The sequence below is a fragment of the Sebastes umbrosus genome, chromosome 17, assembly GCF_015220745.1.
Source record: "Sebastes umbrosus isolate fSebUmb1 chromosome 17, fSebUmb1.pri, whole genome shotgun sequence".
NCBI lineage: Eukaryota > Metazoa > Chordata > Actinopteri > Perciformes > Sebastidae > Sebastes > Sebastes umbrosus.
The window spans coordinates 18,607,167-18,677,826 of NC_051285.1; the positions used below are offsets into that span (position 1 = coordinate 18,607,167).

Genomic DNA, 70,660 nt, shown 5'->3' on the forward strand with positions numbered 1-70,660 from the left:
CTGCTGCACTCTGACTCTAGAGTACATTAGCTTAGCATTTAATTGGATGTGTACAAGTTGAATGCTCCCTGTATTTATGTATAATTAGTGCCAAATGACGATACAGCACTTTCTGGAAAATGACATAAGAAATTATTAGGACATTAGAGATTTACGGACCCGTAAAATAAAGCATTACCACGTATTACGTTATGTATTGCAAGAGGATGTATCAATATATATTGCCAGTTATTTCTTTGTCCCACCCTCAGATATTAAGAAAGCCATTCAGAGTTTAACTGGTGTATGACATCAGGTTTGAGAAGATAAATAACGTGTGTGTATTAGCTTATTTCTGTTTTGTTTTTTTCTCAGGAGTGACATTCTTGTCAGGTGGCCAGTCCGAAGAAGAGGCCAGCGTGAACCTTAACGCCATTAACAACTGTCCGCTCGCCAAGCCCTGGGCCCTGACTTTCTCCTACGGCCGCGCCCTGCAGGCCTCTGCCCTGAACGCATGGAGAGGAGAGCTGACCAACGAGAAGGCCGCCACCGAGGAGTTCATCAAACGTGCTGAGGTCAGACAAAACCATGAACCGTAAAATGAAACTGAAACTTCCTTTGTGCAATATCGTTAATCAATTTCTTTTTTGTCTGTTCTTCAGGCAAACAGTCTGGCTGCACTCGGCAAGTATGAGTCTTCTGGAACTTGTGCTGCCGCAGGAAAATCCCTCTACGTGGCTAATCACGCCTACTAAACATCTACCACATTCAACTGTGGCCTAGTTATAGTCTTATATCTGCTCTGCCATTCCCCCTCACTCCTCTATCAATCACAGGCCTGCGCTGTCTACTGTACTTTAGAGTTGTCAGAGTTATTGAAATTACATGATTAGATATGTGTATTTAAAAACATAATGTGAAACTACCATACTAAAGGGAACAGGCTTGTTTTTTTCTCTATTTAACCAAACAAATCAAAACAGCTTTGAGACAATTTATGACTGAAAACAATTTTGTGTCATGTCAGAGATAGGTAGTCAGAGGCTGCAAAGTATTAACAATAGATCAATATAATCAGTCAATTCAAGCCTCTTCGTAACTGCTCCTGTCTCAACACCCAGTGCTGTGTCCGTTTCTCCCCCACATGATGAATCTTGAGCCACTCCCAAGCAGGGAGGTGTGTGTGTTGGTGTTTCGGCTCATCTTTAAAACGCTTTACTAGCATCCTCCCCGACAGTGGGACCAGCCGATTATTAGTGGCATCCGTTAGGGGACAAGAGGACAAGACAAACAGTGTGAAGACTTTTCAGATTGAGTTGATCTTTTGAGCGACTGTCCAAAAGTGTGGTGTGCTTATTGTGCTTTCAGAAAGCCGTAGCTCCAGCAGAGGTCAGTAGACCCTTACCAGGATTCATCCTAATGATTCATCCTAACCTTTCTGTTCACACGCTTCTAATCACCACTAATCACAGAAACATCTTGTGTGTCTAATCTCAGTATAACATTATCTTTAAATTACACACAGTAATTAATGTATTCAGTTGTGTGAAGGTGTCGATATTATGTGATGCTTGTGTGTCATTCCCCTCCCTCCCCCCAAGCCCGCCCCACAGGAAGAGAAGATGGTTTCTATTGACATAATGTGGACCAATATGTGGGGTTAGCAGCGGGGGAAACAGTCACTGCTGTGTTTGAATACTGTGATGTTTGTGATGTTAATATTGTTCTTGAAGCACTTGGTGTGTCAAATAGTGGAGAAAAATAAACTAAAACATTAAAAACTAGCAGAGGTCTCTTTGTGTGACATTATTGCTGAGGATAAAATTAAAAGGAATACCAAAGGCAAGTCTGTGTATGGGCAAGACTACATTTATTTAGCTCCAGTGACGCAGTCACATAAAATGTCACCTTGAAGTAGGCTACGGTGTAAATCAACATAAATTGGCTTTGTCCGAAATCGCATAGGCTACGCACTACATACTCGATATGCGTACAATCGTTCAACATACTTTTGTGTGAATAAACAGTAGTATGTATCTTTTCAGACGCACTGAGCAGTAATTTGTGTCGTCACTTCCTGAGGGCCTCCTTGCCGGTCGGAGACGTGTAACCATGGGCCCTGACTTTCTCCTACGGCCGCGCCCTGCAGGCCTCTGCCCTGAACGCAGGGAGAGGAGAGCATTATGGATATCAATCAAACACACTGAATGACAATTAACTTGAAATGCTAGAAAATCGCATTCAACATTGGCTGAATAAATTCCCAAATTCCTTTATAGTAATAGGGGGGGATTTTAATATGATTTAGACAACTCTATTGACTGTTGGCCACCACCTGATATTAGTGCTGTAGTTGAGAATCTAAAAATGTTTATTGAAAAGTTAAATCTGATTGATATTTGGAGGAAAACATTTCCTGGACTAAATGCTTACACTTGGAGCAATAGAACATCTAGTAGGCAGTCCCGCCTCGCGATTACTGGCTAGTATCCAAAAATATGAATATTGATAATGTTTCGGTTGATATTGTTACTACACCTTTAACAGACCATAGTGCAGTTTCTATTCATATTTCTTTACATTTCACCAATATAATAACCTTTATAGGCTCATACTGGAAGTTTAACAGTTCCCTATTTAAACATGAAGCAGTGAAAACAGAAATTCAGAAAACGATTTTTCACTTTTGGTCCAATCTTTAGGCCCAATCTGAGAAATTATATTGTAGTAATTGGGAATTATTAAAGTTTGAAGTAGCACAATGCATAAGAGGATATGGAACTCGTATAGCAAAAGCCCGAAGACTAGAGGAAGAGACTGTGGTCTCAAAAATACTCTCTCTTTATCAGCGACCCCCTGTGAGTTTGAACTAATAGAACTTCAAAATAACTTAGATGAAATTTATAAAATGAAAGCATAAGGCGCATTTGTAAAGTCCAGGAAAAAATGTCTTGAGGAACTTGAGAACAGAACTCTCCCCATTTCTTTAATTTGGAAAAATCTCATGGAATGACTAATACAATAAAGCACTTAAATATCAGCGGAGTAGTAACTGATGATCCTGGTTTGATATCTTAACATTGCACAAATTTTTATAGCAACTTGAATAAGTCCAAATATTGTGAAGAGTCGACCTCCAGCTTCCTGAATACAATTAATATCACCCAAATAGAACCAAGTCATAAACAATTAGGTGATGATTCTATATCTATAGAGGAAATCATAAATGCAATTAAAGGGCTAAAGAATAACAGATCTCCTGGAGTGGATGGTCTTACGGCAGAATTCTTTAAAGAATTTGATGAACAACTGGCCCCATTTCTTTTAGAAGTTTTTGTTGAAAGTATTGAAAAAGGGACTCTTCCTCCCACCTTGACACAAGGACTTATTATCTAATTCCCAAACCTCAAAAAGATCATTTATTAATTGACAACTGGAGGCCAATATGGACTTGCATTTATATAGCGCTTTATTCTTCCGACCACTCAAAACTCTTTACACTACATGTCAGCATTCACCCATTCATACACTGATGTCAGAGGCTAGTAAGGTTCCAACTTTGCCCATCAGGATCTAATCTAAATACTCATTCACACACCGATGGCTATGCCTTCGGGGGCAATTTGGGGTTAAATGTCTTGCTCAAGGACACATCGACATGTGACCGGGATCGAACCCTCGACCATGCTTGGTGGACGACCTGCCCTACCCTCTGAGCCACAGCCGCCCCAATATGTCTTCTCAATAATGATTACAAATTTTGAGCTAGTATTTGCAAAATGAATTATGGAATAATAATAGATGAGGTTCAATCGGGTTTTATGAAAATCAGGCACATATCAAACAACATAAGGTTGGTTTTAGACTTGATAGACTACTCATATCTTTGATGAAAGTTTCATTAATTTTCTGGACTTTTACAAAGCTTTCGATACAGTAGAACACAGCTTTATTTTCCGCTCTCCCGAAAAATTCGGATTCCGGGATTTTTTCTGCAAGGCAATTAGAACCATGTATACAAATGGTAACAGTTCAATTAAGCTCCATTCTGGCACATCCTCTAGATTTCAAATAAAGCGTGGCATTAGGCAGGGATGCCCAATATCCCCATATATTTTCCTTCTTTGTACACAGCTTCTCAACACTTATAGAAAATGGGATCATAAAACGGATATAAATTGTTGACAGGGAAATTATTATTAGTCAGCTAGCTGACTGTTGCAAGGTGAGGTGCAGGAGAGCAAGGTGAAAAGTCATGAAGATAAATCATCACGCTGGCCGGTAAGTATGCTTGAAAAATAAGTCAGACTTTTATTTTCAGTCTGAAAAAATCCATCAAACAAAGGAAGTGGAGGGGAAAATCCTCTGCATTCACTCACATTGCACTGGTGCTGCTCTTTTAACCACTCTCAAAACTCTGCTTTCACACATCCTAATATAACCCAACAGCCCGCCCTTCCAGTTCAAACTGGCCTATCAGGCGAATACTGCTATCAGCTCAGACTGGAGACACCTGCAGTGAGAACCTGGGCAATCATAGCATACCTGATTACACTTGGAGCCACTCAGTCCCTGTCAGTCAATTAACCTCTTAACTACACACATAAGAAAACAAAGAAAACTGTGATCAACCCCACTTGGTTTAACCAAACAGTTAGTGAGGGAGTTGGTGCTTCCTCATATTTCACACCTCCTCCCCCTCTGGCTTACACAAGTCAGGCAAACGAGACAGATAGTCAGCAATAAGGTTTTTCTTACCGGGACAGTGCTGTATGGTGCTGGAGGGCTAGGCACCAACGCAGAATCTTTGCGTTCTTATGCTGCTTGGAGTGCATACACTTCAAAGGTCTGTGGTCCGTCTGCAACACAAACTCTCTTCCCAAAAGGTAATACTTCAATGAATCAATAGCCCATTTTGTAGCCAGTCCCTCCTTTTCCATAGTAGTACTAGAGTAGTAGAGTACTTTTTCTCCCGGTCAAACAATTTCTTATTTAAAAACAGGAGTTGGATTTCCCCAGTCTCTCTAGCATTTCATCGATCCGGGGCATGGGATATAAATCAAAACAGGAAATACTGTTCAGTTTCCTCATGTCTGAACAGAACTGAGGTTGAGTACAGTTTTTCTTGGGAACAAGCACTATGGGGTTTGACCACTCACTTCTGGATGGTTCAATGACGCCCATGTCCAACACCATCTGCACCTCCTTCTTCAGTGGTTCCATCATTCGTTCTGGAGTTCTCGGAAGGCTTCAGGCGAACAGGTTTAGTGTCTTGTGAAATGTAATTATTCATTAATATGTAATTTAGCTTTGGAAATAATGTAACCTGAACATTCATGCCAATAAAGCTTATTTGAATTTGAATTTGAATTAGTGTCCTTCAGAACAATTTTGTGTTTTATCACATCAGTTCGGCCAGGTGTTTCTAAGAACAATGAAGGGAAAGATTGTTTAAGCTCACCCAGTTGATGGCACTGATCCACACTCAGGTGCTCTGGAGGGGTCCGGGGTTTACACTTCTCTCTGAAGGGCATCATGTCAGCTCCCTCAGCCTCCACCACATCATCTTCGGACTGGACATCCCACTTCGGACTGGACATCCCACTTCTGTCCGCGCGGACAACAGAGAAACCCCCAGGCTCGATCAGAGAGTTTGGAATATCCGTATGGAGCCAGGTCTCTGTGAAACACCATCATGCTCGACTCCTGGTATTCAAAGCATACCTTGACGTTGGTGCGGAGCTCCTCCATTTTGCTCCTCAGCGACCGTGCTTTGCAAAGTATCATGCCGGGCAGCGGTGGTCTGCAACCATTTCTCATAGCATAATGATTTATTCTTATATAATATATTTCTATTGCTCCAAAAAAAGTATTTGTAAAGTGACAAGTTGTGCTTATAAATGAGGGAAGCAAGTAACATTTGTTGATGAAAATTTTACAATTTTATTGGGATCTTTTCAATCTTAGACTAAAATAAATTTGAGGCCACCTAATTTGGAGAATATGTAATAGGGTATAAAGTTCCAAATTGATGTGGGGTTATTTAGAAATTGTTTAATCCAATTGACTTTGAATGTATTGTTAAGGGTGGTGAAGTCAAGGAAGTTAAGTCCTCCTGATTCATATGTATTCATAAGAACAGATTTCTTGACATGGTGAGTTCTATTTTTCCAGAAAAAGTTGTAGAGCATGCTATCGATTGTCTTAGAGGTCTTATTATTGACATAAAGTGAAATAGCTGCATAAGTGAGACTTCTTTTATGGGTATATTACAGATATTGGATATTTCACACGTCTCTAAGGGCGAGCAATTCACATTTAGCGAGGTTCAACCAGAGCCCAGAGGCATTAGAAAATTTCTGTATGGCATTCACTGCAATAGAAAACGGAGAGGCGTCCCTTAAAAAAAGGGTTGTGTCGTCAGTGTGAGGCAGCACCAACTCCCTCACTAACTGTTGGTTAAGCCAAGTGGGGTTGATCACAGTTTTCTTTGTTTTCTTATGTGTGTAGATAAGAAGTTAATTGACTGATGGGGAGTGAGTAGCTCCAAGTGTAATCAGGTATGCTATGATTGCACAGGTTCTCACTGTAGGTGTCTCCAGTCTGAGCTAATAGCAGTACTCACTTAGGCCAGTTTGAACTGGAAGGGCGGGCTGTTGGGTTATATTAGGATGTGTGAAAGCAGAGTTTTGAGAGTGATTAAAAGAGCAGCACCAGGCAATGTAAGGTGTAAGGTGAGCAATGTAAGTGAATGCAGAGGATTTTTCCCCTCCATGTTTTTTTTCTTTGTTTGATGGATTTTTACAGACTGAAAATAAAAGTTTGCCTTATTTTTCAAGCATACTTACCGGCCAGCTTCTCCGGGAACCATCACCTTAACGTGGTGGACAGGTTTGTGTGTCCCTATGACCCTGAGGGCTGTGTTGTCTGGAGCCTCGTGCTCCTGGTAGGGTCTCCCATGGCAAATTGGTCTCAGGTGAGGGGCCGGACTAAGAATGGTTCACAAAACCCCAATGACGACACGAGGCAGAGGAGGAGTTACCCGGCCCGGAGGAAGCCCGGGGCCCATGTCTGGAGCCAGGCCCAGACGGAGGGCCCGTCAGCGAGCGTCTGGTGGCCGGGCTTGCCACGGTGGCACCCCACTCCTCTCCATCCTGTGGGCTCACCACCTGCGGGAAGAACCGCTGGGGTCGGGTGCGCTGTCACACGGGTGGCAGTGAAGGCCAGGGACCTCGACGGACTGGACCCGGGCGGCAGAGGCTGGCTCTGGGGACGTGGAACTTCTCCTCTCTGTGGGGGAAGGAGCCGGAGCTTGTGCGGGAGGTGGAGCGCTATCAGTTGGATCTGGTAGGGCTTACCTCTACGCACAGCCTCGGTTCTGGAACCGTACTCCTGGATAGGGGTTGGACTCTATTCTTCTCTGAAGTTGCCCATGGTGTGAGGCGCCGGGCGGGTGTGGGGATACTCACAAATCCCCGGCTGAGTGCCGCTATGTTTGAGTTTACCCCAGTGGACGAGAGGGTCGCCTCCCTACGCCTTCGGGTTGTGGGGGGGAAAACTCTGACTGTTGTTTGTGCGTATGCACCAAACAGCAGTTCGGAGTATTCGGCCTTCTTGGAGACCCTGAATGGAGTCCTGTATGGGGCTCCAGTAGGGGACTCCATAGTTCTGCTGGGAGACTTCAACGCGCACGTGGGCAACGATGGAGACACCTGGAGTGGCGTGATTGGGAGGAACGGCCTCCCTGATCTAAACCCGAGTGGTCGTTTGTTGTTGGACTTCTGTGCTAGTCATGGACTGTCCATAACGAACAATGACTAAGAGTATGACTTAGAAATAATATTACATGTCCTTTCTCCTTTCAGGTGACTTCTTGATGACCGGGTCTAGCTGAATGTAAAACTTAATTGGACACATCCAGAGAGGCTGGTGGAGCAGTGAGCAGTTTCAAGGTGTCCGCGTGCTGTTGTCGTTCCACCAGGTCCTCCAGCCTCATCCTGTCTCGTCCTCTACTGCAGTAGAGTCTCTCAGTGGACCCTCAACAGCATTATTTTTTTTAAATTTTTTAACTACCCCAATAAAACCCACCCACTCAATAAAACACAAAGTCTCTCATCTTAGAGAAACTACATATGCCGACCCTATCCCGTAACCTTTTAAAACAAATCAATAAACATAAGGATGCTCATAAGTGTACGTGGTACCAGAGCACCCTAGGCCGAAGGTCGATGATCGATTTTGTAATCGTATCGTCTGATCTGAGGCCGCATGTTTTGGACACTCGGGTCAAGAGAGGGGCGGAGCTGTCAACTGATCCCCATCTGGTGGTGAGTTGGGTCAGAGGGTGGGGGAAGACTCTGGACAGACCTGGTAAGCCCAAACGGGTAGTGCGGGTGAACTGGGAACGTCTGGAGGAGGCCCCTGTCCGAGAGATCTTCAACTCACACCTCCGGCAGAGCTTTTCTGGCATCCCTGTGGAGTTTGGGGGCATTGAACCCGAGTGGGCGATGTTCAAAGCTTCCAATGCTGAAGCTGCGGCGGTGAGCTGTGGTTTTAAGGTCTTAGGTGCCTCAAGGGGCGGCAACCCTCGAACACCGTGTTGGACACCGGTGGTCAGGGAAGCCGTCCGACTGAAGAAGGAGGCCTTTCGGGATATGTTATCTCGGAGGACTCCGGAGGCAGTTGCAAGGTACCGACAGGCCCGAAGAGCAGCAGCCACTGCCGTGACGGAGACAAAGCAGCGGGTGTGGGAGGAGTTCGGAGCAACCATGGAGAAGGACTTTCGGTCGGCACCAAAGTGCTTCTGGAAAACCATCCGGCACCTCAGGAGGGGGAAACGGGGAACCATCCAAGCTGTGTACAGTAAGGATGGGACACTGTTGACCTCAACTGAGGAGGTACTCGGGCGGTGGAAGGAGCACTTTGAGGAACTTCTGAATCTGACCAATACGTCCTCTATTGTAGAGGCAGAGCTGGAAGCTGATGGGGGACCATCATCAATTACCCTGGTGGAAGTCACTGAGGTAGTCAAACAACTCCACAGTGGCAAAGCCCCGGGGATTGATGAGATCCGTCCAGAAATGCTGAATGCTCTGGGTGTGGAGGGGCTGTCTTGGATGACACGTCTCTTCAACACTGTGTGGAAGTCGGTGACAGTGCCTAAGGAGTGGCAGACCGGGGTGGTGGTTCCCCTTTTCAAAAAGGGGGACCAGAGAGTGTGTGTCAATTACAGGGGTATCACACTACTCAGCCTCCCTGGTACAGTCTACTCCAAGGTGCTGGAAAGGAGGGTTTGGCCGATAGTCGAACCTCAGATCGAAGAGGAACAATGCGGAGTCCTGGCCATGGAACAACGGACCAGCTCTTCACTCTCGCAAGGATCCTGGAGGGGGTCTGGGAGTATGCCCATCCAGTCTACATGTGCTTTGTGGACTTGGAGAAGGCGTATGACCGGGTCCCCCGGATACTGTGGGGGGTGCTGCGGGAGTATGGGGTGAGGGGGGCCCTGAGAAGTGTCTCAGGGCCATCCAATCCCTGTACGCCCAAAGCGAGAGCTGTGTTCAGATCCTCGGCAATAAGTCGGACTTGTTTCCGGTGGGGCTGGCCTCTGCCAGGGCTGCGCTTTGTCACCAATCCTGTTCGTGATATTCATGGAGAGGATATCGAGGCGTAGTCGGGGGGAGGAGGGTTTGCAGTTCGGTGTGCTGAGGATCTCATCGCTGCTTTTTGCAGATGATGTGGTCCTGTTGGCATCATCGGTCTGCGACCTCCAGCACTCACTGGATTGGTTCGCAGCCGAGTGTGACGCGGTCGGGATGAGGATCAGCACCTCTAAATCTGAGGCCATGGTTCTCAGCAGGAAACCGATGGATTGCCTACTCCGGGTAGGGAATGAGTCCTTACCCCAAGTGAAGGAGTTCAAGTACCTCGGGGTCTTGTTCGCGAGTGAGGGGACGATGGAACGTGAGATTGGTTGGAGAATCGGAGCAGCAGGGGCGGTATTGCATTCGCTTTACCGCACCGTTGTGACGAAAAGAGAGCTGAGCCGGAAGGCAAAGCTCTCGATCTACCGGTCAATCTTTGTTCCTACTCTCACCTATGGTCATGAGGGTTGGGTCATGACCGAAAGAACGAGGTCGCGGGTGCAAGCGTCCGAAATGGGTTTCCTCAGGAGGGTGGCTGGCGTCTCCCTTAGAGATTTCATGAAAAAAATTCATAGTATGTTATGTCGAAAAATGTCATGAAAAAAAGTCATATTATGGTATGTCGAAAGAATCATAAAAAAGTCATAGTATAGCATGTCGAAAAATGTCATGAAAAAAATTAATACGAAAAATGTAATCAAAAATATATATATATATGTATAGTATTTCTAAAAGAATTCATGAAAAAAGTCATAGTATTGCATGTCTAAAAAATTCTGAGAAAAAGTTATAGTAAAGTGTATCGAAAACATTTCATGAAAAAAGTCATTTTATAGCATATCAAAAAATGTCAGAAAAAAAAGTCATTTTATAGCATATCAAAAAATGTCAGAAAAAAAAGTCATTTTATAGCATATCAAAAAATGTCATGAAAAAAAGTCATAGTATTGTATGTTGAAAAATATCATGAAAAAAAGACGTAGTATAGCATGTCAAAACATTTCATGACAAAAAGTCATACGAAAAATGTAATCAAAAATAGTCATTGTGTAGTATGTCGAAAGAATATCATAAAACAAAGTCATAGTATTGCATGTCGAAAAATTTCATGAAAAAAAGTCATAGTATAGTATATAAAAAAATGTAATGAAAAAAAGTAATATTATAGTATGTCAAAAAGAACAATGAAGACAGTCATTGTATAGCATGTCGAAAAATTTCATGAAAAAAAGTCATATTATAGTATGTCAAAAAGAATCATGAAGAAAGTCATATTATAGTATGTCGAAAGAATCATAAAAGAAGTCATAGTATAGCATGTCGAAAAATGGCATAAAAAAAATTCATATGAAAAATGTAATCAAAAATAATAATTTTTATAGGATTTCGAAAAAGAAATCATGAAAAAAAGTCATATTATATTATGTCGAAAATGTCGAAAAATATCATGAAAAAAGGCATAGTATAGTATGTCGAAAAATATCATGAAAAAAAGTCATACGAAAAATTTAATAAAAAATAGTCATTGTATAGAATGACGAAAGAATTTCATGAAAAAAAGTCATAGTATAGCATGTCAAAACATTTCATGACAAAAAGTCATACGAAAAATGTAATCAAAAATAGTCATTGTGTAGTATGTCGAAAGAATATCATAAAACAAAGTCTACTAACATGTCTAATAATTTCCTGAAAAAAAGTCATATTGTATGTTAAAAAATTTCCTGAAAAATAGTCATATTATAGTATGTCGAAAAGAATCATGAAAAAAAGTCATAGTATAGCATGTCGAATGATATCATGAAAAAAGTCATATGTCATATGAAAAATTTTATAAAAAAAAGGCAATCTATAGTATGTCAAAAAAGTCATATTATAGTATGTCGAAAAGAATCATGAAAAAAAGTCATAGTTTAGCATGTCGAATAATATCATGAAAAAAGTCATATATCATATGAAAAATTTAATAAAAAAAAGGCAATCTATAGTATGTCAAAAAAATTCTTGAAAAAAGTCATAGTATTGAATGTCGAAAGATTTCATGAAAAAAAGTCATAGTATAGTATATCAAAAAATTTCATGAAAAAAAGTCATATTATAGTATGTCAAAAAGAATCATGAAGAAAGTCATAGTATAGCATGTCGAAAAATGTCATGAAAAAAAGTCATAGTATGTTATGTCGAAAAATGTCATGAAAAAAATTCATACGAAAAATTTCATCAAAAATAATCATTTTTATAGTATTTCGAAAAAAAATCATGAAAAAAGTCATAGTATTGCATGTCTAATAATTTCCTGAGAAAAAGTCATATTCTAGTCATATAAAAAAAGGTTTAGAGAACACTTGTCATTGTCAGAAAGAAACAAAACGCGAGGCAATCTTTGTAGCTTCATATCATTATATAGATGCAACTGGATGTGCTAGCACTGCCCACTGCTGGTCAAAACTGTCATGTTCCTCAGTGTGAACGCACATGGTAGAATTCAACATAACAGGTGTATCGAAAAATTTCATGAAAAAAGTCATTTTATAGCATATCAAAAAATGTCATGAAAAAAAGTCATAGTATTGTATGTCAAAACTGTCATGTTCCTCAGTGTGAACGCACATGGTAGAATTCAACATATGGTCTAACAGATGTATCGAAAAATTTCATGAAAAAAGTAATTTTATAGCATATCAAAAAATATCATGAAAAAAAGTCATAGTATTGTATGTCGAAAAATTTCATGAAAAAAAGTCCTACGAAAAATGTAATCAAAAATAGGCATTTTATGGTATGTCGAAAGAAATTCATGAAAAAAGTCATAGTATTGCATGTCGAAAAATTTCTGAGAAAAGTCATAGTAAAGTGTATCGAAAATATTTCATGAAAAAAGTCATTTTATAGCATATCAAAAAATTTCATGAAAAAAAGTCATAGTATGTTATGTCGCAAAAAAATCATGAAAAAAAATCATATAGTACGTCGAAAAGAATCATGAAAAAAAGTCATAGTATGGCATGTCGAAAAATTTCCTGAAAAAAAGTCCTACGAAAAATGTAATAAAAAATAAGCACAGTATGTCGAAAGAAATTCATGAAAAAAGTCATAGTATTGCATGTCGAAAAATTTCCTGAAAAAAAGTCATAGTATGTTATGTCGAAATAATTCATGAAAAAAAATCATATTATAGTACGTCGAAAAGAATCATGAAAAAAAAGTCCTACGAAAAATTTAATAAAAAATAGTCATTGCATAGTATGTTTTTTGAGGTCTCAAGATTGGCAAGTATGCAAAACAATTACATTTGTATTTCGTCGAACAGAGCCTTCAACAAAACGTGGTACACACAGCACAAATGGCCGGTGATGGGGCCGGTCTGGGCCAAAATGCCATGGCCGATTTTTTGTCTCAGTACAGCCCTGCATGTGATTATCATAAAGTGGGCATGTCTGTACAGGGGAGACTCGTGGGTATCCATAGAACCCATTTTCATTCACATATCTTGAGGTCAGAGGTCAAGGGACCCCTTTGAAAATAGCCATGCCAGTTTTTCCTTGCCAAAATTTTGCCTAAGTTTGGAGCATTATTCAGCCTCCTTCACAACAAGCTAGTATGACATGGTTGTACCTGATTCCTTAAGTTTTTCTAGTTTTATATGATGCCAGTATCTTCAATCTAGCTTTAAAACAGAGCCCACTATGACCTCCAAAAGATTGATAAAGAAATTAGTGGCATTAAAACAAATTTGCGTTAACGCATTATCGCGTTAACTTTGACAGCTCTAAAAAAAAATATTTCAATTACATCTACCAGTCTTCCTGAAAAAAGTCAGAATATATGAACATGCTAATATTTTTCATTTCATAAATTTAACTAAAAAGACGTCTCCTACTTCACTTCTCAGTGTCATGTGCACTGGAGGTTTCAAACTTCCACATCACACTTGCATAAATTGCATATTGAATCATGATTGGCCTCCAAACTTGTGACGTCACAAAATCCTGCTCATACATACACGTTAAACTTGGATTTAAGGTGAGCACAGGAACGTTTCCCTCTTCAGCAGATGAATGTGAAAACAGCCTTTATATGTACCTAACCAAAAAGCAAAACACATTTTCATTGGAGGGGACTTAAAAAACAAACAAACAAATTAATAAATACCTTTGGTGATGGTCTTTATATGGACTATAAACTCATATGTTAAAAATATTAACTTCCATCTTTTAATAAGCTTTCATCTCTACTGTAGTTATTGAAGCCATTGGTTTTCTGTTATGAGTGACACATTAATTCATTGCCGGTTTGATATAATGTAAATTTAGACACCTTAGTCAGACATCTTGGTAATACAGTATTAGGGATCATTTATATACATATGTATATAAATATATATACTTAAAAATATACAGTACAAAGGTCTTTTTTTATAGAACAGTGAAATAGATTTGCCAAAGACTGTAGGTTTTACAACATTTCCATGTTTTCATGAGCTTTTATCCCTACTTTGCCAATTGTGAAGACAACTTGAATAAAAAGTTATAAAGTTATTGAAGTTCTTAATTAGAGATGTGTTAAAATATACATTTAGACACCTGTCTAGAGTAAAATGAGGTATACAGTATTGATTTTTCCCCCCTGCTCAATTAAGAGTATGGTGGATTAAAATGACTCCAACAACCACAATTTACACACACAAAAAAGAAATACTTAAGTACATGTTACAAAGCTACTGTACATGTAAGACCAGTTCAGCGTCATTAGTGGGACTTCTCTTCTCTGAAAACAGGAAGGATTTGATCAAAAAAGTAATGAACAAGAGGTTGTACAGCAGTTAGTTAGATTTCATTCTGACAACATGTGTACTGGAAAATGTTCCCGTTGCATCGCCATTAGTCTGTACCCCTTAGTGCTCAGTGATTCTCTTAATCTAACACTTCAAATCAATTGCATTATTCATTGGTGTCATCATGTACCACATATTTTAATGTATGATACTCTCATGAGGCACCTTTCACTCCGACTGAAGCAAAATCTTGAATTTTTAATGACAAGTTTAAAAAGGAATTCCTCAAAACCTGACTGACTGCAGACTGTGACAAAGTTTCCCAAGTGCTGAATTGTTTCAACTAAACCCATTAGCAATTTTTTGAACATGTTTTACGATGACGCTGCATCTAATTCCCTGTCAACTAATGTGCACCACCACAGGTGTTGGTCCCAGCGATTTACATCCAACTGACTGGAGAACAGGGGTGCTGTGGAAATCGCTGTGGGGTGAGTCAGTAAAGCTAAAGTAAAAATTAAGCAAGCTAGTCAGAGCACCTCAAGTTAAGATTATTTTGTCAAACTATTATTTCTAAGGTCAAGAAGAACTGTCACACTCAACTAGATTCAAGTGTTTAATGGAGGCCAATAAGTTGAGAGCAACTCAGTAATAAGAAAAAAAAAGAAGAAAAAAAGAAATATGCTGCATAATGCTGCATCACCGTTGCACAATATTTGCTCTTGAGATGGATATGATAATGCACAACTGCACAACCACAGCACAGCCCATTTCTCCTTTTCTTAATGTAAAAAAAAACATGTATTTGTAAGTTCATGTTCTGTGAAAAAGTCTTATTGGAATGGGTTTAGGCAGATGAAACACCACTGATATAAATTACACCTGAACATATTAAACCATTAAAGTCTCTGACCTTTGAATTCTGCAGATGTTCTTTTCAATTGCATTCGCTGCAGAGGGGGTGGTCGGTGCGCTGTACAGTTTCATTGTGGCAGTGCTCGGTTTGGATAATGGGCCCCTCTGCTATGCTGGTGGGAGTTGGACGACACCTTTCAAAAACAGGTGACAAACAGAAGTAACTTTCTGAAGCCATTTGTAACAACTATGAAGTTGTGGTTATTTATAAGCCTCTTCTTTTAGTAATCCCCCCTACCTGACCGACTATAAATTGTGGGGAGAGTGCAGCGAGCCGAAGAACGTGGTGCAGTTCAACACTGGATTGTTCATCACCCTGGTGGTGACCAGCTGTCTGCAGGTGTTGCTCTGTGCCATCCAGATGATCAACGGCCTCATTGGCTGCCTGTGTGGAGGCTGCAACAAGAAAGAGGTAAAGGAGTCACACTTCAGTGCTAGGATATCTAATAGATCAGATATTTTTCACAGTAATTATAACTTCAGTTCCCCTTCATTTCATTTATTTATTTATTTATTTAGTTCTTTGTTCTTAACTTACAGCAAGCATGAGCTCCTGATCAGGAGGAGGCACTCATACCACATCTGAAGAGGTGCCTGGCGCTCCCTGCTGGAAGACTGGGAGTAGTGTTCTTGGCTGCATCTGCAAAAAACATTCACTTTGAAATTGTTGTTGTCTCTAATAACAGATTTCCATTTTTTTATGTGCATTTAATAATACTTCACACTGTTGCAATGTATTAAGGTGTGTTGTGAAAAGTGCACAGAGATTAGAAATAATTCATGCTATAATACATAAGACATGTTCAAGTTTAAATAAATTGGCTTAAAAAATAAACTGCTGATACACTGCTAGTTTTGTGTCATGTTTCATCATCTTCGATGCTGATTGTATAACTATAAATGTCACTCTATACTGTACCAGCATTTGTATCTATACAAATGTTTCAGTGTTATCTCAAATTGTTAGACATATAAACTGAACTGAATAGCTGGCTGTTAGTCCCCTGGTAGGAAGGCCAACATGTTAGAGGTCACAGTTTTACATATTCAGATAATATAGATCCTATAGGCCAGTGGTTCCCAAAATGGGGTCCAAAGATTACAGGGGGTGTGCCAGGATTTATCTGCTCTGAGGTTGTCAAAATTAGATTTGCACATGTATAACTAAAAACATAATAATACACTTGCTGGATAATTTATACAAAAGTCTGTATATAAAACAGTTTAATTTTTTTTTTGCTACTTAGTGGGCCACATTCTGCGTATCTGCATATTGTTTCCGACTTGTGTGGTCCAAACATTTCCAATAACTCTAGAGCATTGTAATATACAAATTTGTTGAAAGAAGATGTAATCATTTCCAAAATTCACAACATGTCTTTATCTAACGAAATATTCTGCTTCAGTCCATATTTGTTGGCGTCAAAAACCTACTTGCTCTCCCACAAAGGGAGGTCTGCACCTGTATTAACAGCACCAAAAATAACATTTATTTAACAAAAAATCTATTTTGGCTCCAACACTAACGAAAGAAATTACAAAAGAAGATCACATTATGTATATGCATAGGCTTTGTGAATCTGTCAGGACGGCGTCATTTTTTGATGTTGATGAAACAAGTTATACTCATTAAAGAAAATCTTTTTTCTAGATTTAATAAAAAAAAGAATGAATCACCTTATTCAAATTGAAGATTTTGTTCGGGAATTTGTGATTATTCTTAAGGGTGATGACGTCAGAAAATAGGGGGGTGGGGGAACTTCAAGGAAAATAGGTGCTTTTGTGTTTCCTCTTCTAAATATCCTGTATAATCCTTATCAAAGCACGTTTTAAATCAGAGGTTCTCAATCTTTTTTCCGCCAAGGACCCCTTTCATGGTAGAGAATATACCGGGGACCCATATGTCCCTGGAATAACTAAGGGATAATGTACAGCGAGCCGGTCATTGTTGTGAAATATGAACCCGCTTGGTGTACATTATCCCACTTATTGCACAGCCACTTAAATCAATAATTTTACGCAAAATGGTCCTCTAGACTCCAAGATCAGAAATGCGTCCAGAGCAACAGTAGAATGCCATAATTGACCAATCAGAATCGAGTATTCAACAAGGCCGTGTGTTGCATTAAATAACGGATGAAAACAATAAGATACTCTTCATTTGAGGAGAGAAACTCAATATTTATAACCATTACCACTGATGAGGAACACTGCCTCGCCTGACGGTTGCTAGGAGACAACATTTGTTTTGGGAAGCGTGGCCGCCTCTTCTCTTTTTTTCCAACTTTCACATTTTCTTTCATTAACTGATACAATGTAGACAACTGCAGTCAATAGCTAGAGGAACTGGAAAATGTAGCCCGTCAAGTCTGTGTTTAACTATCCACAATGTGGTCATTTATCAACGTTTTGCAGTCGATGTCAATGACACATTGTTATTGCTCTGCCAAGCGTGCTGCCACAGGTCTAAAGTCCAACCGTGATCCTGGAGTCACAATGTCAATACATCACCAGAATACTGTACACAAAAGGCGGAACAGGTCTCTCACAGCAAATCTCTGCTTTCTCACAATCCTCACCAAGCAGTATTTAATATTAATATATTAAAGCAACATACAAGAAATTGAGATTTGACTACAATAAGTTATGTAAAAGAGATGTGACTATCAATAATTTGTCTGACTCAGATGACCTAAATGCATTCACATCTCAACAAAGCAAGCGTTGTCTCTCAAAGATACCAAGGAATGAGTCACATATATTCTGTGGCCTATCCCAGGTTCTGTTTGTCCACGTTATCGGCTTGTCATAACGCCTCCCACACCCTAATATCACTCTCTGTTCCCAGTGCAAACACATTTCCTCTTTGGGTTAGTTTCAGGTGGAACTCCCTGAAAACAGGAAGCAAGTGGCTGTACAGCAGTTAGTTTGTCTTCACTCTGCCAACATGTGCACTGGAAAATGTTCCCGCTGCATCGCCGTTACTCTGTACCCGTTAGCGATCATATCCATCATCTGTAACATAGTGTTGTTCTTTCCTGGCGGTGATATCAAGTATGCCAAAGATGGACACATTACCGAGGAGGTGAAATACATGGGAGGACTCGTCGGAGGAGGTTTAATGGTGAGTTGTCTGTTACTGAAGGGTGTGCCTCTGGACTACACGCTGCTGGAAATTCCTTTCTGAAATGTGTGCCTCCTCAGAAAAATGTTAGTTAGATATGTAAAGCTAAAACTAAACTAATACTGGATGTGCAGAGGTCATCTAATGCGTTTAATGCCATTTGAGGAGATATTCTGCAATGTTTTAACATATTCTACAAGTTTTGAGTTATCAAGATGAAGTAAAAATGCTGAATTGTTTTGACTAAATATAATTGAATATAAACTCATGTGTCCTGCCACAGGTGTTGCTCCCAGCACTTTACATCCACTTGACTGGAAAAAAGGGGTGCTGTGGGAATCGCTGTGGGGTGAGTCAGTCACAACTACAAATTAGATGTTTCAGGTGCTCAGAGAAAGATGAAGGCTGGCTTCAATGACTCACAATACTTACTAAATTATCAATGCAGACATACACTTCTCCAGTTAAAGTGAATTTGAACTTTGTGTATGGTCAGGAAACCGTTAAATATGTTATAAATCAGTGGAAATAGAAAGACTTGTTTGTAGACATTTGCCAAAATGTTTCTAATGTCTTTTGTAGTAGTTCAACCTTTTACTGCAAAGTTACATTTAAGCTAAATGCAAGTGTTTAATAGAGGCCAGATACACATAAGTTTATATAAGTTGAATGAATGATGAATGGTGATGAATTACTAAATGAGAAAAAGTAGGGATGCACCGATATGGATACTGGATCGGCTATCGGGCCGATACTGACTCAAATAGCTGGATCGGATATCGGTGACAATTGTGCCGATCTATCATATTCAATTTTATGTTTATATACTGAAATTTGAATTCCTATTTAAGTTTTGACCAATTTGTTGCTGCATTAAAAAGGTAACATCGACACTGAAAAATTCAGATTGGTGCATCCCTAATGAAAAAGCTTAATATACATCATGGTGCTGCACCTAGCTCCTCTTTAGATAGATACGATAACATGCACTGTAATAAATTACAAAACCATTAGAACAACAGTACATCTTTGTTTTGCTTTTTTATCTAAAAAGAATATTTAAAAGTTCAAGACGTGTGCAAAGGGCTTATTGAAACGTGTTTTAAGCTCTCAATGCTGCTGCTTCAAATCACTACATGACTTTTTTTGAATAACATCAAGATTAGAAATGTATTCCTGTTAATAGGTTTTACTTCAGCTTGTTAACATGTTCTGATAACATTATCTGATGAAGAACATGTCTCAGCTGGTTTTGTTTAGCCTGTAGCTTATCTTGTTAGTGTTGGGAAAAACAGATGGACAGATAAAATGTGAGGAATGTGAGGTCAAACAAATCTTGAGCCTGTTCCTCCCTCAACTCAAAAAAATGTCTCATTTACCAATAGCAGAAGAAAAATGTGAGGAGGAGGGTAAACAGGTTGAGGATTTCAGTATGAATGAATTCAAGTGCAACAGAAATGTGTCTGACCTTGGCTTATCAATTCACTCCTGCAGATGTTCTTATCCATTGTATTTGCTGCGGTGGGCGTGGCTGGCGCACTGTACAGTTTCATTGTAGCAGTGCTCGGTTTGCAGAATGGGCCCCTCTGCAAAGTTCTTCTGATTTGGATGACACCTTTCAAAGACAGGTGACACACTGGAGTAACTGTGTGATGACATTTGTTAAAGTGGCAGTAGGCAGAAAATTCCATAATAACATTTCAGCAAATGGTAATTCAAATGTTCATGGCTCTGTTTTAAGGCTTTAAAAAATCTAGGGAGACTTTGGCCAATCACAGCTCATTTCAGAGAGAGCGTTTCTATTGGCTGTTCATTTAACGGAGGCAGCTGTCAGTCACTCGCTAACTCCAATCAAACTGTCAAACTAGGCAGCGCTGATCAAATATGAACCAATATTCTGTTATTGTAATGCCTATTTCACACATCAAATGTTTTCAGAAACATCTTGTAGTGTACTGTTTAGCTGTAAAATGAGAAAGACTGTGAACCGGCAGCCATGTTGAGATCAGTTGAGGAAATACCAAGCACCGCCCACCAGCCGGGTCATAAAACTTTCTCATTTACAGAATATTGACTCATATTTGATCAGCGCTGCCTAGTTTGACCGCGAGTGATTGACAGCTGCTCAGAGACGTTAAGGCTCGGATTGGTTGTTTTCTTCCGGTCTGTGAAATCTTGCAGATGCAATTAGGAGCACTAGAGGACACAGACACATGATTTTTTTCAGATTACCTTTCTCATGCACTACTGTTAGGATATAGTGATCGTTTTATGAAAATAACTTTTTTCAATCGTGTTTGCCCCATTTCTACCCACTGCTGCTTTAAGTTTCTAGAGTCCTGATCACTCACAAAGCTCCTCTTTTGCACAGCGACCCAAGTTACCTGACTGCTGACTCGTCGTGGGTGAGATGCACAGAGCCTAAAAACATTGTGCAGTTCAACACTGGGTTGTTTGCAACTCTGCTGGCCACAAGCTGTCTGCAGCTGGTTCTCTGTACCATTCAGATGATCAACGGGCTCTTTGGCTGCCTGTGTGGAACTTGCAACAACAAAGGGGTAAGAGGAGGGTTGGAAAGAAATGGCAGAAGTGAAAACAGCAAGTTTTCCATGTTAGGATATCTTAATTCTCAGATAAATTGTGTAATTTCAGAGAATATTAACTTCATCTTTCCTTCCCTGGTTTTGGCTGTTTTTTCTTTATTTGCAGCCGCTGTGAGTTCCTGAAAGTTGACTAACTCCCCTGATGGAAGACAGAGTAGTGTTCCTGATGTATCTGCATATATTCACTTTGAAATTGTAGATTTTTATACTTTGTGTATTTCATGATGCTTAATACTGCATTATAATAAAACACAGAAATCTGAAAATGTGTAATGTATTAGAAAATGGCACAGTATTAGAAATAATCCATGCTAATTATATGGTTAATTTGAAATAAATTAGTTTTAAATATAAGATGCTCATCCAGTTCTGTCGTGTTACATTAAATTTGGCTTTACACAATAATATTAACCTTTTGCTTTATTGTACTTTTCACTTTTAAATAACTGTCTCCAAGAGCTGGTTAGTAAAATAAAACACAGGACAAAGTTATTCTTCAATGACACCTTTAATGTAGGTAGTATTACTGCGATGAATATCATGATAGATATCTATACAAACATTCAGTGTCATCTCAGATTGCTAGCATTTTAAAATACATTAATTTCTAAATTAACATTAAAGGAATATGACTGAGATTTCTGCCAACAACTAAGCACTGGAAAAACCCTGCACATGGAACGCAGTGTGCATATGGCACATTTGACGAGGCAGTTGATATCATAGATAATGTTTTATATCTATGGTTGATGTCTTCTCATTGACTTGTACAGAACAATAAAGGATACACAACAAAAAAGGCAAAGTGTAATGATTTTAAAGGCTGGGTCCCAAAAGAGTGGACACTTCACAACAGAAGTGGAATAAAAAAGTATGATGACACACTTGCTGGCTGTGTTTGTTTCTATTGAGGCTGATGAAACATGTCAGTCAAGTTTGAAAAGTTAAAGCTGTTCAATGTGAAAAGTAAGAAAATGTTTCAACATCTTGCATTTTCTGTCACTTTACTGAGACAAACTGAGATGTGATCCAGCATACTTAGCTGTGAATGATTCAATGATTGAAAACAAGTCATCACAACACATTCTAGGCAACTTAAATGAATTAGTACAAGCCACTTCACATTTCTAAATAAAATCTTAAAGTAAGGTTTTAAGATTGTGTGCATTAACCTCACAACCTAATGGAGTGTTTTTCTTACCCATGTGCCTGCATCCAGAACCAGTAAAGAAGGATTTGAAATGACTGGCTGAAAAAGATGTTTCTGTGCGCATAGGACTTTGTTGAGGTAGACATAAAATAATAAACTGGAGTGTTAATGATTCCTCATAAAAGAGGCTGATGAAGGTTGCTCAATACTGTGCTGCACATATATTTTTCTCATGTATGTTATGCAATAGCATTTTTTAGAGAGTTAACTATATCTAAATCTAAAAAATAAATTAATATAAGGATTTAAATTATGTTAACACTCAACATCAGACAATATCAGAGGAGTAGGTTAAAAAGATATGGAGTGTGGCAGTTTTTAGGTAACAAAAGCAGGAAATGGCAAAAACCATGTCCCACACATAATAACCTTCAACTGGAGTTTTGATGAGGTTTTATGGCTATAATACTTCACTTCCAGTGCACCTTCATTTATTTTAGCTGTCAAAATGCTTCATCATGAGCTTTCGGCTGGCTTCGTAACCCAGGAACAACGCTCCGTTAGCAGGGAAGGTGCGGATCATGGTGGGGGTCAGACCAGAGTAGAGTGCCCTCACGCCTAAACAAAAGAAATGGCAAAGATTCCATTCTGATTGATGAACGACAACAATACAAGTCTGGATTCTTTTTCACCCAAAAAGCTGAACACCAAATATCTCTGCTAAAATGATAAAATAAAGCTAACATCAAACTCCACTTTTACCTACCCTCGGTACGAGCGATGTTCATGAATGTTTGGAAAAACCCCGCCTGTTTGCCCGTCATAGACATGACCTGGATCCGAGACTTGACGCAGTCCATGGGATAGACCACCAGCCACAGGCACGCCCCCCCGAAACCACCGCTGAAGACGATTGGAGCCATACCTTCAACATACATAGTAACACAATGACACTGTACATTAGATGTGTGGAAGGTGAAAGCAAATATGTGATTAAAGAGGATTTTTTTTTTTATATGGGTAATAACTCTTCATTCATAACCGCTAAGCCATATTTTACTTATCCTTTCTTTAACCAAAGAAGTCCCATTGAGATCGCTTGCTTTTCCTCAGACAACCTCATTTAGTTCTATTGGTGAATAACTTTTCCCAGAATGCCTATCAACAACAACTAGAGAATATGAAGGGTTTCTCCTTGTATGAATGTCAAATATTGATGAAATTTTCTGTTTTCAACAGGGGAAGAATTATGTTGTGCTTCATGGTGGTGCAGGCAGAACGTTGTTCCAGTACCTATGTCATCTTTGTCACATTTCATATGTTCTGCGAAGGTGGTGCGGCAGAGCTCGTAAGCACCGAAGAAGCAGAAGTAACCAGGGACTTCTCTGGCTATGGTGGTGGTCAGGCCATGGAAGAAGCCCTGCGGTCCCTCATTCCTCATGATGGATTTCACCACCGACCACACTGTACTTCACAGAGAGCAGAGGGACGAATCGCTCGGTCAATGCACACACACACACACACACACACACACACACACTTCAAAAGTATAAGTATTTTTTACTTTTGTAAAGTATTAATATGTCCCGATTCTTTTTTCATGCGTGACTACACTAATGAAAAACTAACTCCGAAAGATATTAACCATATAACTACTGCATCTTTACCTACTAAAAAATGAGCAGGCATTTTAACTGATCACTTTGGTTCTGCTGCATGGGAATACAAATCAACCTTAAAAAGGTGCTAAATTCGATACCCAGAGCTAGCCAGTGGGGCACGCTCACATGCACTAAAAGGCACATGTAGCCAGTCCGGCTATGTCAACAAAGCAAGGAGAAGGTTGGATTACAACACACAGAGAGGGAGAATGACTTCTTTCTCTGCTAAGGTCAACATCACTCCTCTATATCTTTACATAGCAAATAGTTGTTTGATGCTATATTCATACTCTGGAAATCATATAGAGAACCCTTAAGTTCAACATCTCGGAATCTGTTACCAATTCTCTCATTTTTTATAAACAAAGTGAAAGAGCAATGTAAAAAAAAAAAAAAGATTAATAGCAACTAAGTTTTCTACAGTATGTGACAAAACACACAACCTTTAGTAATGTAATTTAAGAGTAAATTACCCATACATTATTATCCAAAAATGTGTGACTAATTAAATACCACTTACTTCTGACTCTTAGCAATCTTGCCTAATGCCTCCATTTCGTACATGGCTTGCAGCCGACACTTGACAAGCTCAGTGGGGCAAAGTACCAGTGAGGAGAAGATGGATGCTACTGAGCCAGCACAGGCTTTCTGCACGTCACTAACACAGAAGGAAAGGATCAACGGAACTCAGTTAGAGATCTTACATGTATTTTCAGGGTAAAGTTGGCTTAATGTTAACAAGAACGACAGCCTGGTTAATTTCCCCCTACCTCAGCACAGCATCACTTTGCAGTCCAGCTGTGAAGCGGATGACCTGCTGGCAGAAGCCGTAGCTCATGAAGAGCACAGAGTTCTCTGCAATGTTGGCCATCAGCGCCGGCGTAGTGCCCTGATAGAGGCCACGCAGACCCACTTGTTTGTAGGTGGAGGACACGCAGTGGATGAAACCGCGGTACATCGTAGGAAAGGTCTGCATCTTGACCTTTGCTGTGTCTAGAGGCTGTCCACTAAAGACACATGCAGCTCCCCCTTGGAGGAAGACAGTGATGAAACTTTCAACAACAGAAGTGATCCAACAAAAACAGAGAATGGCTGTTAGACAAACTACAGGAAAATCAAAGTTTGCACACAACATATGTGCGGTGAAGAGAGATGGGGCTTAACAGGCTGTTGCACTCCACTGAGCAGTGTAAAGAGTCAATGGAAACACAGAGAGAAACGAGCCGGAAAAACTCAGGAGTCATCAAAATCCCCTGCTACATCAGACATGGCTAGTGAGTGGTTTGGTAAAGCAGCGGAAAAGCAGTGTGGTTGTTCAATAGAGATTAAATATTGTTTGTTTGCACTGCAGTTACCTATGGCTCCTGATGCGAGGTCAATGACGGCCTGGACCACTGGGTGTGGGGCCATGGTGTCCAAATTGTTGTCAGAAGAGGTTTCTCTTTCTTTCTTTTACCTGGTAAAAAAAAACAAATGAATGACACTCGACCTCCTAACTCCTCAAACATACACAGAACATGACCAGTCATTTGTTTCTTTAAACCCTCCCCTGACACTGAATATGTGTGTGTTTCCACACAGGGATCGGGGCCACAACAGGCAGCAACAGTGATTATTTACAGTAAGTAGAAATGGGTTTGTATAGAAACAGAATAACTGTCGTGATCATATATATATATATATATATATATATAGAGTGATAGTGATAATTGTTTGTCATCACTATTATGTAGTCATAATATTTCTGTATATTAATCTTGTGTCAAGGTGGAGGTTACAGATAATTTCTATAGATTTTTCTTCTATTAAACTAAAATACCAGTAGCAGTATTACTACTTCTTAGGGATACTGTAGTGCTCCTTCCACTGCTGATGTAACAGAATGTAGCTACTCTTTTAATATCGGATCATTTGTACCACAAGGTTGCCACCAGTGGGTGACAGAATGCTGTTATAGTTTGTACAGAAAAATGAAACATATATTTGAGCTAAATACTAAAAAGGCAGAAGGACATTTAAGCTTTTACCGTCGCTTAGAGAGAAAACAACGTTTCTTTCTGAGAGGTAACATACGTTGCCAACATGCAACAGCATCAATTAACAGTGCTCGTAAGTAAGTTAGCGTTAGCCGAAAACCCGGTGAAAGTTACTGCTTTTTTATGGCAAATGTTTCGTCACGTTAAGTGTAAGAGCTAAAGACATAAATGTTGGAAATACAAACCTTACAGGAGAGCAACGAGTTCACCTTCGGCCATCAAAGTGTCGCTGCTGGTGAGGTTAACAAACAGTAACGTTAACCGAGTAGGCTGCTGACCGAAGCTAACATCGTCCACTGGTGACCGCATGCTAACATACGCCACCAAATCAAACATACAGCTTTTATCTTGGTGTTATCTCAATTGCAACATCTAGCTCCACCACTGTCTAGTCACCGGGGTCACTCACCGGGGTCACTCAGTGTAGATAATAGATGGATCCATCAGTGATAATGGTGTTCAAGAGGTGACGCTAGAGGTGCTTTCATGGTAGACGTAGAGCTCCCACTCCTCTCAAAATTCCAGGTATCAAAACCGCCTTTGCGTTACTAATACTGTTAGTGAACGCAATGAAGCATCTTGAATTGATAAATATTGGATCTATGATTTGAAACGTGAACGTTAAAGCTTCCGGTTCACATTCTCTTTTTTCAAAATAAAACCTCCTCAGAAGGCGATACAGCGCCCCCTGCTGGTTGTTTGTGTTCACTCCAGAGATCTTTTTTTTTTTTTACCTCCCAACCCAGGTCATTATGTTATTAAGTCATGTATTGAATTTAACACTTACTAAATGACACTGACAGTCGTTGATGTAATTTGTTAAAAAAAACATCTTAATGGGACCATCCTGGTTAAATAAAAGTGTAATAAAATAAAAATAAAAATATTTTTTTTTTTTTTTGCTAATGTTGCGACTTTTGCACGCTTTTCTACACGCCTGCTACAACAATAAAACATTGACTCCAGTCTTTGGTATATAATGTATTTGGATGAGCCTATAGTCAGCATGATTGTCTATCATTAGTGTGATGCAGTTGCACATGCAGGTTAAAAAGTTTAAAACATTTTCTCTCATTGAAATAACAAATTGATGAAAACAGATTGTATATATGTCTACATGTCAAGATGACTATTTTTTGTAAAATGAAAAAAATCAAAAGAAGTCTAAAAAAAATAAAAGCCAAAGCAGTGTCACAGTGAGCCAGCATGCACAATGCCAAGACCCTAAAACTGAAGCAGTTAAATGGAATACAGCCATCATTAATCTTATTAACGCCTGTGCTTTTCCTACAGTGTCTGTTAAATAATTTGATGTGTTGATCAACATGTTTGATAATGGAAGCACTTTTCATCACTCTGTATTTTTTTTTTTTTTTAAAGTTATTTTTTTTGGGGGCATTTTCCATTTCTTTTGACAGGACAGTGGATAGAGTCTTGAAAGGGGGGAGAGAGAGAGTGGATGCGGAAAGGGCCACAGGCCGGATTCGAACCCGTGCCGCCGCGGTCAGGACCAAGCCTTAATACATGGACGCCCGCTCTACCAACTGAGCTAACCCAGGTGCCCATCACTCTGTATTTTAACATGTCATCAGTTTAATAATGTTTTAAACTTCAGAGAGAACTGTTGGATGTAGAATTTCAAATACAGCTGCTTAACTTGTGCAATGTGAATGATGTGGCTGACAAAGGTCAAGACAGCCAATCAATTCAAGTCCTTTTCCTCATACTGTGGCTGTTTAACTCTCCCACATTATTGACATTAACAACTCATGGAGTCCTAAAGGAAATCTCAATTCAACCAACAAATATTTATATTGTTGACTATGGTATATGTACAGAGCCCCATAGATCTCCTAGGAGAACATTTTTTATTAACTCTTTCCTCAAGTTAGTAACTCGTTCCCTCGAGTTAGTAACGAGTTACTTCATAGAGCACTTCTTTCAATCATTCCTGACAGTCCACACATTGCTGATCTACCCTAGATCCCCCTAGATGATGTGCTTTGGTAAAGTTGGAAAGATATTGACAGATTCAAACTTTAGGTTAGAAAGAGCCGTCGTTTGTGTTTTAACAACATTTTGGTTATGAGTTATTGATCCAGGAAGTTTGAATCTGTCAATATCTTTACAACTTTACCGAAGTACATCATCTAGGGGGATCTAGGGTAGATCTGCAATGTGTGGACTGACAGGAATGATTGGAAGAAGTGCTCTATGAAGTAACTCGTTCCCTAGAGATACCTAACTTGAGGGAACCAGCTACTAACTTGAGGGCACGACTTAATAAAAAATTCTCCTTTGGGTCTAGGGGGGCTCCGTATATATGAGTCAGCATAGGAAGGTTTGTGGCCTTTTCACACTTTGTTTTGTTCGCTCAATTAATTCCCACAAGAGCGTTTGAATGTTACTCCCTTTATCTGACTAATTTTTAGCATTAAAAAGGACCTATTATGCTTTTCTGCATTTGTGCATATAAAAGGTCTGAAAAGTTACAAAGCCCAAAGTCCACGCCAAAGGGCTTTCCCTGAAATGCCTCGCTTGAAGTCCCACCTTTTCTTCCGTAACGTGGTGATGTCACCAAGTAAAACATTTGCATAATACCTGCCTAATGGCTGGGGGCAGGAGACAGACAGAGGGTGAAAGGAGGTGCTGCAGTACAGCCGGTATGAGAAAAATAATTTGTTTTTTGAACATTAAAGCATGTAAACATGTTCTAGTAGAAACCCAAAATACAAGTATGCACCTGAAAATAAGCATAACAGGTCCTCTTTAAATAGGTTGGAAAAAGTTAAGAGCTTTAGCTTTAGAGCTTTATTCATTCCCTTACATTTTGATGCATTATATATATTTAAATTCAACTTAATTGCAATGACTTGATGGACAACAGCAAGTTTACCTCCATGTATTATTCTCTTCAACTGTGGATTGGCAATTTTATGGAAAAATATGCTTGTCAAACAACAAAGATGTTACAAACCACATTGTTGTTATTCACCTCTGAATTTAAATGCTGCCAAAATACCATCTGTTTAAACTGAGTAGCCTGGGATTATATACATTTGCCCTCTGTCCACAGGCTTATCCAGCAATGGCTTACAACAGTCTAGACTCACTTGACTACATGTTGCGACACCTCATCAATGTGGACTTTTAAATTCAACAGACATACAGTCAATAACAGACTCACAGTTTTCCATTTTCATATCACTTTGCCTTTTATCAAAAAAAAACAAACATTGACGCTGTCTACATCACAGACAAGAATCATCAATATTCTGTTTTAAACAATTTTGCCATGAACAGAATGAACCCCATGCCCATCCCCTCCCCTGGAGCAAACTCCTCTATACACAGTATACTTTACATACCTATAGTTCCTGTTCAGTCTTTTTGCATTTTACATTATTATCAAAGTAGTATCAATAGCTTTAAAATACATACAATGCCCTTTCCATTGTAATTATAGTCGCTCTCCTGATTGTACGTACAGTATCATTTCCCACAGTTAGAGTCTGGTGAGCAATTTATGTGCCTCATTGTCACAAAATATTCTTAAGAGACAACACAAGTCTCTGCGTTTCATTAAACCAAAACACTTGGCAGAATTCTGATGAATTATAGGTGAGAAGCATTTCCATATGACCGCCGCATGTCATGAGAACGGAAACACTGCAGAGAGCCTCAGGCTGTTACACGATACATTAAATGATATTTACCCGAATCCACGCGTTCCTCCTATTTGACGTCAGTAATATCCTGAACCCTTCTCAGACTCTCCAAGGGGCTTTACTACCAACTGTTACGTCTGCCCAGAACTGAGATTATGAGGTACAGTCAGAGAATCTCAGTAATCCCCAATTAGAAGAGGAATAACAAAGAGATTAGAAAAGATCACTTAAACAAAAAGAGTAACACAAGTTATAAAGTGGAACTAGTCCGTGTGGTTGTATGGACTTGTTATACATGAGTTTGGCAATAAAGTTCTCAGTACTGAGCACAAACTGTTGGCAGTAGTGGGCTGTGCTCAATCAATGTACATTTGTTTTAATGTCATAGGATTAAAAACAGTGACTGATAGGTGCCGGACGAATTTGTAAAAAATTAAACTTTGTATTATTTTGTTGTCACAGGTCTCAAGTGTGAAGCTCAGAGATCACCATACACATAATACTTTGGCACCAGAAACGCGTCCTTTGCGAACATCTCAAATTAAATACTAAAGAAATGTATGGAAGACTTTCCAGGAGCTGGTTTGAATTTCTATCAATCCAAACATAACTGAATAATGAGCAGACACCAGTAATCAAAGCCAGGCACTTGAGTGTCCTCTCAGATGTGAGCAGAGAGCTGCTGGGTCAGAGTAAGTATCTATCACCTACAGGATTTAAACACTCAAATTAGTTTTTATGTGTATCAGCGTGCAAGTGCAGTTAAGCATTTAATATCTGCCAAAGGGTCAAAATTATTTGGTTAGTGAAATAAAAACTCAATCTAAATGTGGGAAAAGCTACCAGTATCAAAAATACATCAAGAAAGCCTTCTTCGTTTGTACCCTGTATACACACAGCCAGAGCCCTGGATTCAAAGAGTTTGGTCCCTGCAGCACCATATCCATTTTTTTGTTGGTATACCAACACATCCTGATTCAATGTACAGTATCACTAATAATGTCACAACATGGCCAAACTCTCCACCAAACGCATGACCAAATGCTCTGGATCCAGTACGCAACCAGTCATAAACTAGAATTCACACTACCTTAAGAAAAACACTTAACTTATTTTTTGGCCCAGTGGCTGCCCAAGAGAAAAAGTGTTTTTTTTTCTTTTTAAATCAGCTCGATGACTGATTTTGTGTGTTTACTCTTTGAAAATGATCTTTATATTAGACTTTTGAATTGTCAGACTTTTTTTGGCAATTGGTTCGAAAGCAGCAGCATGTTATCAATGGAATAAATGAGAAAGTAATGAGCAGGAATGGCACTGTCTCGTAGTTTCAACCGAGTCCTGTGTTTGAGTGTAAAGAGAAAAAGAGAGTAAAGTAGCACTATTCACACCTTCTGGGAACTGAATTAGACTGTTGTCAGGCTATTAAATAGGGGTTATCAGTCGCCATAAGCCACATAGATGTGGGTCAGTAGGGGCCTACTACAACCACTAGTAGGTTTTATCATCTATTCACATGGTAGATCACCAAAAAAAGGTATAAAAGAACGACAGCAACCTCTAGTGACCGTAGTAATTATGCCCGGAGCAGAACCGGCGTTCGTATCCCATGTGAAACCTGTTGTCTTTGTGTTCATAATTATTTTAACACAAAACACTGTGTTTTTCACTAAACTTAAAGGTACCGTTTGTAACTTCTTACACGTATAAATCACCCGGGTCGGTGTCCCATGCGCGCGCTCACTTATGCGTCCTGGCATATCGCATATGCGCGCTCACGTGTGGCTACGCTGTTCAGACAAGACTCCAACACAAACTATACGGAAGCAACAAAACTGCAAAGTTATATCTAGTGAAGACCGTCTTGCGAAACAGCGTCTAACCACCAGTTCTTTGAAATCTCTCACCCGAGTGCGAGATTTCATTTGAGGCCTAGGCCCCTAATGACCCACTTCTATGGTGCTTATTGCGACTCATAACGCCTATTTAATGGCCTGATAACAGTCGAATCAGGTTACTGAATCCACGTCAAGATAATAAGAGCAATACACAAGCGTGTTAATACTATTTTAGCCACTAGTAGTGGAGAGAATCACCTTTTTTCATGATTGTTTTGGGCTTCAAAATATACTGCAAGTAAATTAGAGCATTTCATTTTCTGTCTAATATTGAATAAGAACTTATTTTATATACAAGACAATGGCAACTGTATTCATTTCTTCTTAGTGTAAAAACAGGGAAAGTCATTAAAAATATGATTTGACATTAAAATCTATACAATGTAGAATCCTCACGTACAAGGTGTATTTGTTACATATTGTACAGTGTCCACTAATAATCACACTGAACAAGTGTCTGTTTGGTAGTGGACAGGAGTAAAAAAGAAGGTGGGCCTGAAGTGTGAAACTATAGACAGAGAGAGATAGTCTTTTTTTTTTTTGCCAAACAGAAGAGCAAGGGAGTGCTTACATTGTGGCTGAAGTGTTAGGCACTGCAAAAAAATAATAAAACAAGATTTTTTTTTCTTCATGTTTCTGATAAACACAGTAAGGCAATTTGATTATGGCTGACTGATAGTGATATTAAGTGTCCGGTCTGTCTTCTGTAAAGTTCAACGTATTCACAATTTAGACTCAGGAGAGAAACAACACTTTTTTTTTTATCCCTTTTCACAACCCATTTTAAGATTATCTGTGTAAAAACAGCTACAATCAAAAATGAGGCACTTTATAAAAGAGTATATAGATATCTAGGCTATATAGTATTAATCATATGTATACTGTATATTTTATATACCATTGTAATGTGTCACTTTATATTAGAATTGTGTTATGCAAATGAGGAAACAGACTACAGTATGTACTATAGTTTCTGTCATTCTACTTGTATACTGTAGTATATACTATAGTATAATATACAGTTATAATAAAGCTCAGTTGCCAAAAAAAGTATTTACACTTGGACTTTTTTTTTTTATTACTTTTTTTGTGCTACACAGTAGTTCCGAATCAACTTTATATCTCAATTTTATACTGTTATTTATAGAATCATGTGAAGCTTTAAAATTTAAATAGAGAAAAAATATAGTTTATCATTTGTATGCTATATTCTTGCTAACAAATATGTACGACTTCATATGTGGGCTGTCATTAGGAACCGTAAGAAAATTATTAGAGCCGTAGAAGGGTCATAGAAGGGGGAGGGCTATGTTTCTATTTATTTATTTATTTTGGGAGGGTAGGGGAGCGTCTTTTAACTTTCTCTCATCCCAGATAAATTTTTTCCCCCATGAGATTTATTGTATTTTAAAAAAAATACAACATCACAAAGAGGCTTTCATTACCATATATAACACTGCAGCAGCTCTGAAAAAATACTCAAAAATAAAGAATGGCTAAAAGATCAACCGTTTTGCTATGTTTGCCAAAAACACATACATTATTCTGAGATATGTGGGGAGTGGGATTTTGCTTCTTCATAAAACTAAAAATAAGATTCAGCCCCCGCCCCACCCAAATAATTTCCATACAGTCCCTAAGCTATTTAAAAATGTTTTCTTTTCAAAACTGTATAATTCAGCTTCCCTCGCTAACAAGTCTGTTATCAGATCCTGATGTCCAGATGTCTGTCCTCGGCACATCTCAATGAGGACATTTACATACATACAATCTAATTATTGTCCTTACTGCATTTTTTAATCCAATTTGATTAAGCTCTTTACATGCATAGCAGAAGAATATTATGTTAATTTGGCCATTTTTATTCAATGTTGCATACTGTGATTATTGAATAAATGCATTGTTGTTTATCTATGCATCTGCTTAGAGTTGTTTCTGTTAAATGCAGTTACTGAATGTTTGAAGTGTTTGCATGTAAATATGGTCACTTGTATTTAAGTTTAAAAATAACTACATTTTGTTTTATTTCATAATGTAACATGGTGGAGAAATTATTTTCAAAAAGACAGAATATCCACTGAAATCGGTTAGATGATCAGTTAACTTTGCATTCAAACTTTGAACACTACCGTTAGAATTAATCCACCAATTATTATTCATAAAATACCACTGAGATGCATTGACTACTGGCACCATTTGAGAATCAGCCACAGGACGTGACAGGACATGTTTAGTTTGTGCATAATCAAAGCTGTGGCTGTGTCAACATGCACATCTAAAGCTTTAGGGATAAAACTCAATTCTGTACAGGAAAACACAGAATTACATTATGAAAATTTTGAAAGGATAAAAAGAAAGCCATTGTTCTCATCCCTCAACTACAACCTAAAGATCAGCTTCGAGTAGAACAGTGTGATGTCGACTGCAGTGTGAAAAGAAAATTATAATCCTATGATATCCTATTTAATGCACTTTAACACTCTTGTGGATTTCATAAAGATTGCATAAGATGTGGGGGGTTTTCACACAACCTTTTTCTTCTTGTGTGAAAAACTGACAGAAAACATAAATATCATATCTAAATTTCATTTGTATACCATAATTTCATTGCCAATTCCATAAACTGTACTTATACCTCAGAAATTAAGCATATTTTGAAGTCTGACAGTAGCACAAGAAAAGTGGTCATGAAGTAAAAAAGCTTTTTTGGGCAACTGCGTATAATAAATCAAATATGTTTACAGTGACAGTGTGTATGAGTGTATGAAACCTCTGCCCAACTGCATTTCCTTCCATTTTGAGTCTAAATGACACCTGATGATCATTGAACTTATTACATATGGACAAAAGATGATATATAAAAGCATAAACCTTGAGGATTCAGTTTAGGACCCAATAAATAAATAAATAAATAAACACGCAGCTGAGATTGATTAACAAGAGTTCGATAGATCGGCTCATGCACTGGTCACAAATTCTGGTCTTAAATTAAGATGCACAGATGGACATTTTTATTGCCGTAATGGCCACCTGAGAAGTCACGTATCAAATTGTCATCCTTTATCTACAGTATATTAAGTTAAGTGATGATCAAATGTCATTTTTGTTCAAAACAAGGCAAAAACAAAACGTTTCCCTTACCCTGTGAGTGTGTGTGCATGTGTGTGTGCGTGTGTTTGGCACACATTTGGTTGAAATAAAACAGCCGACGGGATGGGGATGAGTTTTCCAGGGTTTTCAGTGTTCAGTTCTGTTGTGGCAACAGTTCAGTCCGCCGACCGTCCCCTCACAGACTAAGTGAGTGTTGGAGATCAACAATCTGGAAGAAAAGAATCAAAAGCAGTGACGAATTGAAATCACACATCTACGAAAACATTTTTTTGTACAGTAATTGGTGTTTTTAAACCATTATTATAATTAACATATTACTAAACAGTAAATCTAATTTAAGTGTGTGGGAGAGATTGCAACCTCTCAATCCTCCCTTCCCAAGACTGCAGTAACGTAAGCCGCCGAGTGCAAAATCGCGGTAACGCTGTGGTATCTTTCAGGTTCTTCGCCTCATCTACTTTAGGAGCAACAGTGGCTGGCAGTACCACGATTCTGCACTCTGCGGCTCACGTTGCCGCAGTTTCACAAGCGTGTCGGAAAGGTGGCCTTCAGCAAACGTCAAAAACGCGAAAGGCTCTCTCTAGTGCCAGTGTTTGGTTTGTCTGTTCTGTGCTACTGTAGAAGCTTCGGTGAGAAATATTCGAAGGTATTCGAAGATTTGCGGAGCACCACAGTGGCAGGCTGACATTTCATTCCGTCTGTCTCCATCTCCCCCATTTCAGTGAACGGGACAGCGCTGCTGCCGCACTACTGTACACACAAGCACCTCTACACACAACAAACCGCAATATCCGTCTGAGAATAACTTATAATAATTCATGTTAATTATGAATAATGAATAATGTTCTGAGATTATTCCTTATTTCATGGGCTATTCTTGGATTTATACATTATTATAACATACTTATATATAATTATTTTTAAAAAAGAAGCTTTCGAATAGTGATGGAGGTCGAACAACATGGCAACGGTCAAAGCTTCGAAGCATTCGGTTCAGCCCTAATAGTTATTAATATTATATTCAGCTTCTGCTAATAGATCCCCCTAAATCCTACACATTGGCCCTTTAAATCTCCTCACATAAAACTTTACACAAGGTAGAGAACCAGTTACATGATTAATCAGATAAATTTTCTATTCGACTAATTGATTAACAAACTAATAATTTCAGTTCTAATGACATTGCATTTTGAATAAAAAAAGCATCACTTTGAATGAAAATTTGCCCGTCATCGACTTATTTTCTAATGAATAATCGATGACAAAAATAATTAGTTGCAATCCAAATTTTCAGCATTTTTATTTAATCTGCAGATTATTTGATTAATTCAGTTATTTATTGTTTGATCTATAAAATGCCAGAAAATAGCGATATCCGTGTGAGAATAACTAATAATAATTAATGCCAAATATGAATAATGAATAATGTTGTGGGATTATTTCTTATTTTATGGGCTATCCTGGGATTTATACATTAATATTACATACTTATATATATATTAAAAAAAGGTCGGAGCTTTGAAGCATTCGGGTTATTAATATTATATTCCACTTCTGCTAATAGATCCCCCTAAATCTTACACATTGGCCCTTTAAGTCTCCCCACACAAAACGTTACAGGAGGTAAGGCAGTTTAGACTAGATTATATATTCTTCAAAGCATATTGCTTTTGAGCTCCTGCTGACTGCTTGGGTAAATGGGTGATATCTTTCTAAAAAGGATTTTCTGATTGGCGTCTCCTGCACACTGTTGCAGATGTCAATGTTAAATTATGTGACTTGTGTCAGACTTATCAGTTCCAGGGATTCTGACCTGTTTCTTCTTTTTAAAGAGCCACCTAAACAAACAAACACTGCTCCGGCTCTGATCACGTCGGCAAAAAAAGTCAGTAGCAAGCAAATATTCTCTTGAGGTCTACAGAAGAGTAGAATTGCCTTATAAAATAACTTTAATAAAGAATAACCATAGTTTGTACATGAAGGGAAGTTCAGACACAAGTGTTAAATCAACCTGTTGTTTGAGTTTCTCTGACCACTTGCTCCATCCACTTTCACAGTCAAATGATTGTCTGCAACCTCAACACTATGTTTTAAATTGCTGCTGTGTAAAAAGGTAGACTGTAGAGTTTCACTGGATTGTAATGTGACGAAGCCAAACTGGATCCGCAGTGTTGTTCTCTAACAACTGCTCATATTGCTGTACGTGGATCAATTAAGGATAATTAACCATTTACTGTATAAATGTCAGACAACCTAGAGGATTTAAGACTTTGCAACTTGCCCAGACAATAAAGTGCATCAGTAGAGCTGAGAAGTCACATGAAAACTTACACTTTGCTCATAATGCAGAAAACAAGGTTCACAAATTAACATCTGAATCTAATTCTGGTGTTTTAATAAACATTTTATTTGAGCGTCTAATTAAAATAAAGTAATTAAAACAGGTGAAGTAATGTGTATTAGCTACATTATTTGAATATTAATTGGACATTTGTTTACTTGAGCTTTTATATGCTGCAGTACAGCCGCCGTCCTCCCAACATCCAGGCTTCATATATTGAGTTCCATAATTAGAATATGGCTGCAGTTAATGAAAGCACACTGTTTGTAGCTCATAAGAGGGGAGGCACATTCAATCATTAATTGCAGTGTGAAAAATGACATGAAAGAGTAATTTACAGAATATTCACAGAGCCGTCTGTGCATGTTAAATGCATAAATAAACTATCCCCAATTTAAATAATTAGGCAATTATTATGATTGCACATGTACACATAGAGATTGAACAGCATTGGATAAATCAATCATGCAAATGTTGTAGCTGCTTAGAATAAATAAGCTGCACAAGTTGTTTGTTCCATTTAGTACCCTCATTAATATTTATATTTACCTGTCTATTTACATTTTAAGCATACTGCCTCGTGCAGCTTTTATTTCTCGACAGATAAAAGCAATGGATCTCTCATAAACCTCAGCATTCATCCATCAAAAAGGCATTTTACATTAACCATTAAATAACTGTCATCGGTGCAATGTGAGGGAAACCTCCGAGCCGCCATGTGAGATCCTGCAGCCGATGGCACACCCACACATGAACATAAACACCTGGCCCGCGTTCTCGCCCCTCTACCTCCGTTTATGTGAAATGGCTCATTACCAGCAGACAAATCAATTGGCTTTGCGCTCTGAACACCCACTTGTGATAATAAGAGACTCTACAGACAACCCACAGCCTAGAAACACAGTGCTGCCCTCCAGCTCGAAGCAAAGGTACACATCAGGAAAAGCAGTGACTAAGAGCCAGACAGCAGTTTGTCTGTGAATTATGCACATCACATAAAAAGCTCACATCCAGCTGGACAACCAGGAATTATGTCATCTTCCCTTTCACCTGTTTTGAAATATTACTTTCACATTCACTTGTTTTAAAAAAAAAAATGACAATCTGAATTTTTTTGTCGATCGACTAATCAACTAATAATTTTAGGGCTAATGACATTGCTCTAATGACACAAGAAAAAAAGCATAATTTTGACACTTGATTTGCAATGATTAAATAAAAATGCTGAAAATTAGGGCTGCGACTAACAATTCAATCATTATTAATCTGCAGATTATTTTCTTGATTGATCGATTAACCGGTGTTGGGACCTCACCAGATCTTTTGGAACAAAGAGTGGCCTGCAAGGCCAGGAGCCTTAAAACAGGCCTACATGTAAAAAGAAAAGCATGAACAAAGGGACAAAGACTAACCACCAGTTCTTTGAAATCTCTCACCCGAGTGCGAGATTTCATTTGAATCCAAATCCTGATCTCCCATTGGATGAGGCTCACAGGAACTGTGGGGAAGTTTCCAATGACACGCCCACATTCTCACCGGAGATATAAGCAGAGCGCACGTACAAGGACGCACCTTTCCATTGCAACTTTGTTTGCTACAGGAGGCACAAACATTTCAACTTTCCCCTTTAAACCTAGGCACAGTTCCGGACCTCGCTGGACGAGTTAAGTTACTGTTCATGTTCAACGAACATTTGAATCCCAGATCTCTGCACAATCAGTGATCTTATCTACCTGCAGAAGGAAGAAATGGACCCCCGTTCTTCACAAAGGAGAAGATGACCGCCTTTTTCCTTCAACTGAGTCGACTCTGGCTGCTTTCCCTCCTCTGCCACACGGAGAATCAGCCCTGCCGTTCCCCCGCTGATGAGCGTGACAACAGCCCATTATTGCCCGAGCTTGTGGAACGCCGCCGGACCAATCAAAGGACGAAACACACCGTAATCGCTTAGAAGAAGCGTTCCAAGTTAAGAGGCTTCTGTCTGGGCAGAGACAAGCTTAATCGTGTGTCACAATAAGTTTATGTGCTGTTATTGTGTTGAATTTACAGACCGCAGGGCGACCTGGTAGCTCAGTTGGTAGAGCGGGCGCCCATTAGGCTGTGTCCTAACCGCGGCAGGCCTGGGTTCGAATCCAAACTGCAGCCCTTTCCGCATGTCACCTCCCTCTCTTTCCCCCTTCTAGACTATCCACTATCCTATAAATAAAGGCTTAAAAATGCCAAAAAAATAATTTAAGAACACGGACCGCAGAGTTCGCTTGCTTACTGCTTGCTTTGTTTACCGTTGTTAACCTGTTTTCTTTGTGTTAGTTTCTGCCACCATGGGTAAGATCGGTAGCTGTATTTTATCAGTTAAAAGACCAATGCACGGCCGAGTTCGCCTGCCGGGCTTCTGAGTGGTAATCATACAGTTACTACGTCTTTTCTGCAGCAGTTAGGATTTATTTTTGCTGCACTCTGAGCGCGCCTTTCTTTTCTCTCTCTTCCTCTAACCCACACACACACCCGCGCACACACATACCCATTTACTGACAACGTGGAGACCACGTTCTTCATTGTGCTTTGCCTTTAACTTTTGCGGTCTCGTCCGCCACTAAGAACAACCCCTCACGTAACGTAACCGCTTGCATGGTCACATCCACCTCGTGCTTCCTCTTGTTCCACACACACACACACACACACACACACACACACACTTTAAGATGAGATTTACTGTAGCACTTACCTTGACCATCCTTTCTACTGTTCTGGTGTGCTCTCAGTTCTTCTGATTTATAGAAATCAATACTGGCATAAGTGTTGAGGCTGGAGCTAGCACTGCTGCCCATGGTGCTTCCTCCAATGTTGTAGGCGGCAGAGGCATGCTCCGCTCCGGCTTGAGGGCTCTCCTTAATGGCCAGGTCAAGGTCAATATAGTTAAGGCCTTGTTCAGCAGATGAGGTGGAGGCTTGTGGCGGAGGTGTGGCAGATAAACTAGCCTGCCTGTTCTCCCACAGCGAGCAATCCAAACCATGCCGTTGGCTCACAGCCTGGCTGCCCTCCGGGAAGGTGGAGGTAGAAGAGGGTGGATGGCGCGATAGGGAGGGAGGCGAGTTAAAAGTCTCTGAGCGGTGGCTCTGCCGTCCCTGCGGGTCACCTCGGACCGGTCTGCCGCTCCGCTCAGGAGACTGGAAGGTCTTGACTGGGGAGAAACCCAAGCCCGTGTCCTGCTCTATGGACGAGGGTTGACCAGAGTGGACAGCAGGTCTTGCTGAAATGCTGGGATCTGAACCTTTGCTGTCCATAAATGGAGTAGAAGCGTCTGTTGGCATTGCTGCCATCTTTACTTTTGTTCTGTACCCGGCGTTGCCCTCTGCTGCCAGAGGAGAGGACGTGCTGTGTTCGTGCCGGGGCTTGGGTGCAACAGCTGGTGGGCCCTGTGGGGTGCTGAATGTGGATCTAACAGGAGTCAGGGGCGTTGAGGACTTCCCTAAGTCCATGCTGATGTATTCGGCGGAGGAGGACAACGGAGCAGAGAAGCTGCGGGGAAGGTTGGCGGGGTTATCGTGGCAGAGAAGTGGCTGATTCGAAGGCCGGAGGGTTCCGTGGATCACAGCTTCCCCACGTTCAGACCCCGAACGTCGTCCTCCGCCGTACTTATTGTCATCCTTGAACACAATACTGACATACTCACCGACGTTTTGAGAAACTGACGGCAGCAGATTCTCCTTCACCCTGGGCAGAGTGTTTGCTTTAGTGATGTCTGAAGACACACTGAGGGGACGACCCCTCCTTTGTTGCTTTGGGCTCTTACTGCTCAACCCACGTTTTTGATGTTGGCGCCCATCTTTTGTGCATGCTCCCACAAACTTGTACTCTGCTCCAGTTCTTACCAAACTCAACCCTCTCCCTGCCGATATGGACTTGTCTTCCAGGCTCTCGCTGCTGGCTGAGCTTGAGGAGAAGGAAGAGGAAGACATGGAGAGTTGACAGCCTCCTGCAGAGCCCGCTGCAATTTTGTTTCTCTTGCTGTATCCCACTCCCCCTCCCCTTCCAGCGCCATCATGCCCACTGCTGTCCTTTTTTCCTTCCCCTTTGTTTAAGTCCTCCTCAAAGCGAGTGTAGAGAGTATGCTGATAAGCTCTTGGCAGGGAGAAGTAGGAGTTGAACATTTTTGGTTGCAGTTGGTGCTGTTCGGTGTGGGAAGGTGGCGTGCTGCAGGCGGAGCGGCTGCAGACAGGCGAGATGTTCATGTAGTCGCTGGCAGCCTGGCTCTCCATGCTGGCCCTGCTGTCCCACATGCCCAGTCCGTGCAGATCTGTGGAGCTGCTGCTGTTGGGAGACATGACCATGTAGCCCTCTGTGCTGGGCTGGCGGATGTGCTGAGGGGGGGACACGCTGTTGTTGGGGGTCATGGCCATATACTCATCATCTGCCCTAGGTTTAGCACTGATGTCGGGCATACCTATCGAGAGAGAGAGTGAAGCAGGAGGAGACGTGACCCCAGGCAACATCGACATGTAGCCACTATCCACGGTGGCTCCACCTTCCGCTTCTCGCCTGCTTTTGTCAACCCGCTTCCTGTTTTTCCCGACTGCTTCAAGCTGCCCACCCCCAACTGCTAAACCCCCTGAGCCAGCTCTCTCTCGGTTAGCACTCTGCGACATGATGGCATACTCTTCATCGTCTTCATCATCTTCATCTTTCCTATGTGGGGTCAGTCGTTCATGGGCTGCCAAAGGCAGGGAAGCCCTCTTACTTAACAGTCTGCGTTCTGCCTCAGATTCCCTACTGGATGAGCGGCGCAGAATCCGCCTGCCTTTTGAGCGATGATGGGAGCCGAGGAGACCCTCTCGCTGTCCCATCACTATGTAGCTGGAAGAGCCCTCTCCGTGTACGTGATGTCCTGACAGACTTGGTACGAGTAGAGAGTGCTCCCCAGGACTGGAGCCGTATTCATCTGAGGAGCCATAGTCGCTCGGTGAACCTGAAACAGAAACTCTCTGAGAAACACGGGGGTAGGAGCAGATCGTCATGCCCCCCACTGCTGCCCCCACTAGGCCGCACTCTGAGCCGTGACCAGAGCTGGAGGACAGACTCGGCGCCGGAGAGGGAGCAGGGTTAGGCGTGTAACGTGCAAGGCTGAGGGTAATCTTAGCAGGAGTCGGGGCCCTGGTGGGCTTGGGCCTCAGTGTCGGCGTAGTTGAGCAGGAACCGTTAAGGCTTGGGCTGGAGCTGGCCCATGTCCCTTTGGCGCTTGCTCCGCCCTCCTCCGACCTGGCCCCAATGCTGGCAGTCCGAGCCCTCGGGAACCCGTGGCGCGACGTAGGTGACGTGCTCGTGCTGCTGCCTCCTGTTCCGGGGGTCTCTGTGCGGGCTCGTCTGGAGAAGCCCACCTGGCTTGGCGGCAGATTTGGATGATGCCGACGGCTCGGGACACTGATGGGGTTTGAGGCAGTACCGCCTCCACACGACGTCCCCACAGACTGAGACTTACTGCGCTGACGGAACTCCTCGCTCAGGGCCTTCATGGCCTCCAGCAGGGTCTCGTGCATGTTCTGGGCCACCACGGAGTCATCCACCTGCATCCAGAACTCTCCGGGGCCGGTGATCGCCGAGCGGCCCACCTCGATGAAGAAAAAGTTCTCTGAGTGGCCACACCTGCGAACATTCATCAGCTGCAACACCACAGACGCCACATCAGAGTTGAGTTTGACAAAGTTGACTGTCTTGTCGGTTAGGCACAGCCGGTAGATGCCCACTAAGTTCCTGGCATGTCCAAGACCTTTAGGCCAAACCTTGACCTGCCACACTTCTTTGAAGGTTGGAACCGGAGACGGAGAGCTACACTCTCCACTACTGCCATAGTCTTCAGGGGTTTTACCTAGAAGAACAATCAAGAACAAATAAATTAGCAATTAAGGCATTAGATGACTAAACATATCAAACATACATTCATACTGGGAACACCCTACATTTACATAAAACACATAACCTGTTGAAATATTGACCAAAGCCAAAATGACAAACACTAATATGTAATATCCATCATTACTAAATTGCTACATGCAATCCCTAGTCAAAGCAACGACAGAGCTGCAGCTAATACATCACCATCACTTTTAAGCTACAGCTCTATAATTAATTAAAACAGCAGTGGGTAGAAATGGAGCAAATATTATTTAAAAAAGTTGTTTTTATAAAACGGTCACTATATCCTGACAGTAGTGCATGAGACAGGTAATCTGAAAAGAATCATGTGCCTCTGTGTCCTCCGGTGCTCCTAATGGCATCTGCAAGATTTCACAGACTGGAGGAAAACAACCAATCAGAGCCGAGCTGAGGCCTGTACTACGAAGCGAGTTCAACATACCCAGGGTATGTTCTCATTATCTGGCTTAACTAACCCTAACAAACGAGATCCCGCTAAACAGTCCTACGACGGTGGTTATCAACTCGGTAAATCAACCCAGAGTTTCTCAATCTGGCTGTGAGCGTGTTCACATGAACGGGGCGGGGTTTGTAGCATATGACCAATCACAAACATGGACAAGTCCACAGACTTGCAGACAGACAAGCAGAGCGGCACATTTTACGAAGGAGGAGCAATATTAGACAAATACGAAGTACTTAAATACACATACCAAACTAAAATTAGCACAGTTGAAGCTGCCAAATGAAGGAAGGACAGCTGGCAAAAGAAAAAACTCCCGATGTGTGAATGCGTAAATTAACAGACTTATTAATTTAACAGAATACTCAAAAGTCAGATATAGTCTTCTAGATATAAATAGCTTTTAGAAGTGTAATGGATGAATGGATTACACTTCATTATGCCCATTAACAAAAATGTGGCGTGTATGACTATTTCAGCCTTCTTTCAGCTGCGTCCCCATCTCCAGTGGTGTGAAAGTAAAAAATAAATATAAAAATATAATTAAAAGCGGTAAACATCCACAGCATAAATCCAGCTGTCCTTCCTGCATTTGTCGATTTAAACTGTGTTGTTTTTAGTCTGGATTATGTCTGTAACTTCTTCATATGTGTGTAATATCATACGATCTGCGCACGACCTCTGATTGGTCAGTAGGCGGTGCTTTTATACGAGTTGATCTATTATCTGGAACATAACCTGCTCTGGAGCAGGTTAGCTGTTCAGCATGAGTTACCATGGCGATCTACTCCTGTAAGAAGTGAACCACCTTCATAGGATGGAAATCCCAGAGTTAACCCTAAAGTTACCTCGCTAACGCCAAATCCTGCTTCGTAGTACAGCCCTCTGGAGCCTACCGTCTCTGAGCAGCTGTCAATCACTCGCGAACTCAGATCAAATGGTCAAACTAGGCAGCGCTGATCAAATATGAATCAATATTCTGTTACCGTTTGACCGTTTGATGGGAGTTCGCGAGTGATTGACGGCTGCCTCCATTGAATGAACAGCCAATAGGAACTCTGAAATGACCTATGATTGGCCAAACTCTCTCGTTACGGGCTAGATTTTCTTAAAGCCTGAAAACAGAGCCATGAGGAGGTGCAAAAGTTTTCTCTATGAACACTTGAATTACAATATGCTGAAATGTAAAAAAATTTCCCAACAATGCCAAAAATATTCTGCCTATTGCAGCTTTAATTAAGGCATAGAATACATTACTGAAGGGCAGCATGCTTCATCGTGAAATAATGCATCAGTTCAATGCCAATGACATAAATAACAACATTACATATTTTTTTTCTGGCCACACAGTCACTGTTATCTTCACTGAATGGTTTCTCCCATCCTCAAGAAATATATTTAATTTATTAGTAGTCCTCACTGGAATCACTACAACCTGATACTGTATATCAATGCGTTTCAATCTCCATTTGTGCGTCCCTATGCACATTATGAACAGTCAAATTAAATTACGAGCAGTGTTTTAATGCTGCTATCCCTGAGACATATAATCTCAACAAAATGGGGGTCTGTACTCTTATGTGTGTCTATTCGGGGTTCCCAAACATGACAGAATTAAAGCTGGGCAAGCCCATCACCCTCAGTCTAAATGCAAAGGGAGGGTTGTGTTCAGCTCCAGCTCCAGCATAAGGATAATAACAACGTAAACAAGAGAATAACCAACAGAAACACATTTTTCCAGCGAGGGCGCACTGACGATGGCATCTCCTCCCTGCCAGCAGCACCGTGTAACACAAATGTAGGTTAGGCGAACGGCAGTCAGAGAGAGAGCTGTGCAGAAAAACAAAAACACAGCGGAGTGCACCGCGATAGGCTACTACTATATGATGCATCCCTTGGATGGTTGCTATATGCCCACTGCGCCATACAGAAACACGCCGTCGCAAGGAAACGGGAAGCATTTCAGCCAGAAAAGACCAATATATGATTACACATAGACGCTATTTAATGCATCTAATTACATTTTGCTGACAGAAAAAGACCCGCAGCTTGTAACTGTATTAACGCGTATTGAGATTGTGCAGCACAAACACAGCACATGCCGCCCATAGCGTGTTTGTCTACCCCGATCACTCGGATCCACCTGCTTCTTGGATCAACAACACACAATTTAGATTTATTCTAATTAAATAGCTAAACTAGAGCTGCTCCAAACAATTGTGATAATGAACAATCAGGACTGGCCGAGCCAAACAGTGTATGGAGAACAAACAGCCTAGAGCAGGATAGGCCTGATGCAGAAACAGACAAATCACATCCCACTTGTTCATATCTTACAGTCGCACTGGAGGTCCAGCATCGCCTGGTACCACTCGTTCTGGACCTCCTCGCTGTCTGCAGCGATGGCAAAGCTCTCGCTGCGGGTATAAAGGACTATCATGTGCTTGTTCTTGGAATCTGCCCGCTTGTTGATGTTGAAGCAAGTCTCCAGGTTCAGGACTTTTTTGGGCACAGGTGATTTACTGCGGAATTTCTTCTCGTTCTCGTAATACTCGAGTCGAGCGGGACCATGCTCCGAGGCCGCCCTCAGCACGAAGAAGCGCCGGTGCATTGATTTATGCTTGCGGAGATAGCCGCTCTTCTGTACGTCTTCATAGTTCTGCGGCTCGGCTGCTTGGTTCTCCATGGCCAAGGAGGGGGGAGAAAATATTACCAATAATCTCAGAAAAAAAAGCCCATGTATGCTCTTCGTTAATCCATTGCGACTACATCCCTCGTCCCCCCCACCACCACATTGAAGTGTCCAGCTTGTGTGCGAGGAACGCTCAGGATGGGAGAATCATCCAGACCATGTTGCGGATCTGGTATCATAGATATAGATACTGTGTGTGAGTCCAGCAGCTGCAGGAGGATCCGCGCACCCAGCGTGCACAGCGTGCCGGCCACCGCTGCTTGTCCTGCAGCCCAGCCCAGCCCAGCCCAGTCCAACCACGGTGCAGCTCGTCTCCTCCACCTGTCTGAGGTTGGCCACAGTCAGTCTATGCCCACCACTGTCAAGCTGGAGGGGAATAAAAACACAACTTCCGGCGAAGAATTTCAAAATAAAAGTCACAATCCATTCTTGTTAGGCGATTACTGTCCTCTAACCCAACACTTTTTGGATCTGTAATTCAACTTTGGTATGTATATTTTGTGAGCTTTATTTTTTGTTGAATACATATGTAATATGGACAGTTGCCTCTTCTACAATACAGATTATTTTAATGTAGAAATGATTTCCAGAAAGTGTGAATTTCCATGTTACTGGTGCTGGATTTCATTTTGAGCATATCATCAATTACAGTAGATTGTGGTGGTTGCATGTTCAACACAACCTCCTCTCCATGCCAAACAGGTAGAGCCAGAGCAACACAACCTCCTCTCCACGCCAAACAGATAGAGCCAGAGCAACATGACCTCCTCTCCACACCATATAGATAGAGCCAGAGCAACACGACCTCCTCTCCACGCCAGATAAATAGAGCCAGAGCAACACAACCTTCTCTCCACGCCAGATAGATAGAGCCAGAGCAACACAACCTCCTGTCCACAATGGAACCTTGAGAGAGGACCAGCTTTTTGTTTTTAATTCACAGTTGCCTAGTAATGTAAACGTAAGTTACTCGTGCCAATAAGCCCCCTTGGACTGATCTAATTTTTTAGAGAGGCTAGATCTCCAGGAGGATGGAGGTCCAGGTCTGTCATGTGGAATGAGGCACCACCAGCCAGAGAGGCAGAGAGACGTCACAGAACAGCTGATGGTCCAGCACAGAGAGGCCTGAGTAAAAGGAGAGAGAGAGGCACACAGCAGTGCTTGTGAGACATAAACAACAGAGGGTTATTGAGAGGCAGTGGCTTATAAATTAGTAATATTCTCATCGGCAGGACTACTCGGCTAAAATTATACATTGAGCCTGAGACCGACCCACCAGCTAACTAATTGAAAGTTAGGGCAAAAAGATGAGTTTTGAGTTTGGATTTAAAGATCTCCACAGATTCAGTCTGATATCTATAGGGAGGTTATTCCAGAAGAAAGGGGCTCGATAAGAAAAGGCCCTTTGGCCTGCTGACTTCTTTCTCACTCTGGGGATAGACAGGAGCCCTGTATTCTGAGAGCAGAGTGTCCTGATTGGGGTATAAGGTTTAAGTAGATCAGATTAGTAGGAAGGAGAGTGCCCATTTACAACTTTATAGGCGTAGCGTTATTGCATAGAGCAGAGTAATAATCAATCATTAATTGATATAAAAATATGTATCTATAATTAATAACCCAAAATGATTCATTATAAACCCATGAATTGTCATAAAAGGTGAAGGAAAGTGGTGACACTCGGCTTCAAATATCACACACAATTAGTTTTAATACCAGACTTTACTCAGGCGCCACCCAGTTTCATAAAAACAGGGACAAATTCACAATTTGATATTAATCAATTGAGTCTCATAATCTCAGGGTTGCTACAGAGTTTTTGGGCATAGTTATTTGAATTGTGTATATACACACAAAATCAAGTAACCAAGTTCTTTATAAAATGAAGTGTTTATTTTACTAACTAGAATACAATTGAATAAATGAGAAGACTAAAGGAAAAAGGAATAAAATGAATAAAGGATAATTAAAGGAATACAGGGAATGCACTGATGAACATTCATGGATATAAACAAATTAAATGTGACCAGGTCAATTCAGTGATTTATATCCTTCTGATTGGATTTTACACTTTCTTATCAACTAAATTTAGTTTTGATATTAGTGTACCATACATATAGGGCGGCTGTGGCTCAGAGGGTAGAGCAGGTTGTCCACCAATCGGAAGGTCGGTGGTTCGATCCCCGGCTGCTCCGGGTCACATGTCGATGTGTCCTTGAGCAAGACACTTAACCCCAAATTGCTCCCGGAGGCATAGCCATCGGTGTGTGAATGAGTATTTAGATTAAATCCTGATGGGCAAAGTTGGCACCTTAGTAGCCTCTGCCATCAGTGTATGAATGTGTGTGTGAATGGGTGAATACTGACATGTAGTGTAAAGCGCTTTAAGTGGTCGGAAGACTAGAAAAGCGCTATATAAGTCCAAGTCCATTTACCATTTACCATCCATATACCATAAACAGCAGAGAGTTTAAGAAGCACCAGGGAAGATTGAGAAGTAGTTTCATCTTATAAATTTAGGCGTGGTCTAATTCAGGTTTAGAATTTACAAATGAATTTCCTAATTCTTCTTGCATTTAACATTATACATTTTTGTAAACTGACCTTATTTATCAATCGACTATTAATGTGTTTATTAGTCTAGTCATCAAACTCTTTCTCTTCTGAAAATGCATCAATACATCAACCTCGCTGAGTAGGCTGATGTGGAAGGAGGTTGTGCTGTTTCGAGTAGAGTGGTGGCAGATTCTGTCTGGAACACAGCATTTTGGATCTGTTGGATTTAACAGTGCGACCCGGATTGAGTCGTTTCTCTCCCTCAATGGCTCTCTTTGGCGTCCTCGGCATCCTCGGATATGGTCAACTGGCAGGTCACCTTGATGCATTTTTCCATCTCCGTCTCTCTCTGTCTGGTGCAGCATCTCTGTGCTATTCTTCAGACCCCTCCCTCTCGTAGCTGGAGGGGTCACTCAGTTCAAAAGGTTCTTGACTTAAAGTCTTGTTTTAAAGTATCTTTTCTTCACACTGGCTGGTACCACCAGCACGTCGTGGATACAGTAGAGCTGTCTCAGCCCTCAGGGCAAAGCGGCAAGGCAACAGAGTAGCAAAAGAGGCAAGGCAGGTTCTTCAGCCATATTCAGGTAGGCTGGATGACGATCTCTCACTTGGTGTGAGGTGCTGGGCCTCCGGTCCTTAGGACAGCGAGCAGCCTGGGTCCAGCTCCAAGTGCAGAAGACCCCAAGAGCAGAAGAAGACGTAGACTAGCTAATGTCTCCTTCTTATCATTTGAGAAAGGGGTGGGGCGTTTAGTTGGCAGGAAACAGCATTCTCCTCCCATCTGAAAACTATACTGATTCTTTCAGTTAAACTTCTTTTGCAGATTAATACTAGTTAATTTGTTTCACATAATTAATTCTTCCATATTTGAAATCGGGGCTTAATCTAGTAGATAGACATCAAACACTCAGGACATAAACCACTGAATAAAACTTGAATTTGGATACACAAATTACACGACACAGATAAAACTTGTTATCGAAACATGTAGGTATACAAACATCACACAGACAGGCGTATACATGTTGATATATACATGCGCTTATTACACAGTAAATAAAGGGATAAGATATCAATTAGAATCTCTGCATCAGCCATGGATAAAGAAGACCTGATTTTAGCGATGTTGCGTAGGTGAAAGAAAGCGATCTTTGTGATGTCTTTAATGTGCTGATCAAAAGAAAGAGTTGAATTGAACACAACGCCAAGATTCACGATTTACGTGTCAGCTAAAACCCGTTTTGTAGCAGTAGAGACACTATCTAATGAAATGGAGGGTGTATCACAGTGGCTCAAAAATAATCATTTAACCTTGAATCTTAAGAAGACTGTGTCAATGTGTTTCTCCATTAGAACAAGAGCACAAAATAAGCTCACAATCAAAATTGATCAAGAGGAAATAAAGGAAGTCCGTGATTTTAAATTTCTGTGTCATTTTGGATTAACAACTCAAATTTGACAAACATGTTAAAAAGTTATGCAAGACAGTAAAGGTAAATCTGAACTGTTTTGCTGCCCCCTAAGGCAGCCCAACTGTCAAGGAGTATACGGTGATCAATAGAGTTAAAAGCTGTCAAGATGTGTTTTTTTAAGTAGAGGTTTAACAACAGCTGTCTTGAAGCTAGTGGACAATACCAGTCGTAAGAGACAAGTTGACAATATTCAACATTGTAGGTCCCAGCAATGGCCATAGATCTTAAAGTTTAGCTGGTAAGGGGTCGAGGAAGCAGGTGGTAGTTTTAGAAGCGGAGACCAGCTTAGACGGAGTTTTAAGAGAGACAGTCTCACAATAAGTAAGGACAGAGACTAACTGGGATTCGACTCACGGAAATTGCGCTGCAGAATTTACAGATGTAGCTGGGAGCGAGGAACTAATTTTATATCTAATCTCATCTATTTTTCTGCCAAAGAAATCCCAGAAATCATGTGCTGTAAAGGATGAGCTGTTAACAGCCAGCAGTTATTGGGTGAGTTTGGCTACAGTGTCAAAGAAAATCTAGGATTGTGTTTATTGTTACAAATTTATCGAGAGAAATAGGCTGCTTTGGCAGCAGACAGAGCACGCTTGTAAATTAAGACACACTCATGCCATGATAGGTAGTTTACTTCCAGTTTTGATTGATTGACTTCCTGTTTAAGAACACGTGTTTCATCATTAAACCACGGTGTAGACCTCTGTGACCGTCTGGTTTTAGTAGTAAGAGGTGCGACTGAATCCAGAAGATTAGAAAAGGCTGTGTTTAAGTCACTAGAACAGTTTTCGCCAGGTCCTGTCGCTGTAGTGAAAGGAGCCAGAACCACAGGTAATCGCTCACCAAATTCAGTTATAGTCGACGGACTGATATGGCGAGTGGTAACTACATCAGCACCCGTATTACGTGGACAGGCTGATGTTGCTTCAAATTTAATAAGAAAGTGATCTGACATCACAGATGTGACAGAAGAGACAGTCACGGCAGTAACATCTATTCAGCGTGACAGTGTCAGATCAAGGGTATTACCACTGGAATGAGTAGGTTCATGTACAGACTGAGTGAAACCAACGTATAGAGGATCATCAGCCTTGTTCAGGTGAATATTGAAATCCCCAATAATTACAATCTCATCAGAATGAGTAATAATGTCAGAAATAAATTCTCCAGATTCTTCTAAAAAATTGTGAATAAGGGCCAGGCGGTCTGTATAGTACCACAAGATGGAGCCTGCTGCCCTGGACAAGGCAATTCATGGTTAATGGAGATGATTTTAATACAAGAGCCCCAAATTAGTTAAATGTAATATTGTGTTTAGAGTTCAATTAAAATGAGATTTGTAGACTAAAGCAACACCTCCACCTTGTTTAGTAGCCCTAACAACATGGGCATAAGTGAAATCAGGTGGGGAAGCTTTATTTAATGGTAAGAAAACATTTGGTTTCAGCCACGTTTCACAAAAAAACAATCATATCCAGGCCATGTTGAAGAATCAAATCATTTATCAGTAATGCTTTAATAGACAATGATCTGATATTTAGAAAAACAAATTTGAAGGTCGTTTTAGGACTGCAGCTTTCATTAATAGAGATGGTAGCAGATGAGGTAGTGATTTTAACAAGACGCCTTGTGTCATTAGTTTGGGGGACTAGTGGCCTGCATACGTAACGGCGTGGTGATACAATTAAGATTTCCTCAGGTCTTGTGTTAAGTAAAACTTGATCAGGTGCTTCATGGGACAGTTCTTCGGACACGTCTCTCTAACAGACACACCCCGTCTATAACAGCGGAACACTCAGCGCAAACCGTGGTTAACAAGTTTAGCTAAGTATTAACAAGTTAGCCGAGTATCGTTAGCTGTGAAGTGAGAGAAGGCTAGGCAGGTATGCTACGCTAGACAGATAACAGGGTTAATATGAACAGCAGAAGCTGACGTTACCGCTAATACCAGACGGTTCAGAATAAAGAATAAATCGAGAATGATGTGAACTAAATACAGATGGAGTAACAGATTAGAAAAAATAAGGGATTGGTGGATTAACGTTAGCACAGAGAATCAACAAGGATATAAAGTGAGGAGCAGTGCAGTATACGATCTCGCGGAAATTTTTGGAAGTGCGTCATAGGAAGCTAGTCCGTCACAGAAGCTGGTCCGTCAGAATCCTGAGAACAGTCCAAGTGGGTCCTCCACTTGCATGAACTGATATTTCAGAACTAAACCTATTCTAATTGCCCAAATAGTGTAATATTATAAACCACATCTTCACAAGGTTATGATATATTAACTGATTATACTAATGTGTTTTGTTCTGACTATAACCTAATATGTTTTAATTGTGAAAGCCAGCCTGCTGTGCTTCCGGTCTCCGCCTGTCTCTCTCTGGCTGACTTGACTCAGCTGCTGCAGGACTGGCATCTCCAAACCGGTGCCAGTCAAAAGCCAGGGGGGCTTCAGGACTGATGGGGTGCACAGAGGAACGCGGTGTTCAGCCGTTTATTATCACGTGGATGAGTGGACAGTTTATGTCGTTTAATGCAGCATTTATTTTGAGGATATTTTAGCCCACTGTGTGAAGACAGGAGGAAAACAAGTGCAGAGCATGTTGTTTGAGAGGTCAGAGCTCACACAGCTATAGGCCTCATAGATTAGTGGGTACTGTTGAATGGCATGCATGTGTGCATATTTTACAGAAAAAAAAGTAGCTATGGGCATATGATTATCGAATAACTGCCTAGAGGGATTTTAGGAATTAGTGATATGAAATTGTTTTATGTTTCAGGTAATAACATGACTTTCAGTGTCCAATTAGTTGATTATTCCTTTTCACTTCATTTAAATTCAGTGTATAGATAGATATAGATTGCCTATAGATATTTCAACAACCACTTGGGCAGCTGCAAACTAGTTGTCTTAACCATCAAGAAATCCCAGCTTGAGTTGGTGACAACATGCAGTGTAGCATTAATCCAATTCAATTTGTAATAATAATCACAGTATCCTAATACATATTGAGTTAATTGTCCTATTGTCGTATGGTTTGGAGCACCAAAGACACTAAAGGGACCACGATGGCCAAGCCAGCGTTCCCCAGAACAGTGGTTCCCAAACTTTTTCACCTCAAGGACCCCTAAACTGACACAAATTGGACCACGGACCGCCATTTCATAAAATTTTGTCCCTGGGTCCCCCATCTGATTTTTTTTTTTTGGTGATCTGTTTTTTTGCTTTAAGATGTTTTATTAAAGAAAGTAAATAATAATTCAGGCATCGTGTTACTTATGGATGGAATTTTAGTGAAAATAAATTATTCCCCTCTTTGCTGGGGACCCACTAGAACCCCCTGAAGGACCCCTGAGGGTCCCCAGACCCCACTATGAAAACCACTGCCAAGAAACACACAGTATGGTAGTGGTTATCCTTGTAATGTGAACTGAGGTTTTATGATTTATTCATATTGTGAGCCATACAGACAGACAGAATATTCACTGAATATTGCCACGTGAACTAATGTATACCCTAAGCAACAAAAAACGACACAACATAGTTGAGAAGGAACGTCTCTGTAGATGATACAGTCTGTGTGTGATTGCACTACCAAAGTGACAAAAAAAGGTTTGGCATAGCAGCCTGTCAAACTGATCAGATTGTCCTCATAGCAACCCCTGTTAGTTGCAGCAATAAGAACTGCTTCTGAGCTGCAATTGTCCTCAGGACACTGATATCTCTTGTAGATATTCCTGCTAGCAGTGCAGACATGATCTGTGTGATTTGGATAATATTTTATTCATTTCAAAAATACAAATATTATCTCATCGTCTTCAGCGGTAGCTAACAGTACAAGTTGTGATCACATTTAAAGAATCTTTTAGGGAAATCTCATGATCTAAAGCAGCAAATATACTCTGTCACTGAAGGAAAATGTCAAAATCTATGATTAATCTATGAAACATCTATGACAAAAATATATCATAATCTAATATCTAAATTTATGTAAATTGTTGGCTGAAGTTACTGTAAGATACACGGTGCAACCTAAATGCAACTTCAGCTCCATGGAGGTTGTGTTTTAACAGGAAATACACTCAATAAACGGGAATAAGATTTATCAACATGTGCAATGTTCAGGATGAAATTGTGACAAAAACACTTAATAGGGTTTGTTTATGATGTGCAGCGTATTGCACAGAAGTTGCATTTTCGTTGGATTGTTCCACTACAGAGTAAAACAGAGTAAAATCAGCCCAAAGCTTGTTAGCATCACTGGAACTTGCTTGGCGATGTAAAATGGTGAGGTAAGACTTCCATTGAGTTACTGTCTCCTCTTCATAATTGAGTTGCGTTTTAATATTGCTGATACGTTTACCATGTCACCCCTTTTGTCCACCGCTATTTCAAAGCTTAAAGCTTGTTATAATTGAAAAACTTTAATCAGATTTGACAGATAAAAGCCACCAACTTAGAAATATCAAGCTATAAATGTCTTACCGGTCATTTAAAGTGTGATTTACTCTTCGTTACTGAACTTATGAATCATAATTTAATGTACTGTCAGGGCACCATTTGGGAAAATGGCCTCAACACAAACGCCGCGTAACATACGAAGACACAATCTTCACTAAAACCATCATTTATTTATAGAAACACATTGAGAACACTTTCAAAATGAACAATACAGTCCATTCAATTTTGAGGAGCTTCATCTATTTGGCAAATTGATTAAAAATCTAGCAAACGTAGGTCCTACCTATGCAATAGAATAACTTATTTTGTTCTTTAGATACAGCTTTTCTCCATGTTCTTCAGAATCCTGTGTTTCCTCTTGGACAGGGGTTTAATCATGCTTGAAGAGCCAGTGCTTAACACTTAATGGTGTGAAAGAATACACCACAAGCAACCTGATAATCAAATCATCAGATGTGTGTTCTTTTTTTGTCTATGTTAGAAGTGGTCAGCAAGTGAGCTCCCAAGGAAAAAATGTAACTGTTGTTGGAGAAAAATCACATCCTGACACTGCCTGCCTATTTGCTTCAGTATCAGTGCTGCAGCAGACAATTAGCAAGCCAACAGAGAGTGAGGGAACAATGCGGTTGCTTGCTTTCTGAATGCACTGTGATTAAACCCTTATGTTTTGTTGCTATCTCATTTTGTGTCAGGGATTTAGGGAACCCAAGCAGAATAAAAAACTCCACCAAAAAGTCCCTAACCCTGCAGGGCACAAACTAACTATTTACAAATTTACAGTATATACACATCCCCGAGATAAAGAGAAATGACTCTGTCCTACCCCTTTTGTATGCATTATTTCTCCATATGTTCTGTAAAATCCCCTGGGCTTGAGCATGGGAGCGTCTTAGTGAACATTTGTTCTCAGAGGACCTTCAGATGCAGCCGCTGTTTGGGGTCCCAGAGAGCCCAAAAAGAAAATAATGGCTGCAAAACTCAAGACATTTTCCACTAGAAGACAGCGATACACATGAAAAGGCTCAATCTGCTGAAGCACATTATTTCAGATAATAATTTCAGTCAATTCAGAGCAGATTTACTGTGTGTCTTCCCATTGCTGTCCTATTAAGACCCTGTTAAACACACAGCTGTACAGTACATTCAGCATGCAGCATGTTTCAGTAATGGGCTACATGAACAGTAGGTGAAGCTATAGGGAAACTGTTAGTGAGCAATAGTTCGGGTCTTGTTTGCCTGTTGCGTACGTCTGCTATGATTTGGTGGAAAATGTCAGCAAAGCAAAACAATGCATACTGTATGTAGTATCATGACATCATTAAAACAATATATATGTATGTAGTATGATGACATCATTAAGGAGAGAAACGTAATGTAGATGCACATCATAGGTCAATCGTTTAAAGAAAAATATCATGTGGGTCCCATCATGACATTTTTCTGAAAATGATGTGTCATTAAATATTGGAATGTATCCATTATTTCCAGCTTTGTAGATGTTTTGGCCCCAAGATCATTTCCAGTATCTATCTATATAATTACCACTGGAACAAGTCATCTAAACTCAAATTTAGAGCCCATTTTTTTAATCAAAGTGATAAGTTAGAATGAAACAGACCTATCAGTCAAATCAACTCAAATAGGCCTACTGCAAAAATGGGATACATGTTAGGAGACACAGTAATCAAAAAAGCGGATGCTTTGTTTTACATATTTTGGCCATTTTTTATTATATGGCTTAATTCATCAAATGTGTGAATAATCACAGTAATACTGCCACAAAAGCAAAATCCGAGCCATCTCTGACCTGAGCTCTCAACCCTGGTTGACCTATCTGTTGCTTTCCATCTTAAATTACTGTGAAAATGTTTTAATGTATTAATTCTGAGTTGTTGTAAAAGACTGTACTGCCTTAGGGTGTTCATGATAAAATCTCTCCACTATCTCTACAAAGCACAAAGATCAGTAAAGATACATACAGTACATGAAGTATACCATGATCGTTTTTTTTAGACATCACAATCCCTTCTTGTTAGGCGATTGCTGTCCTCTAACCCAACACTTTTTGGATCTGTAATTCAACTTTGGTATGCATATTATGTAAGCTTTATTTTTTTGTTGAATACATATATAAAATGGACAGTTGCCTCTTCTACAATAAAGATTATTTTAGTATAGAGATGCTTTCCAGAAAGTGTTTATCCCCATGTCACTGGTACTGGATGTCATTTTGAGCGTAGCATCAATTACAGTAGAATGTGGTTGTTGCATGTTCAACTTTTCCTTCACACATCTCTTTGCGTATTTTTTCACTGAAAAATAATGTTCTAGAAAATATCACTTTTCATTCTGGGACATCAGTAAAAAAAACCAAAAAAAAAAACCATTACTCTAGCCCATCTTCTTCTGTCGATCCAGGAACTTTTGTCTTCTGTCCGGAGGTATCTCCTCTAAAGCGATACCATGATTGCTTCCCCTGTAATAGGAAATACAGCTTTTTATGTACCAAGACTGGGACACAGTCAGAGCAGAACACGACATGCCGTCCATACAGTCACTTGATTACATGCTACATGTAATGTACATTTATGCATACGTGGAGGAGTAACCAAAATATTTTCTTACCCTGTAAGGTCTGGAGGAATCGGCAGAGGTTTGTTGAAGTCCTCCCTCCCTACCAACCAATATGTGTGCTCAATCCCTTTTCCCTAAAAATAAATAATCAGTAGCATTTATTAGCTGTTATGACAATAGCGTTACAGTGTGTAAATTTATTATTTATTCATTTTACCTTCAACTCCGTCAGGCCCCTGTTTTGCACTTTGTATCCCAGCTCCAAGCTTTCCAGGAGAGCAACTGTCCTTTGGTTGACATGGATTCTGTAAGCTGTAATAGAAAATACAGAAAGATCCTCGATATTTGCTTTAATATCAGTTATACATGTAAAATCTGTATTGGCTTTGGAACTTTCTGAAGTTTAAAATTATTCTATCTGAGAAATTTAGAAAGTAAGGCTGTCATTTTGTATTAAGCCACTTGGTGGCAGAAGACTACCCATCAATGCTAAATACAGTACAGTCAAGCATAAATGAATAATTTTAGCAGTGGAAGAAGCATTCATATCCTTTCTTTATGTAAAAGTCCACATTGTGAAAATACTCCACTACAAGTAAAAGCTCTGCATCCAAAACATTTCTTAAGTAAAATTATGTAAGTATCAGCCAAATGTACTTAAAGTATCAAAAGTAAAAGTACTCATTGTGCAGTAAAATGTTCCTTCTCAGTTTTGTACTATTATATATGACATTTTTGAATTAATATTACTGCTGCATTAAACCTGTAGTAGGCAGAATGTTTTTTCCATAATTTTTTTCCATAATAACCTTTCAGCATATTGTAATTCAAGTGTTCTGCAAGAAAACTAGACTTCTGCACCTCCTCGTGACTCTGTTTTCAAGCTTTAGAAAATCTAGCCCGTGACGGGAGACTTTGGCCAATCACAGGTAATTTCAGAGAGAGAGCGTTCCTATTCGCTGGTCATTCAATGGAGGCAGCTGTCAATCACTCGCAAACTCACGAATGAGAAAGTTTGTGACCTGGCAGCCATGTTGAGATCAGTTGATGAAATACCAAGCACCACCAGCCGGAGCAAACTTTCTCATTTTACAGCTAAACAGTACACTACAAGATGTTTCTGAGAGTAGATGTATAAAGCTGCATAAAATGGTTTGAATTTGTACCTGAGTACAGTACTCGAGTAAATGTACTTAGTTACATTCCACCACTGTATTTTAGATACTGCTCAGTTTATTACAGTATGATCTCCTGGGAGCTCCATCAAATGTGATTCTTAAACACAAGTTAAGTGTACTTAGCAGTTAATACTTAAATTCACACTTAATTTCTACAGCATGCAGAGGGCAGAGGAGGCAAACTTGGTCATTGATGTTGACATTTACTCTGAAACTTCAATTTGGCCTCTAATTCTGCTGATAGTCTTAAAGGATTAGTTAGGACTGCTCACTTTAAAGCCCTGTTTAGCCTCAGGCAGCATGCACACAGACTACACCTGTACTCTCAACCACTGTGTCAATGTAAAACAAAAATGATTAAAAAAAGGAAGAGGATATCGGTCTGGTCTATATACTGATGTGTGAGACACTCACGCAACCCTGTGGACTCCATTCGAGACGCTGTGTTGACAGTGTCTCCAAACAGACAGTACCGAGGCATCGTAAGACCCACCACTCCTGCTACCACTGGGCCTGCAAACATAGACAGCAACAACACACACGACTATGACGCTTCTCCTAGGCAAGAAATATGTCTAAAATAAATATGACTATAACTTTGAAGACTAATTTTTCAATACAATTGTTGTTCCTATTCTTTCTAGTAGACTCATAATCTCTTTTCATTTCAATAAAAGTACTCAACTCTATTCCCAAAACATAACATTAAAGCTGTGCACTATTACCACTTCTGTGTACATAAAGAAATTCATAGAATCGAGTTAGAAATCCAAAGTATGCAGTGTGTTAATTGGATGACAGTGCTCTAAGTGGATAGCGTTTCACTGTTCCAGGAATAAGTTCCAGACTAGGATAAAGGAGGTAAAAATAGCTCCTTGCCTTAGCAGCTTGAGCTCCTGTATTCTTATTATTCCTCTGTAACATATTAACTTTTACTCACTCTGGAACAGAGTTTGATTTATTTCATGCCAAATTACTCATTACACGTGTATGTGACTCTTAAAGTAATCACTCAGGGTAAAAAACGTTCCATATGCAACATTACTACTGTATATATATTTATATATATATGTGTATAGAGAGAGAGAGAGAGCATTAGAACACAGAGAGGATTAACATATTGCTCACCAGAGTGAAGGCCAATACGGATCCTGACCCTCAGTTCAGGCATGTGCCTCATCTTGAAGGTCCCGATGCAGTGGAGGATGTCAAGAGACATGTTGGCCATCTCGGCTGCGTGACGGTTGCCGTTTCTATTGGGGACTCCTGAGGCTACCATGTAGGCATCTCCGATAGTTTCCACCTACATACAAGAAAAATTAAGAACACACACCCACACACAAACAAGTTCAACACTGCAAAGAATCATCTTGATTAATAATGGACATGTGTTAAAATGAGGTTGGAAATATAACATCAACAATATAGATAATCTTAGATCTAATTATTGTGGAAAGTTTGCCAGGAAATACAAAAAGATGCAAGACTGAATGAAATTTTGTTAAAAAAAAAAACTGAAACTGAGGCTACGTTCCAAATCACATACTTTTTCTTTTTACTTTTAGTACATACTGCAGCTGTCCTTACAAAGTGCGTACTGTTGCATGCAGTATGCATATAATTGGGACATATTACTTCTTCATAACATTGCGCCTTAAACTTTGACCCTCTTGCTCATATATCCCCTCCGCAGAGGAATATGGGTCAGAACAGCCAGAAAAGCATGCTGGCTTGATATGTATTAACTGTTAATATTTTACCACTCTCATCCCAACTGTTTGGCCCACTTAGGCTTTTACTGGTATTTATCATTGTATTTATTATTATTATTATTATTTTCTTAATCTAATGTCATTTAACCCATAGCAAAGGAAGCTTTTAAGTGTATGTACATCTGTGAAATGTGCATGTCTGTGAATCCAAAGACAAATTTTAATAAAGATGTCTATTCTTGTGCAAAATGCAACCGGATGTAGTAGGACATCCTGGTATTTTTGGCATACTGCATTTGACATACTATGTATTATGTATACTAAATAGTATGGTAGTATGGGTATTGGAATGCACAGAAAAAAAGAAAAACATATTTACAATATCAACCCCCCACCCATCACTCACCTTGTAGACATCATGCAGTCCAATGATAGCATCAAAGAGTGTGTAGAGGTCGTTGAGTAAGTCTACCACCTCGATGGGATCGCTGAGAGCCGAGATGGTGGTGAAGCCCACGATGTCACTGAAGTACAACGTGACCTCGCTGAAATGCTCGGGTTTGACAGGCTTGCCCGTCTTCAGCGCCTGGGCCACAGACCTGGAGGAGGACGACAATGATGAGTGGTGAAACACAAGTCTTCTCACAAGTAAAGTAATAGTAAAGTAAAGTAATTTTACACAACACAGACTTTTACAGACATTCAACTGCTGTCCATTTATAATCCCATAAATGTGACGATTTCAGGATTTCCACCTAAACTATTACTACTACTACTATTATTGGTCATTGCAAATAGGCAAAGTGACGTTTCTAAAAACAAGACTGAGATACACAAAATGACAGCATGGTGGGACCCTCTCCTCTCAGCATGCAGGTGCTATCTCTCTTTGATAGATCAGTGACTTCAAATACATTCATTTTTTATTTGACCTAATATGATAAAGATTCGTGAGATATGATTAAACTAAATCCAATGCTATGAAGAACCCACTTGAGTATGTAATGGTGTCCTTGTTTGACTTTGAGATGAAGAAAATTCTGGTAATAACATCCAGCTCTGAGACAGAAACATTTTTTGTGATCAGTTGCACTACAAATCATAAAAGCAAATTGCTGCATTTAGGTCTCCACAGTTTGTGAGAAACATTATGTTAAGCTGCAGAAGACCTCCTACCACTACAGTATGTCAGGGAGCAGCCACCCTGCTGAACTGAGCACTGAATCCCTGCCAGATTCAGGGAGGCTGTCTTCTGACCATTGACCTCCCTGTTTGAAGAAGTAACAAAAGCGTAATTTAAAGTGGAGGTAAATTGGCATCATTGGGCAAAAAATCCATAATTACCTTTTAGCATATTGTAATTCAAGTGTTCTGAGAGAAAACTAAACTTCTGCACCTCCTCATGGCTCTGTTTTCAGGCTTTAAAAAAATGTAGCACGTGATGACTTTGGCCAATCACAGATCATTTCAGAAAGAGAGCCTCCCTATTGGTTATTCATTCAACGGAGGCAGCAGTCAATCACTCGCGAACTCCGATCAAACGGTCAAACTAGGCAGCGCTGATCGAATATGAATTAATATTCTGTTAGTGTAGTGCCTATTTCTCACCTCAAATGTTTTCAGAAACATCTTGTAGTGTACTGTTTAGCTGTAAAATTAGAAAATTTGCTCCGGCTGGTGGGCGGTGTTTGGTATTTCCTCAACCGATCTCAACATGGCTGCCGGTTCACAATCTTTCTCATTTTACAGCTAAACAGTACACTACAAGATGTTTCTGAAAACATTTGAGGAGAGAAATAAGCATTACAGTAACATAATATTAATTCATATTTGATCAGCGCTGCCTAGTTTAACCGTTTGATCGGAGTTCACGAGTGATTGACAGCTGCTCAGAGATGGCAGACTCTGGCTCGGCTTTGATTGGTTGTTTTCCTCCGGTCTGTGAAATCTTGCAGATGACACCAGAGGACACAGAGGCACATGATTTTTTTCAGATTACCTGTCTCATGTAAAGTGACCGTTTTATAAAAATAACTTTTTTTTTATCATAAGTGCTCCAATCTCGTCTACTGCTGCTTTAAGCAAAATATTATATTGTTATTGTGCTGATGCTCTACAGGCCTCCAGAGGCTACGACTTAAGAGCATGACATCACAGTTTTATCAATTCAGTCGTGTGTTGCTGGACACTCACTTGGGCAACATCTGAGCAACCAGTTTGTCTGTCTTCTGCCTCTCCACCTCCAGCTCCTCTGTCCTCTCTCTGATCAGATCCTCCAAGTTGGAGGAGTACTGCTCCAACATACGCAGCATGGAGTCGATGATGTTAGTCTTCTTTCCCTTGGTGATGTTCTTGAACTGTCATGTGTAAAGGAGGGCACAGGAATGTCATCTCCAGCATGCTACTTTCACACAAAACAACATAAAAAAAGAAGGAGTAGATGTGGATCAACACGCGTTTACAGTGTTTTTACCTGTTTGAAGATCTCCTCAAAGGTCGGCCTCTTCTCTGGCTCTTCACTCCAGGCCTGTTTCATAACCTGTATTACGTCCATCGGGGCCTCATCCACCGACATGGAGGGCCGACACAACGGAGGAGGCTCTTTGAGCTTGTTGATAATCTCTGTCAACACACATAGACAAGAACACACAGATGTTAGGCACACACAGAAATGCACAAAAACAGACAAAATACATTGTAATAAAAATTCAATGCAATTGTCTCGAATAGGATTTTGTGCGGCCAATTTTGTTAAATAAATATAAATGTTATTGGTGATTTTCTTTTCAGCTCAGCGTGAACTGTTTTGTGTATAATTTGTGCGAAAAGCAACAATAAATAGCATGTTATTATCCCCACAGGAGGGGAACATAAAGGACAGGATGGACATGTCAATTAGCACCTGCACAAATTTGCCAAAAACATTTAAAATCTTAATAGATCATGGCCCCAAAACCTCCTGCTACTTCTTCGGGGTTACTATGCCCATATCACTCACCCTTGGGAGGCATGTCCAGCATGCAGAAAGGTGCAGAGCGAGAGATGACCTCCTGCCCGATGATGGAGAAGCTGTAGACATCCCCACTGAACGTGCCCCTCCTCCTCAGACTGGGGTTTCTCAGCAGCTCGGGTGCCGTCCAAAGCAGATCTTTATTGAGAAAAAAAAAAAAAAAATGCACAACGATAAATACACAAATAATACTGATATACAGTATACGAGCAAAGTCACTAAATTAGTCTGTGGATGGACATGAACTCACTCTCTGGCTTTTCCCCTTCAGTGTCAATGCCTTGGGATATCAAAATTTCGTTGAAGCCATAATCTGTCACCTTCAATACGAAGCGCCCGTCTACCACACAATTACGGGATTTGAGTCGTCCATGGATGACGTCACGGTTATGCAGGTACTTCATTCCCTGATAATAGATTGGGGAAAACGTGTGAGCGATGAGGAAAGGTGACAAGATGGGAAATGAAACGCATCATTTTGTCTCTCTTACCCGAATCAGATCCATTAACAGGGAAGACTTGAACATCCAGTCAAGACGCACTTCCTCATTGATGAGCAGATCCTCCAAGCTACCCCTAGAGCAGTGCTCGGTCACAACGGCAAGGATCCCGAAGTCACAGAACAGTCCCAGGAAAAGATTGAGGTTCTCGTGCCTCATGTCTCTGAGCTGATTGGAAGTCAACGGAAACATCAAGAAACGTTACGTTGCAAGAGGAATAGAGTGGTGCAGGAATGAGTCCTAAAACCTGGAAATGAGTTAGCATTGTAACATTTCTGTTTCCTGTGCCTGGAAGTCAATAGGTTTTTTGATTGGGTTTTTAGTTAGATGCCTGAAATAAGGTCTTTGGTTAACACAAGCTGAAGAGATTTTAATATTATATTATGACATAAAATACGTCAGTAAATATCCCACTCGTGAATTCTGAAGCTTTGACGTGTCTTAAAAAAGGGGGTTGCTAACAAGTGGCTAAATGAGACTACTAAACGTCATCACGTCGACTTGTCCGCCTTTTCAGCCTTGTTGTTTATACTCACTGTCATTAGTTGTTAGTTCATTTATAGCCTGACTTTAGCTTTTTACTTCTGACGATTGCATTCACGCTTCAAAAACCACAATAGTGATGTTCATTCATGAAGATTATCTTGCTGAACAAAACGTGTAAGTATCATAAATGTTTGTGTGTCACACAGGTTATTTTCTGCAATAATCCAAAACCCAATGGAAAAATCCTATTGGCTTTTGGTTGAGGGAACCCAGGGCGATGCTAACTTCCTGGTTGGCCTACAAAAATACGTCATCCCTACAGCACTCTATATCACTCAGTTTGATGCATTTTATTTTGGCCAGGGACCAAACCAGTCTATAGTCTGTGTTTTCTGGCAACGATGTAAAATCAGTCATTTTAATAATGACACACATTCACTTACCTTGACAAAGACAAACTCAGTGCTGCCGTTGACACCTGATACCCCTCCACCGGGGCATTTCTTCAACCAAACCCAGTCACCCTGGGACGAACACAAAACGATACAGTTTTTGTGAAACTAAAAAACAAAAAGAAAATGTCAAACAGGAGCTTATTGAATGTGTTGCCTCACCTCAAACACAGCAACATTGGAGCTGTCTGGCGAGGAGGCCATGTAGCTGCGACCGGATACCGAGTGGTGAGGCGTCCTCATATCGAGCTGGCTTTTCAGGATACTTTCGTCATTGATCTTCTGCTCACACACACACAGTTCAAAAGAGGATGGGTCAGCTTATAGTAGATCATCTTTCACAGATAATCAACTTTCATACATCACATATTTGCAAAGCAAGGTACGATCAGTATTGCCAGAGATTCAGCATTTAGGAACTGACCCGTTTGCTGATTTGAGTGTTGATGAACACCAGGTCGTCCAAAGTCAGGACTACCTTTGTTGATCCGCCATTACCACCTCCAAAACTGAGTCCTATCCTGCCACTTTTCCTAGACAAAACAAAAAAAAGAAAAGAAAAGCAATCATTATGTTTTTTGAAAGATCACATAAGACTGCACCGGATAATTCTTTGATACTCTGCTGTACATACTTGAGACTAATAAAGAAGTTAGCTCCACATCCAACGACTGCAATGAACACAAGGAAAAGAAAGAACAGAGTGACGGTGTCCAGGCCTTTGGGAAGAGAAGAAAAACACAAGGACAATTTGAATGTACTGAATTATTCAGCAGTGCACCAGTTTTATATTTATTTCCTGCGATGAAACTACTCACCTCCGGTGCAGGCAAAGTAAGGGCTAAACCAGCAGCTTGAGTCCGTGTAGGGCGTGCTGCCTGCAAAATGGATCGAACGGCCGAGGTATTTCAAGCTGCCGACCCCGCCATACGTATGAGTGGCATCCACAATATGAGTGGAGTAGAGAAAGTTGCCAATGCCACTGTAATCCAGCACTACGTAGCGAGCTTGCATGCCTTCGCCGTTCTTGCCGGCCTTCAAGTGCTGATTGAAGCCTTCAAATTCAAAGCCGCCCTGGCTGTCACCCAAGATCTCACCAGTTACCCAGCGGCCTCCACTGGCGCGGGCCTGCTCTGCAGCCATAGCTATGTAGTATATCATGTTGTAGATGGTGCCAAAGAATGGAGAAACCTAACAGAAGAAAAGTGATGTGATGAGTTTAGTTTAATTAAAATGTTTGTAAAAGTGTCATATTTTTCTATCATTACTCCTATCATCATTTTCTATTATTACAATATACAATAGTGAGTCTCACCTGCTCTGGTGGGGTGCTGCTGCGGATCTCATAGCTGTCCTGACCGTCTCTGAAGGCCTCATAGAAATTGCGTTTTCCAGAGTCCACAGTGATGGTGAGGACCCCGTCGTAGGCTTTCCGCAGCTTGGTGTCGTTGCCTAACATATAGTAGGGTGCCTCCTTGTAGGGTAGTGCGTAGAGGAGGGCGTCGTAGGGGATGAACACGTAGCCACGGTCAATCATACTCATGGCCAAGGCTGTTGTCAGGAGCTGGTACTGGGCTTGGCCACCAATCAGGACAGAAGGCATGCACATAATGACCACTGTGGAGAGAGGAAGGATTAAAAATTTATTCATTTGCATGATTCATGTGCAATAAAAACAGTGTGGAGGGTGTTTTGTTGTCTTATTATAGTCATCTTTACATCTAAAACTCACCTCTGACCCTGTCTGCTTGCCGAACTTTTGTCAGGGCTCTCCGAGGCCCATCCTTGTCGGACTCCATGGTGACCACAGGGTTGACAGGCAGGCCGAGGGCCCTCAGTGACGAGGCAAGCTCCTGTCCTGTGGCTTCCCACAAATCCGTCTCCTCTGAGATTATGGCCACATGGGCCCACGAAAAGAACCGCAACACAGAGAAAAGAACACGGGAAGACAGTGGCAGCGGCCGCAGGAAGGTGGAATACATCCCTCCTTTGTCCATGTTGGGTTTGAGGCAACCCCAGGAGAGAATCCCAACATCCCACTCCTTTGCATATAGAGCAGCTGAGGAGCAGTAGCCTGGGTTGGCGGGGCCCAGGAAAGCAGCACCATAACCATCCAGCTCGGCAAAGCGAGCTAGAGCACGGGATGACTTGCAGTCCTCATTGATCAGCGTGTAGTCATACCAGTAGCCTTTGTTGAGGTAGGGGTCCTTGTTTATGCGGGCGGTGGCGAGGCGGGCTGCCAAGTCAGGGAGGGCTTTAGAGTATAGGAGGTCACATGTCCAGGGTCCAACCAGGGCCACCTTGAAAGTGGTCGCCCAGGATTGACAGGGCAGAAATGAGAGCATGATGACTAAGGGCAGAAGAAGCCAGTTCCCACACCGGCTCCTGGAGCGTTGCACCGGGGATGATGGCATCTGTGGTTTTGCTGATGAAGCTGCTAATGATTTAAACAGACTATATCCACTGCAACTGTTTGCAGCCGCTGTCCGCTTATGTCCTTTTCGCTTCACTTTTATTGAGTCATGCTGCCATCGAGGGTGGTAGGATAGGTTGTGCAGAAAGCGAGGGTCTCTGTGACTTGCCATTTTCCTCAAACAGCTATTCTGATGCTTTAGAGACAGCAGGGGAGCGGAGAGTTTATGGTAATAATAACCGTGACAGTCAATGTGTCTTCGTGGATAGGACTTCCCTTGGCACTCAGCAGGCCTCTAGTCCAAAATTGGACACACGACGAGACAACCCCAAGCCATCGCTGCCTCCAAAAAAAAAGGAAAAGAAGGTGTAATTAGAACAATTTGTAGCTCAACAATTCAGCGTGATGAAGTTTTTGCTTCCTCAGTTCTGTGATACAAGCGAGGACACCTCAGGGCTTTAACAGTCTCCAGGGTTCAGACATGATCCCTGACCTCAACTTGCATCTGGTTGAGCCGTTTTGTTTAACAGAATGTGATGTTGAATCTTATCAACATCCATCTGTCTCACAAGGACATGGTGCCCACAGTGCCAGCACTGTTCCTCGAAGAATTAATGGCATGTGTGTGGCAAGCTGATTAGCTCTGCCGGGTCCACAGAGTTTAAGAAATTGAGTGCCAGGTAACGTGGAGCTAAATCTGGCCTTGTTGTCTCTATTTGGTCTTGGCATCTCTTTTCCCTTCAAAAGTCAATCTCTTTGAGATCTTCTCAGCCATCCATTTCTCACCCCTCAGGTTCTTGAAACCGGCATCTAAATGTGTACTAGCTGTTAAAAATATCTCAGGATTAAATGATAGTATGATGGATCTTATACTGGCATTCCACGTTAAATAAGAAAAGACATGTTTTTTATTAATCTTAAAACATAAACTGAATTTAGAGACTTAATTGCTGAAAGACAATGATACTGAAATTTCAATGTGTTGCATTTATTGCATGCAAATACATGCTATGGCTATAATCTTCTGCATTGGACATTTTCATCATCTACTGTAACTCTGCCAATGATGTTTTGAAAACCTACTTTTAATTCCTGTTTGTAACTAATACACAAACTTTGCTGATACTTCATTCTGCGTTCAGGAACACACTTAAAAATGGCTGCCCATGTCAAAAGTATTGACATTGACAGCTGAGCAAAAGGCCTGACCAACCTGTCAGCGGTGAGGGGAACTTTAGTGGCAGCTAATGCTAAAATTCAGAGCATTGCTTCTTAAGTTTAAGAAAGTTCAGTTTGAAAGAAACAAAACATGTTCCACCAATACTGGTTTATAAAGACAGTTTAAAAACTTTAGTCCACAGCTTAAAATACTGAAGAATTACCTAAGAATACCACTACTAAGAATTACCTCCAGTGAAACAATTGCGGATGACAAAAATGTTAACAATCTTGTGTTTGTTGTGTTGCGTTTATATTATAGCCTGAGTGATACTGGATTTTATCGATATTGATGTACAATATTGTATTGAGAATCTGATGGTTTTTACATAAACACATGGCATAAACAAACAACCTTGACACAGATTCTTATGATTTAAAAACAAAATAAAATTAAGTATTATGACAAAGATACACACTAAGTGGGACATTTTACAGCTAAAAGATGAACTTGTCAGTGCTCTCTGGTGGACTGCAATAGTGACACTATTTCTAAATTATCTCAAACTTAGTTTGGCTGGTTTATCTGTCTGATAGCTCTAGTTTATGTTTGCACAATCTTAAATGAGGCCTATTTTGGGTTAAATCTTACATGTAAACCACCTGTGGCTTTCAGTGGTTTAAAAAATGACATTTTAACAGCCCAAAATACCACAGAGCCTGATCTGATTCTTTGCCTTCAAGCTGAAACGCAGCAAGCAAGCAAGCTGCAACTATCAAGCCTGCTAAAGTGGCTAATACTGTCATTGGCTTATCAGTTCGCAATAGGTCGAGAGGAGCCCTTACTAATGCTAACCTTGTTCTAAAGTGCTGCTGAAAATAAAAAATAGGTCAAATTATGTTAATCCATCAAAATGCATTTTACATTTCATTAATAGAGCAATTTTTTGGAAGTCTATAACAAATTTATGAAGGGATTGGACGATCCTTGGCGTTCCAACAGTATAACCTTTACTGGAGCAGGCTACAATGACACTGTATGATGGAGGAATTGTTCACATTAAAAAAAACTATACCTATATTACCCTTAATAATGGTAAATCAATGACAAGACAATTCAGTGAAGCAGATCTAATAAGAGACAGCTCTGACCTGGAGCGGTTTCTCTACATACTGTAGGAGCCATGTCGACGCCGGAGCCTGTCGTTGAAAAGCACCATCCAAACTCCAGGTGGATTAAGTATACAGCAGTATACAGCAGGAACAGTTGTCGTTGTCCTTCTATTGGGAAACAATATCATAGGTAATCCAAATAGCATGGAAAGTAAAAAAAATAATCTAATTATCTCCTCTTGTATCCAAGTTCCTTAAAGACAATACTGAATATGAAAATTCTCCACATTTCCAGTAGTTGCTTTAGCTCTCCCTGTCCCTGTTTTGGACTGGGACCCACCCCAAACCACAGAGCGAGGGATAGTGCGTGAGAAGAGGTGCAACCCCAATCCAGCGTCTGGGTTCGTAAAAAGGTAGCAGAGAGCTGTGGAGAGGTAACAGGTAAAAGAAAGGTAAGAGAGGAGAAGACTGGTGAGCTTTGACTCCTCAGCCCTCTTTAGCTTTTAATCCACACAAGTGTGGTAAGAGTGTGTGGGTGTGTGTGTGTGTGTGTGTTTGTGTGTGTGTGTGTGTGTGGGAGGGGGGGGGGGGGGGGGGGGGGGATGTTCGATGAGAAAGAAAAAGAAGGTGAATGTAGAGGTATATTCACTCTGGATCATTTACACAGAGTAAATTTAAGTGCTGATGTAGCTTAGAACATTTTAAAATAACCTACAACTTAAGACTATCTATATACTAACTAAGACTAACTACAGGACTGATTTGATTGATGGATTCAACGGCTATTTTAAGAGTCAGAACTGGGAAGAAATGTGCTGAAAATGGTGGCTTACTGGACTGATTTATTGTTTTATATATTAGGAGGACCATAAAAAGTATGATTTGATTTGCTGGTGTGAGGAATGTAGTTTATGTGACTTTTTGTGCCAGAACAGGGACATTTAACTCATCAAAATCCATGAACTTTGACTTTGAAGGAACTTTCAACCATCAGCAAAGTGTCGTTCCATCATGCATACCTTGAGAAACTCCCTACTTTAATACTCTCGGCTATAAATGTGCCCAACGCAAAAAGAAAAAATAATTAATAAACCTCCACATGCAAAACAGAACAACTCGGAGAGCGCATACCTCCGCCAAGGAGCCTGACTTTAAAAACAGATCACAGCTCACAGCTGGCGGTACCGTGAGGTGGTTGGCTTATTAATAACATGGTGTGTTTCTGTGTAACGTATCGGCCGATGCCTCTATCATTCAACAGCCTTGTTATGTCTGTGTCATCTATTGCTTTTTTCTTTCTCATCATGGACGGCCAGCAGCTCCCGCACCTCTAAGTCTCACCACACATCCACACACGTATCTCTCTGCTCTCAGAAGGAGGCTGGGTCACGCGTCATCAGCGCGTCATCAGTTACAAAGCGCATGTGTTATACGCAGTGGTCATAATGTTGTGGCTGATTAGAGTCCTTAAAGGTACTGTTTGTAACTTCTTACACTTATAAATCGGGTCGGTGTGCCATGCACGCTCGCGTGTGGCTACGCTGTTCCAACACAAACTACATGGAAGCACCAAAACCGCAAAGTTATATCTGGTGAAGCCCGTCTTGCAAT

The 70,660-nt window shown here is 40.6% G+C and overlaps 6 protein-coding genes across 10 annotated transcripts in view; 3 read left to right on the forward strand and 3 right to left on the reverse strand.

Moving 5' to 3' along the window:
- The window catches only part of aldocb (aldolase C, fructose-bisphosphate, b), a 17,028-nt gene extending 15,265 nt beyond the window's left edge, over nucleotides 1–1,763 (forward strand). The window contains exons 8-9 of the mRNA XM_037748783.1: nucleotides 355–554; nucleotides 642–1,763. Of these exons, the coding sequence (XP_037604711.1) occupies nucleotides 355–554; nucleotides 642–734 (293 nt within the window). The 3' untranslated portion in view covers nucleotides 735–1,763. The remainder of the gene's footprint in view (nucleotides 1–354; nucleotides 555–641) is intronic.
- Nucleotides 1,764–4,796: 3,033 nt separating this feature from the next.
- On the forward strand, nucleotides 4,797–16,164 carry LOC119476014 (transmembrane 4 L6 family member 5-like). The gene is made up of 5 exons (XM_037749183.1): nucleotides 4,797–4,865; nucleotides 14,823–14,888; nucleotides 15,326–15,459; nucleotides 15,538–15,724; nucleotides 15,853–16,164. The coding sequence occupies exons 1-5, from the start codon at nucleotides 4,797–4,799 to the stop codon at nucleotides 15,859–15,861; spliced, it is 465 nt and encodes a 154-aa protein (XP_037605111.1). The 3' UTR covers nucleotides 15,862–16,164.
- A 2,000-nt stretch (nucleotides 16,165–18,164) lies between these two features.
- Nucleotides 18,165–21,838, forward strand: si:ch211-137i24.10 (uncharacterized protein LOC565274 homolog). Its single transcript, XM_037749053.1, has 5 exons — nucleotides 18,165–18,436; nucleotides 18,720–18,785; nucleotides 19,931–20,064; nucleotides 20,808–20,994; nucleotides 21,146–21,838. Exons 1-5 carry the CDS (start codon nucleotides 18,260–18,262, stop codon nucleotides 21,152–21,154), a joined length of 573 nt encoding a protein of 190 aa, XP_037604981.1. The 5' UTR covers nucleotides 18,165–18,259; the 3' UTR covers nucleotides 21,155–21,838.
- Nucleotides 21,529–26,436, reverse strand: slc25a15b (solute carrier family 25 member 15b). Of its 5 annotated transcripts, none has more exons than XM_037749050.1 (8): nucleotides 26,296–26,436; nucleotides 26,077–26,118; nucleotides 25,206–25,306; nucleotides 24,621–24,879; nucleotides 24,371–24,508; nucleotides 23,483–23,658; nucleotides 22,956–23,114; nucleotides 21,529–22,807 (listed from the first exon to the last, which is right to left on the reverse strand). In XM_037749050.1, the coding sequence occupies exons 3-8, from the start codon at nucleotides 25,258–25,260 to the stop codon at nucleotides 22,686–22,688; spliced, it is 909 nt and encodes a 302-aa protein (XP_037604978.1). In that variant the 5' UTR covers nucleotides 25,261–25,306; nucleotides 26,077–26,118; nucleotides 26,296–26,436; the 3' UTR covers nucleotides 21,529–22,685. The 5 variants fall into 5 exon arrangements, with proteins under 5 accessions (XP_037604978.1, XP_037604976.1, XP_037604980.1 ...); XM_037749048.1 differs by having other exon boundaries at nucleotides 26,072–26,118; XM_037749052.1 differs by lacking the exon at nucleotides 26,077–26,118.
- A 2,639-nt stretch (nucleotides 26,437–29,075) lies between these two features.
- si:ch211-284e13.4 (insulin receptor substrate 1-B) lies at nucleotides 29,076–46,452 on the reverse strand. Its single transcript, XM_037749322.1, has 3 exons — nucleotides 45,612–46,452; nucleotides 39,627–42,764; nucleotides 29,076–34,768 (listed from the first exon to the last, which is right to left on the reverse strand). Exons 1-3 carry the CDS (start codon nucleotides 45,958–45,960, stop codon nucleotides 34,761–34,763), a joined length of 3,495 nt encoding a protein of 1,164 aa, XP_037605250.1. The 5' UTR covers nucleotides 45,961–46,452; the 3' UTR covers nucleotides 29,076–34,760.
- A 7,943-nt stretch (nucleotides 46,453–54,395) lies between these two features.
- gucy2d (guanylate cyclase 2D, retinal) lies at nucleotides 54,396–69,456 on the reverse strand. Its single transcript, XM_037747680.1, has 19 exons — nucleotides 69,089–69,456; nucleotides 66,098–67,117; nucleotides 65,681–65,982; nucleotides 65,184–65,556; nucleotides 65,000–65,084; nucleotides 64,790–64,898; nucleotides 64,528–64,647; nucleotides 64,357–64,437; nucleotides 63,419–63,595; nucleotides 63,178–63,334; nucleotides 62,916–63,065; nucleotides 62,391–62,539; nucleotides 62,111–62,274; nucleotides 60,324–60,516; nucleotides 59,334–59,508; nucleotides 58,620–58,718; nucleotides 57,245–57,339; nucleotides 57,079–57,161; nucleotides 54,396–56,929 (listed from the first exon to the last, which is right to left on the reverse strand). The coding sequence occupies exons 2-19, from the start codon at nucleotides 66,948–66,950 to the stop codon at nucleotides 56,845–56,847; spliced, it is 3,450 nt and encodes a 1,149-aa protein (XP_037603608.1). The 5' UTR covers nucleotides 66,951–67,117; nucleotides 69,089–69,456; the 3' UTR covers nucleotides 54,396–56,844.
- Between the last annotated feature and the right edge of the window lie 1,204 nt (nucleotides 69,457–70,660).

Excerpts from the sequence above, each read along its gene's own strand:
- si:ch211-137i24.10 (XM_037749053.1), top strand. The coding sequence starts at position 18,260 with ATGTGCACTGGAAAATGTTCCCGCTGCATCGCCGTTACTCTGTACCCG. Across the intron at positions 18,786-19,930 it reads GCTGTGGGAATCGCTGTGGG|ATGTTCTTATCCATTGTATT; the intron begins GTGAGTCAGTCA and ends TCACTCCTGCAG. Across the intron at positions 20,065-20,807 it reads ATGACACCTTTCAAAGACAG|CGACCCAAGTTACCTGACTG; the intron begins GTGACACACTGG and ends TCTTTTGCACAG.
- LOC119476014 (XM_037749183.1), top strand. The coding sequence starts at position 4,797 with ATGCTGCTTGGAGTGCATACACTTCAAAGGTCTGTGGTCCGTCTGCAA. Across the intron at positions 14,889-15,325 it reads GCTGTGGAAATCGCTGTGGG|ATGTTCTTTTCAATTGCATT; the intron begins GTGAGTCAGTAA and ends TGAATTCTGCAG. Across the intron at positions 15,460-15,537 it reads ACGACACCTTTCAAAAACAG|TAATCCCCCCTACCTGACCG; the intron begins GTGACAAACAGA and ends CTCTTCTTTTAG.
- si:ch211-284e13.4 (XM_037749322.1), bottom strand. The coding sequence starts at position 45,960 with ATGGAGAACCAAGCAGCCGAGCCGCAGAACTATGAAGACGTACAGAAG. Across the intron at positions 42,765-45,611 it reads GCTGGACCTCCAGTGCGACT|GTAAAACCCCTGAAGACTAT; the intron begins GTAAGATATGAA and ends TTGTTCTTCTAG.
- slc25a15b (XM_037749052.1), bottom strand. The coding sequence starts at position 25,260 with ATGGCCCCACACCCAGTGGTCCAGGCCGTCATTGACCTCGCATCAGGA. Across the intron at positions 23,115-23,482 it reads ATGTGACAAAGATGACATAG|GTATGGCTCCAATCGTCTTC; the intron begins GTACTGGAACAA and ends TGTATGTTGAAG. Across the intron at positions 22,808-22,955 it reads GAACATCGCTCGTACCGAGG|GCGTGAGGGCACTCTACTCT; the intron begins GTAGGTAAAAGT and ends TCTTTTGTTTAG.
- gucy2d (XM_037747680.1), bottom strand. The coding sequence starts at position 66,950 with ATGGCAAGTCACAGAGACCCTCGCTTTCTGCACAACCTATCCTACCAC. Across the intron at positions 64,648-64,789 it reads ACACTCAAATCAGCAAACGG|AAGATCAATGACGAAAGTAT; the intron begins GTCAGTTCCTAA and ends GTGTGTGAGCAG. Across the intron at positions 57,340-58,619 it reads AATGGAGTCCACAGGGTTGC|CTTACAGAATCCATGTCAAC; the intron begins GTGAGTGTCTCA and ends TTTCTATTACAG.